The sequence below is a fragment of the Lactuca serriola genome, chromosome 7 (assembly GCF_051521515.1).
Source record: "Lactuca serriola cultivar US96UC23 chromosome 7, Lser_US96UC23_V15, whole genome shotgun sequence".
NCBI classification, from domain to species: domain Eukaryota; kingdom Viridiplantae; phylum Streptophyta; class Magnoliopsida; order Asterales; family Asteraceae; genus Lactuca; species Lactuca serriola.
The window spans coordinates 149,624,311-149,696,399 of record NC_136414.1 but is presented as its reverse complement, the minus strand read 5'-3'; the positions used below and the strand labels follow the sequence as shown (position 1 = coordinate 149,696,399).

The 72,089-nt window shown below is 38.9% G+C and overlaps 2 protein-coding genes across 2 annotated transcripts; both read right to left on the bottom strand.

The window, feature by feature from the left end:
• Positions 1 to 19,931: 19,931 nt before the first annotated feature.
• Positions 19,932 to 21,366, bottom strand: LOC145063519 (uncharacterized). Its single transcript, XM_079011118.1, has 4 exons — positions 21,058 to 21,366; positions 20,560 to 20,783; positions 20,353 to 20,460; positions 19,932 to 20,234 (listed from the first exon to the last, which is right to left on the bottom strand). Exons 1-4 carry the CDS (start codon positions 21,248 to 21,250, stop codon positions 20,112 to 20,114), a joined length of 648 nt encoding a protein of 215 aa, XP_078867244.1. The 5' UTR covers positions 21,251 to 21,366; the 3' UTR covers positions 19,932 to 20,111.
• A 6,963-nt stretch (positions 21,367 to 28,329) lies between these two features.
• On the bottom strand, positions 28,330 to 31,890 carry LOC145061553 (pyruvate kinase isozyme A, chloroplastic-like). Its single transcript, XM_079009065.1, has 7 exons — positions 31,075 to 31,890; positions 30,906 to 30,993; positions 30,625 to 30,815; positions 30,411 to 30,526; positions 29,971 to 30,214; positions 29,647 to 29,881; positions 28,330 to 28,823 (listed from the first exon to the last, which is right to left on the bottom strand). The coding sequence occupies exons 1-7, from the start codon at positions 31,588 to 31,590 to the stop codon at positions 28,513 to 28,515; spliced, it is 1,701 nt and encodes a 566-aa protein (XP_078865191.1). The 5' UTR covers positions 31,591 to 31,890; the 3' UTR covers positions 28,330 to 28,512.
• Between the last annotated feature and the right edge of the window lie 40,199 nt (positions 31,891 to 72,089).

Below are 72,089 nucleotides of genomic sequence, written 5' to 3'. Positions count from 1 at the left end.
ACTTGAAAGTCAACTATCTTCATCTCCTCTTGGGCTTGTGCATTTGGGCCGAGAATTTGGAAAGAAAAGGAAAATTTTGGGCCTTTGCCCCTAAGCCCAATATTAGTGTTAATCTTGAGTATGTTTTAAGCCTAAAAGAATGTGGTAGGATTTTCATATTTTTATTGGACTAGTTTAGGTTATTCATGTATCAAGGCTTTTAATTCATTTCATTCTAGGTCCAACATGGCCCAAAATGTTGAAATAAATTAGTGTGGGTCCAATTAGAGCCCAATTAGGGTTCTAAGCCCATGATAGTCTAATTGGAAGCTTATTGATCCATTTGGATCCAATAAGGGAGTCCTAGCCCAAAATGGACTTAAGCAAGGACTTCTAAGGTCTCCAATTGTTTGATGACTATTTGTAGTACTTGTATGATGCATTTGATTGAAGTTTTTGATTCACATTAGCTTGAATGTATAGATTACATGACACAAAATTTCCAGTTGTGACATTACCAAATAGGGAGAGTTTCTCATCATCCAAGTTTCAATTGGACAGAAACTTGGAATCATGCAACGTGTATGATGAATGAAAAAACATTCACATTTGGAAATTAGACTAATTCGTTGACAAAGTGTCAAGCGAAGGACTAAGAGATCGAGTACACAAAGTTGTGTGTTGATCAAGTTCACCACAAGAGTAACAAAGATATTCGTCATGATTTACTAAAAGTTTTAGTAAATATGATTATACTTATAAGATTAAGTGTAATTCTGAATTGATTAAAAGAGATTAAATCAATAGCAGAACGAATAAGAAGAATCAAGTAGGCAGAAAGATAAAAGTTTCTCTATTCTAAGAAGAAGGGAGAGTACCTTTTATTATGTTTTATGATAGGTCTTAATGATTAAGAACCATATCTCAATTGATTCTCTAAGTGAGTCTTAGTAAAATTGTATGTCTGAGAAGAGGAATCAAGAATTGAGGAAATGGTTAAATCAAGAAGTCAATCATACTTCGTTCCAAAACAAGTCTTAAAGTTAAGATTGTGACATTGAGTGACAAGTCTTAAAAAGGTTTATAACATTCATCAAATATAGAATTTGGAAAAAGGTTTTCTTATTCTTGCACATTTGAAATTGGTAAGTTGTGATGTCTTAGATTAGACAAAGACCAACGAGGACCGATTTTGTGAAGTGTTAATAAAAGCTACACTAACTCTTGAATATTTGTTTGTCAAGAATGTTTATTGACAACAGAATCTTATATGTCAAGGAGTCAGTGGGAGTCTTAATGATCTTGAAAGGGTTCAAGAACAAATCAAAATAAACCTTATCGAACATCACTAGCACACGACTTGAGGTTTAAAACCTATCATGTTGACACTATCTTGTTTCTGTGTCGTTCCAATCGAGTTAATTATGCATATGAGTTCTATGAGTTCTCATTTGAACGCATAAAAGGCAAGCACCTTGATCAATGAAAAGTACATTGATAGGAAAGGGTGAGCTGCTTAGCTACTTGGAAGACATGGTGAGCACTCATGTTACCATAAGGCAAGAAATCAAGATTGAGAAGGTTCGGTCCATATGAGTTTGAATTTGTCGTAAACTTTGGTTTTGACAAATTCACATTGATAGGAACACATACACCATTAAAATCTAAGTGTCATAAGATTCCCTCCTTCATGAAAATGACTGTGAGGAAATGTTTTCACTAAGAGAGATTTTAAGAAGATAGTAATTGTGAAAAATTGTATTCTCGAATCCGATGATAATTACGGTACCCTTTCCATAATTCGAATTGTGAGATTTGGAAATTAGTCTGAATTGTTTAGACACACATATGAGCTATCTAAGGCAAAGGTGTATAAGTTTAAGAAGCTTAGATAAAGGATTATCAAAGAATTAGGTATTAGAAATATGAACATAAGAAATTCAGTAGGCATTGTTTTCTGGAAGTTAAGTTGTTTTCTGAATACATGTCAAAGCTAGTGGGAGCATAAGTGTTATGCTTATATGATAATAATCATCATGATAGTGGAAGCATAAATGTTATGCTTATATGATTATTATGGCAAGTATTGCAAGTTAGCAATATTAATTATAGAAAACAAGAGTTATACTTTGCAAAGTCGTAAGGGTTGAAAAGTTGTTTTGCTATAATTAAGGGAGAAAATATTATGCTTCATTTCAAATCTAAAGGCTTAGGTTGTGGAATGTTAACAAATTTAGTCAAGGATACATAGTGTGTTCTTAACTTTCGATTATTATTACGGTATCCCTCTTCATAGTTCGAATTGTAAGAACGAGACACATAAAATATTATGGCAGAAGATTGATAAAGTATCATATCTTTATGTAAGATAGTATGCATCGTGTCCTATACGCTTCGGGTATAGGATTAATTGCTAGTGCTATTATATTTGACAATTCTAAAATTTTCCAAATGTCTAGCGCATTTAGAGGGAAAAAGGACTATGGTATTGGATGGACCATATTGACATTATTATGAATAGATAAGATTCTATTAAGAATAAGTTGTCGTATGGAAAAATATGGAAATGTTTCCATATTAGGAGTTGGATATTGAGAGTCTATGTCTAGATTAGAAAATTTTATGCAAAAGGATGTTCAAGGAATGTACTTTGAGTGAGAGACATCACGTCTATGGAATTTTATTGTAACAATCTTAGATAGAGGACTTTGTAATTTCATTGGCAATAGTCATTGTAACTTTTGTACTATGACATTATGAAATGATCATTGCATAATATGTTAGAATCTAGCATATTCTATAAGTGGCAAGAATTTGATATTCTTTCACTTGTGAAAAGGATTAGGAGTTGTGAAATGAGTATAATTGGAAATGTGTTCATTTGATCTATTTCACAAAGTAAGAACCGTAGGTAAACATTGTGTGCATGCTAAGAGCATGGGACAATTGTTGTTATAATTCAAGTAAGAAGTTGATTACCCGAAACAACAAATAATGAGTAATCAATATGGTGATAGATAAAAGGTGTTTTATTTATACTCAAAAGTTTGGGGCCATATGGGATTAGTATTATTCCTGTGTTTCACATTGCATGTTTTGACTTCCTGAATAATTTAATTGGTTTAGAACAGTCAAATTATTCGAACAGACCACAGTCGTTCATATGTTGGAAGTAGGTATGAATGAAGACTGTCGTGAATTGGTGTGTGGATTGTCTAAAGTGTATTAGACATAAGAAATTGTTTGCTGCAACGTTCATGAGTGCTTATGAATATGATTTGAGCAATGGATTAAACCCACGCTCACTTGGATCACTTCATGAATTGTATCTCGAGTGATTGGTGAGACGATAACATATTATATTCTTGAAACCGAGATGTGTGAGTTGTATCTTGCGAGTCGGTTGCACATTGATAATATGTAAACGCACCAGTAACTTGGTGTTATAAAACATATTGTTGTGTGTAATTCGGTAAGTGAGTGCAAGCGAGCATTGAATCAAAGTTTATCCGTTCCTTTTATCCAAAGTAGGATAAAAGCGATATCTTTGGGCCCCTCGATGATTTAGTGATGGCACCTAAGCACTTGGTCGAGCCGGGACTAATTTGATGTGATCAATTGTAGTCTGTTGTCAGTCATCATAAATCGGAAGTCGGGAAATAGTATAGAGGGAATGATTAAGTTCATGTCTCATATCTATACGATATCTAGAATGGAGGAATATATGATCCCTTATCTAAAGGACACGCGTATCTGATAAGATCAGAGTTGAAAGCGGCTTTGGAAAGCTACGATTGCAGATCAGGATCTGAAGTCATACGCATAATAGTTATTAGACTTATCCAAGTGGGAGACTGTTGGATTAGTGTCTAAGTCCATAACTATTTTGGTATGTACTTGACTCGATGGTGCATGGTCCTTTTGGGTTGCCTTCACCAAAGCAACTTGATAGGATGAATTGTGGAGAGAGAGGATTAATTATGATTTATTAATATATTATGAGAATAATATATTAAAGGAGAAATCATATTGTTTAATTAATATTAGTCAAGAATTAATAAGAATTAAGTTTGTGGCTAAAAGACATCAATTAAACTTAAGGGACTAGAACTGTCAATTGTGTGATAGTTGAATATTGGGCTAATGGACTCCATATTAGAGGGGTGGACGAATTCTATGGGGAAACCCATTAGAAATCGTCCTAGGCCTCTAAGGAGGGAGTCCATGGGTTGCTTAGGGCCTAAGCATCCAAATTAGGGTTTCCTTGTTACATAACCCTAATAGCCTCATTTTTAAGGGACCCTTGAGACTCAAAAACGTGGTGAACTTATTCCTTAGGGTTTCCACACGTTTTGAGCAGCCTCCTCTCTCCTTATTCTTCATCCTCTTGCTCTTGGTGTTTGTGAGCCATTAGAGGAGTGACAATTGTGACTCTAAGCTTTCTAAGGTCATTGTAAGGAGGAATTGAGATTGTTATTGCTACATAACAATGAAAGGTAATTCTCTAAACCCTAATTTCAATTTATAATATGTTAGATCTAAGATTGTAAGTCTTGGATACATTGCATGTACAATAGAGAAACCTAGATCCAAGCATTAGGGTTTGTATGAGCACATAGGATTGTTCTTATGTCTAAAACCCATCAGCAGTATCGTCTATAACTCTAGTCTTTGGTTCATATAGCCTGTTTTAGACAAAGTTTTGATTACATTCCTCAAAAACTTCCAAATAACCTTTCATTCGAATTTTATGTTATGGAAATTATTTGTAAATAATTATTGGGGCTTTATTTTACGCTCTAAAACTATTAGTTAAGTAAGATGTGTGAATTGGTTGACATGGACCTTTATTTAACATTCAATTTCAAAATTTCTAGGTTTTTAATGTTCATCATATTTATCATCAACTATCTATATCATCAGATATTTTAACCAAATACCATGCATGCATCAAGTTATTCAATCCTCAAATTAACATATAAACCCTAACCCTTGAAGCATATAATCAGGTTCAAAATCTGATGAATTTCGTTCATATAATGTTGTTACGTAACTAATAAACGAAATCCGTTACATAATATTTAACATACATCACATATATTCATCAAACCCCAAATCTCATGAATCCAGGATTCACAATTTGTAACGTCCTAAAAATTTCAAAGAGATTTTTTTGTTTTAAAATAGATTATCCAATTAAACCTTTTTTTAAAAAATCACTGAATAACATTTGATTGACTGAAGATCTTACATTAACATGGTTAAATTTACAGAATGGTGAAAGCCAATATCTATGATGTGTGTGTACAATCTCGTTGAGCTCTTTTCACAAACTACCTGCAAAATGTTTAATCCACAACTATGATCACAAACCTTAGTGAGTTCCCCAATATACCACATATTCCACCATACATACAGTGCATACAAGACTCTAGCGCCGACCTATCAACATATATACAATGTACATATCAATATAGAACATGTGAATGATGGGGTCCTCCCATAGTCTTATGTACGGTTGCCATGGTCCTCCCATGGTCTTTCATACAAGTGTCATGGTCCCATGGTCATTCATGCAATTTCTAGGGGCCAAATCTTGGTCTTTCATACAATTCATAAATTCATACGTAGTTAGGGATCAGATAAACAGTCGAACAAATGACCCACCCGAGAGCGAACAATCAGATAAGAACATCACAATCATGCATTAGACCAATAGTTATCATGTTATCCAAATTAAACTACATAGAACCCAAGATCTCATTACCACATAATCATGTAATATAAACTCATAACATATACTAGCATATTACATATCTTTCGCAACTAGCCTTTCCTAGTTACCCTGTCATTGACCACTTATCAGTTAAGTACTTCACTGGTAAATTATACATAATCCTAATAACTGGCCTTCCCCAGTTACCCTAACCAAAGATAACTTCGAACAACATCATACAATCAACAGGCAAGACCCTTCCCATCTAGTATACTAAGACACCATGTGTTCTAACTGCACATGTATAACAAGGAGTTATCCTAGTCAACTAGCATACTGTCACAACTGAAAATTTTGAGCCATGTAATCTATACATTCAAGTTAATGTGAATCAAAAACTTCAATCAAATACAACATACTAGTACTACAAATAGTCATCACACAATTGGAAACCCTAGAAGTCCTTGTTAAGTCCATTTTGGATTAGGACTCCCCTATTGGATCCAAATGGACCAATAAGCTTCCAATTAGACTATCATGGGCTTAGAACCCTAATTGGACTCTAAGTGGACCCATATTTATTTATTTCAACATTTTAGGTCATGTTGGGCCTAGAATGAAATAAATTGAAGCTTTGATCCATAATTGACCTAATTTGACCCTAACAAGTTATAAAAATCACCTTTATATTTATTTGGACCAAAAATCACTCAACTTAACCATGAGTATTGGGCTTAAGCATTTAAGCCCCAAATTTTTCTTTCCCTTCCAAAATCTCGGCCCAAGGCCCAAATCCAAGAAAGAGTTGACTATTTGCTTGCCACCTCACTATTACCCATAGGACTTCCATGCATTATTTCCCATTCTTCCATGCAAATCACTTCAAGATCACATCTCTTCTTCTCTCCTCTCTCATTCTCGGCCGAGAGCAACACCACACACACACAAAACACTCACAAACTCTCTCTAAAATTCACTCAAGACTTCTTCCTCTTCTCCATCCAAAATCTCGAAAATTAGGAAGCATTCAAGGAAGTTCTTCCACAAAATCATCATCTAAGGTAAGGTTTTGCTTGGATCTATGACTTGTATTCCTTATTTATCAAAAATCTCTTCCTAATCCATGCAAAAATCATGATCTTGCACTCTAGAAACCCCATAAACTCGAAAAGTTCATCAAGGAGTGCAAAGGCCAAAAATCACTTCATTTCTTCCAATCTTTCTTCAAAAACCGAATCAACACCCAAGGTGAGCTTCATACCCCCTATTTTCTGTTTTTATGAGTTTTGTGGGGGGGGGGGGAATACAAGTGAAAGTGTAGATCTATATGTGTTTTGTATGCCTTGTATGATTTCCATGCTTATATGTATGTTTTTATGTGTTTTAATGTTGGATCTAGCCATAAAACCCCTCAAAACCGAGATATAACTCTTGTTTTATGATTTTAGCTTCAAATATATTTCTACATATAAAGTGTTACAAGAAAAATAGCTAAGTGGTTAGCAACAATTTTCTTTAAGCTAAAAACACAAATTTTGGGCCAAAAATGTGAAAAATACAAAATTAAGGGCCCAAATTGACATTTCACAGATTCTGATGGATGAAGTGTGCCAAAACAGTTTCCATAAAACTATTTCTGGAATTATACTCAATTAGAGGATTAAAAACATAAATTTCAAGCTTAATGGGCTAAAAATGAAAATTTCGGCCCAATGAGGCCCATTATGCGAATTTTTCTGTTTTGGAGGGCCAAAACTGTAATTTTCTGTAAAACAGTGAACTATAAGTGTTCCAAATCCTTTTCAAAGGTTTAAAATGCTTTTTAAATTTAAAAAGGACCAAAGTTGCAAAAAATTTCCAATTTGGGCCAAAATTGTCAAAATTGCGAAAAGAAGGGTTAAAAACCGAGAAAACTGCATTTTCAGGGACTTAAACTGTTTTCTATGAAAAATATGCTGAAAAATATTAATTTCAATAATTTTTGGTGTTAAAATGTCAAGAAAAATAGTTTATGGACCAAACCGGGAAGTATTTAATAAAAAGGGTTGAAAATGTAAATTTTACAAATAATGAGGGGCTGAAAACAGAAATATTTCAAGGCTAATTCAATATACACAATTTGATTAAATAATAGCATCGCGACGATCGACGAAATACAACACATTACAATACCAAAAGTCGTTGTTAAACGAATTGGCTCGGTCTCGAGCCAATAGAAATCTACAACTACTAACTCTACGACACTGCGGTTCATATACATAACGTTTGGGAACTTAACTTACATACGAGTGTGCACAGACGTCTACGCACCATCTTTGGGCCCCACAAGTGTAAAATCTTGTTCGTTGAGCCTAGCTAGCCCAATGACCTGATCTTAAGGCCCGAAGACACATATTTTCTACGAAGTGTTGAGTTTCACCGACTCGGCACAACGTAGAGGGACTTTCAATGGCTTGTATACCACTGGACCCCAAGGGTCCTTGGTATTGCTAGAAGAGTCTGCATATTTTACGAGGCGGGTCGGGGACCCCTCGCACGCATATTGTCCCCAACCGGTTAATGGAGTCACCGGGGTCTTCGTGACCTCTTTCTCTTCGGATGTGGGACTACACCTAGTCCGGGCGATTGGATAACGCGATTAGTACCGACGACGCCTTCGGGTTCGTTAGTATATCTATAAACTGAGCGTTTGTGTAACGCAGGTTTGTAGTAAATAATCCTGCTCGAGAACCTTCCAACGTCGCCTGGGACTGACACTATACGCTATGCAATGGTTTCAATGTAACTTCATGTAATTCAAGGAACTAGGAGAACATCGGGTTTTCCTAGGGTTTTCAATACATACAGATTTGAAAAGCATACATCTTCAATGAACATTTTTTTGTATGGAAACAAACAAGCATACCTATGGATCTTCACAAACGTTTTCAAAAACTTTTCTCTTCAGAAAATATCGGATTTTCTGGTGGTTTTTCAAACAATACAAACATTCGATTTCAAACACTACTTATGAACTCACCAACATTTCATATGTTGACGTTTTTCAAAAAATACTTGTATTCTCAGGGAACCAGTGAATCAAGGGAAATCATATTCAGTGACGGTTGCAGTTTATTTATGTATGAATCAAACAATTTAATTTTTGGGAATGTAATGTTTAAACAATGTATGACAATGTAAACACTGCTGGTTGTAATATATTAATGCACGGTGACGAATGTTGTTATGTTTCATATATATTCAATGTTATGGTATTCAATTGAGTCACGACAGCCCCCGGACGTTTCCGCCGTCTGGTTCGGGGGTGTGACAAGTTGGTATCAGAGCTTTGTTTATAGTGAACTAGCATGTCGAGCCATACATTGATATGCAACTATAAACCAAAAAGAGGGACTAACATAACTCTGAACAAAACAAGTAAATAAAACACACTTTCTTGCATTAGAGATAGGAACCTAACGCCGAATCGAACAACAATAACACTGGTATCTCGGTTAATTCGAGATTGTTCTTAGTGATACCAAGGAGTGAATGTAGCCTGATCAACTACATTCTCTCCAAGGTAAAACTAACACACGTCTTGATGAGATTGGGATAGCCAGGGAACCTAAAACTATACCCTTTATCACCCAAAAAGGGAATGTTTGCTTAGTCTGTATAATAGTCATAGTACCCTAGGAATAATGTTAGCATATTTACGTACTCGCGCAGACAGCATGGCTGGTTTTCATCACCCGGGAGACCCCTACTTCCCTAATCAGGGAAACAACGGGTGGCTAGAGGAGGAGGAGGAACCTGAGGAAGAGCCTGAAGAGGAACCTGAGGAGGACCCCGAGGAGGAATCTGACGGGGAACCGGAGGCAGAAGTCGAGGGCGAGCCTGCCGAACCCGAAGAACACGAGGAACCTTTCGGAGAGGAGCTCGAGGACAGCGAAGGGGGTGATTCGGACGCAGAGTCCGAGGTCATCGACCCCCCTTACCCGATCAGGGTGCCTGCTTACCGTGTGGGCCCCACTGGACCTACCCCTCCTTGGGGCATTGATCTCTGGAGATGGAGCAGACATCAGGGACAGCGACCCCCGTTTGGCATGTCACGTGAGTTCTTTGATTTGAGGGACGGAGGACCGGCCGATCGAGCCCTACCGGTCATGGTGAGACGATTACGGGACACCGGCGACCTTGCTCAGGGCACTGCTGATCACGTACGCCAGTTGTGGACTAGGGTCGAGCGTGCGGAACAGGAGACGCGTGACGTCCTCCGGGAGTTTCACATGAGGCAGGTAAGGTGGGAGTCTCGACTTCAGGACGCAGAACGCCTAGTGGCTCGTCTTCAGGGAGCATCCACATCTTCAGCACCACCTCCTGACACAGCTCATCGCGGTTAGGGATAGACCTATCATAGTAGGATATTAGGAACTATGTTATGTACTCCGGCTCTATGTTTAAGTGACTACACTACTCATGGAGCCGTTATGCTGTCGGATTAGTGTTACTTATGTATGCTCTTACGAGCAAATTTTCTTGTACTAAACACGGATAATATTAATAAACCTTTGTGTGTTTTGCTATGATATTCTCAGTTGTTATATATCGAGACGTTATGATTGTATGCTTGATGATAGTAATGTTTAGGTTCGTACTATACACCTAGTTAGTAGGGTCGCAACCCCACAGAAACCACGTACACTCAACATCTTTCCGTTTCATGACAGAAAGATGCCTCGCCCAGCTACTCGCGGAAATCCTGAACCAACCCCGCCCGAAGTTGACTCCACTGCTTTCCAGGCAGCCGTGTCCGCTGCAGTCACAGCAGCTATGGCACAACTTCACCGAGGGAACAACGGAGGAGGTAACGGGCAAGGATCCGGAAGTTCGAACAACGGGACGAACCAAGGATCCACTAAAACATGCACCTACAAGGATTTTGCGAACGCCAAACCCCGAACTTTCAACGGCACTGGGGGAATGATCGCTCTAAAGCGATGGATCGAGAAGGTAGAGTCGGTATTCGAGATATGCGAGTGCCCCGAGCAGATGAAGGTGAAATTCGCGGTCTGCACTTTCGTGGACCAAGCACTCACTTGGTGGAATGGTCACGTAGAAGCTTTGACACTCCCTGTCGCCAACTCTATTCCCTGGGCAGAAATGAAAGAGATGCTGACGACCGAGTACTGCCCCCGAGGCGAGATACAGAAGATGGAGCAGGAATTGTGGAATCTCACGGTGCAGAATGGGAACATCGATGCGTACATATCAAGATTCAGCGAACTATCTCTGTTGTGCCCGGGTATGATCACATCAGAGGGAAAGAAGATCGAACGATTCATCTGGGGACTGACATCCCCTATTCAAGGGAATGTGATAGCTGCGAACCCTGAAACTTTTGACAGTGCGAAGAGATTGGCAAAGAGGCTGTACGATCATAATAACAAAAGAGGTGAGAAACCAATAGAGACTGAGAAGAAAAAGGAGGGTGACGGCAGGAAAGGGAAGAACCCTAAGAGGAAGGGGCGTCAGGGCCCCGAGACCTCTAAAAGGCAGCAAACAGTGGCAGTTAACGCTGTCACCGCACCGGTCCCAGTCACCCCACATGCTCCAGCCTCAACTGCTTCCAATACTTCAAGACCCTATTCCGGTAATGCTCCCAAGTGCAATAAGTGCAGTTTCCATCACCATGGAGAATGTAAGGAGTTCCATTGCACCAGTTGCAACCGAAGGGGACACACTGCAAGGTTCTGCAGGACGTATCCTTCTCAGAATCAGAGTCAGGGAAATAACCAGAACAACAACAATAACAACCCCCGCAATAACATCAACACCCATACCGGCGGCAACAACGCAGGGCCTAGCCACACCTGTTTTGGGTGTGGAAGGACGGGGCATTTCCGTCGAGATTGCCCTAGCAACAACAACAACTCAGGAAACAGAGGGGCAGGAAGAATGCTGACTATGGGTCAGAATGATGCAGTTCAAGATCCCGCAGTTGTGACCGGTACGTTTCTCCTAAACCACACTTATGCATGCATCTTATTTGATACCGGAGCGGAGCGAAGTTTCGTAAGCGAGAAGTTTAAACATTTACTAAAACAACAACCCCAGAAGCTAAATGAAACCTATACGGTGGAAATGGCCAATGGGAAAACCGAATCCACTAGGGAAATCTACATCGGATGTACCCTAACCCTTAACCAACACGTCTTTCGAATAGACCTAATGCCAGTGTCAATTAGGAGTTTCGATGTAATTATCGGCATGGATTGGTTAAGCCCCCACCATGCTGAGATTATGTGCCATGAGAAGGCCATTCGCCTTCGCCTCCCAAATCACGAAACCCTAGTAATTTACGGAGACAAACCCAGTACGAATCTTCGCCTCATCTCGTGCATCAAAGCACAAAAACATCTGCGAAAGAACAATTTGGCGTTCCTGGCTCACATAGTGGACAGGACCAAAGAAGAAACTAACATCCAAGACATTCCGGTAGCGTGTGAATTTCCGGACGTGTTTCCCGAAGACCTTCCAGGAGTACCCCCAGAGAGACAGGTTGAGTTCCGGATCGACCTCGTTCCAGGAGCAACTCCTCTCGCTAAATCACCATATCGATTGGCTCCTGCTGAAATGCAGGAATTGTCCAGCCAACTCAGTGAGCTTCTGGACAAGGGATTTATCCGACCTAGCTACTCGCCATGGGGAGCTCCGGTGCTCTTCGTCAAAAAGAAAGACGGATCTTTCAGAATGTGTATCGATTACAGAGAGTTAAATAAACTCACTGTTAAAAACCGCTACCCACTCCCGCGAATCGATGACCTATTCGACCAGCTCCAAGGAGCTTGCTATTTTTCAAAAATAGATTTACGGTCCGGATACCACCAACTCAAAGTCCGAGAAGAGGATATTCCTAAAACCGCTTTCCGAACCCGCTATGGACATTATGAATTCGTCGTAATTCCCTTCGGTCTAACAAATGCACCTGCTGCATTTATGGACCTAATGAATCGAATCTGTCGACCGTTCCTGGACAACTTCGTCATTGTGTTTATCGATGACATCCTCGTCTATTCTCGAAGCAAAGAGGAGCATGGCCAACATCTCCGACAAATCTTAGAGACTCTGCGCACGGAAAAGCTTTACGCCAAACTCTCCAAGTGCGAATTCTGGCTCCGGAGTGTGAATTTCCTAGGCCACGTAGTTAGCCAAGACGGAATTCATGTGGATCCCTCTAAGGTCAAAGCTGTGGAAGGATGGGCAACTCCGACTACGCCCACCGAAATTCGTCAGTTCTTAGGCCTAGCAGGCTATTATAGGAGGTTCATCCAAAACTTCTCTAAGATCGCCAAGCCGCTTACCTTGCTTACGCAAAAGGGCGTGCCGTTCAAGTGGACCGACCGACAAGAGATTGCGTTTCGAACCTTGAAGCAAGCTCTCTGTAGCGCTCCTGTGTTATCTCTACCCGAAGGGACGGAAGATTTTGTAGTCTACTGTGACGCGTCGAATCAAGGCCTAGGTTGCGTTCTCATGCAACGTGGGAGAGTGATAGCATACGCGTCCCGCCAACTAAAGACGCACGAAGTAAATTACACGACCCATGACCTAGAACTGGGAGCCGTGGTCTTCGCTTTGAAATTTTGGAGGCACTACCTGTACGGTACAAAGTGCACCATCTTCACGGACCACAAGAGCCTCCAGCACATCTTGAATCAAAAGGAGCTGAACATGAGACAGCGGCGATGGGTGGAATTACTAAATGACTATGAATGCGAGATCAAGTACCATCCAGGCAAGGCCAACGTGGTAGCCGATGCATTAAGTCGGAAGGAATACTCAAATCGCCGTACGAAAACGCACTCGATAACCATTCAATCTCATCTGACCACTCAAATTGCATTATCCCAGTCAGAGGCTATGAAAGCGGAAAATAGAACTAGCGAGGCATTACGCGGAATGGAGAAGAACCTAGAAGTCAAGGCGAATGGGGTATACTACTTCATGAACCGTATTTGGGTTCCAAAAATCGGAGGATTTAGAGAGACCGTTATGAAGGAAGCCCACAAGACACGATACTCCATTCATCCCGGTTCGGACAAGATGTATTTGGACATCAAGCAACACTATTGGTGGCCTAACATGAAGGCGGAAATCGCGACCTATGTTGGTAAGTGCCTTACGTGCGCCAAAGTAAAAGTGGAGTACCAGAAACCTTCCGGATTGTTACAGCAACCGGCAATCCCTGAGTGGAAATGGGAGGGGATTTCTATGGATTTCGTGACCAAGCTGCCCAAGACGTCGGACGGACTGGACACCATATGGGTAATAATCGACCGACTGACGAAATCTGCCCATTTCCTACCAATCAAAGAGTCCTACAAGATGGAGAGACTGACGCGGTTGTACCTACGAGAGATCGTAAGACTCCATGGAGTGCCAAAATCTATCATCTCGGATAGGGACAGTAGGTTCACATCGCGCTTTTGGCAATCACTCCACAAGGCAATGGGAACTCATCTCGATATGAGCACCGCGTATCACCCACAAACGGACGGTCAGAGCGAACGAACCATTCAGACGCTTGAAGACATGCTTCGTGCATGTGTGATAGACTTTGGAAAGTCTTGGGATACCCACCTACCGTTGATCGAGTTTTCATATAACAATAGTTATCATTCGAGCATCAAGGTGGCCCCTTTCGAAGCACTGTACGGGCGTAAGTGTAGATCACCGTTATGTTGGGCTGAAGTAGGTGACACCCAGCTAGCAGGAACACATACGTCAAACAGAGCATTAACGGGACCGGAAATCATTCGCGAAACCACAGAGAAGATCGTTCAGATCAGAGCTCGATTGCAAGCGTCGCGTGACAGACAAAAGAGCTACGCAGACAAACGACGAAAGTCCTTAGAGTTCCAGGTCGGTGATCGAGTATTGTTGAAAGTCTCACCCTGGAAAGGAGTTATACGTTTCGGAAAACGGGGAAAGCTAAACCCACGGTACATTGGACCTTTCGAAATCGTCGCCCGAATAGGTCCGGTAGCCTACAGACTACAACTGCCCGCGGAGCTAAACGGTGTACACCCCGTGTTTCATGTCTCTAATCTGAAGAAGTGTCTATCAGATGAAACCCTTGTCATTCCCCTCGACGAAATCGAAATCAATGAGAATCTCCTGTTCGTGGAAGAACCAATCGAAATCATGGACAGGGAAGTGAAACGTACTAAGCAAAGTCGCATCCCGATCGTGAAGGTACGGTGGAACGCAAAGCGTGGGCCAGAATTCACGTGGGAACGCGAGGATCAAATGAAGCAGAAGTACCCTCACCTATTCTAGCATTCTCAAATCTAGCTTTCAAACAGAATTTCGGGACGAAATTCCCTCTAACGGGGGGATGATGTCACAACTGAAAATTTTGAGCCATGTAATCTATACATTCAAGTTAATGTGAATCAAAAACTTCAATCAAATACAACATACTAGTACTACAAATAGTCATCAAATAATTGGAAACCCTAGAAGTCCTTGTTAAGTCCATTTTGGATTAGGACTCCCCTATTGGATCCAAATGGACCAATAAGCTTCCAATTAGACTATCATGGGCTTAGAACCCTAATTGGACTCTAAGTGGACCCATATTTATTTATTTCAACATTTTAGGTCATGTTGGGCCTAGAATGAAATAAATTGAAGCTTTGATCCATAATTGACCTAATTTGACCCTAACAAGTTATAAAAATCACCTTTATATTTATTTGGACCAAAAATCACTCAACTTAACCATGAGTATTGGGCTTAAGCATTTAAGCCCCAAATTTTTCTTTCCCTTCCAAAATCTCGGCCCAAGGCCCAAATCCAAGAAAGAGTTGACTATTTGCTTGCCACCTCACTATTACCCATAGGACTTCCATGCATTATTTCCCATTCTTCCATGCAAATCACTTCAAGATCACATCTCTTCTTCTCTCCTCTCTCATTCTCGGCCGAGAGCAACACCACACACACACAAAACACTCACAAACTCTCTCTAAAATTCACTCAAGACTTCTTCCTCTTCTCCATCCAAAATCTCGAAAATTAGGAAGCATTCAAGGAAGTTCTTCCACAAAATCATCATCTAAGGTAAGGTTTTGCTTGGATCTATGACTTGTATTCCTTATTTATCAAAAATCTCTTCCTAATCCATGCAAAAATCATGATCTTGCACTCTAGAAACCCCATAAACTCGAAAAGTTCATCAAGGAGTGCAAAGGCCAAAAATCACTTCATTTCTTCCAATCTTTCTTCAAAAACCGAATCAACACCCAAGGTGAGCTTCATACCCCCTATTTTCTGTTTTTATGAGTTTTGTGGGGGGGGGGAATACAAGTGAAAGTGTAGATCTATATGTGTTTTGTATGCCTTGTATGATTTCCATGCTTATATGTATGTTTTTATGTGTTTTAATGTTGGATCTAGCCATAAAACCCCTCAAAACCGAGATATAACTCTTGTTTTATGATTTTAGCTTCAAATATATTTCTACATATAAAGTGTTACAAGAAAAATAGCTAAGTGGTTAGCAACAATTTTCTTTAAGCTAAAAACACAAATTTTGGGCCAAAAATGTGAAAAATACAAAATTAAGGGCCCAAATTGACATTTCACAGATTCTGATGGATGAAGTGTGCCAAAACAGTTTCCATAAAACTATTTCTGGAATTATACTCAATTAGAGGATTAAAAACATAAATTTCAAGCTTAATGGGCTAAAAATGAAAATTTCGGCCCAATGAGGCCCATTATGCGAATTTTTCTGTTTTGGAGGGCCAAAACTGTAATTTTCTGTAAAACAGTGAACTATAAGTGTTCCAAATCCTTTTCAAAGGTTTAAAATGCTTTTTAAATTTAAAAAGGACCAAAGTTGCAAAAAATTTCCAATTTGGGCCAAAATTGTCAAAATTGCGAAAAGAAGGGTTAAAAACCGAGAAAACTGCATTTTCAGGGACTTAAACTGTTTTCTATGAAAAATATGCTGAAAAATATTAATTTCAATAATTTTTGGTGTTAAAATGTCAAGAAAAATAGTTTATGGACCAAACCGGGAAGTATTTAATAAAAAGGGTTGAAAATGTAAATTTTACAAATAATGAGGGGCTGAAAACAGAAATATTTCAAGGCTAATTCAATATACACAATTTGATTAAATAATAGCATCGCGACGATCGACGAAATACAACACATTACAATACCAAAAGTCGTTGTTAAACGAATTGGCTCGGTCTCGAGCCAATAGAAATCTACAACTACTATCTCTACGACACTGCGGTTCATATACATAACGTTTGGGAACTTAACTTACATACGAGTGTGCACAGACGTCTACGCACCATCTTTGGGCCCCACAAGTGTAAATTCTTGTTCGTTGAGCCTAGCTAGCCCAATGATCTGATCTTAAGGCCCGAAGACACATATTTTCTACGAAGTGTTGAGTTTCACCGACTCGGCACAACGTAGAGGGACTTTCAATGGCTTGTATACCACTGGACCCCAAGGGTCCTTGGTATTGCTAGAAGAGTCTGCATATTTTACGAGGCGGGTCGGGGACCCCTCGCACGCATATTGTCCCCAACCGGTTAATGGAGTCACCGGGGTCTTCGTGACCTCTTTCTCTTCGGATGTGGGACTACACCTAGTCCGGGCGATTGGATAACGCGATTAGTACCGACGACGCCTTCGGGTTCGTTAGTATATCTATAAACTGAGCGTTTGTGTAACGCAGGTTTGTAGTAAATAATCCTGCTCGAGAACCTTCCAACGTCGCCTGGGACTGACACTATACGCTATGCAATGGTTTCAATGTAACTTCATGTAATTCAAGGAACTAGGAGAACATCGGGTTTTCCTAGGGTTTTCAATACATACAGATTTGAAAAGCATACATCTTCAATGAACATTTTTTTGTATGGAAACAAACAAGCATACCTATGGATCTTCACAAACGTTTTCAAAAACTTTTCTCTTCAGAAAATATCGGATTTTCTGGTGGTTTTTCAAACAATACAAACATTCGATTTCAAACACTACTTATGAACTCACCAACATTTCATATGTTGACGTTTTTCAAAAATACTTGTATTCTCAGGGAACCAGTGAATCAAGGGAAATCATATTCAGTGACGGTTGCAGTTTATTTATGTATGAATCAAACAATTTAATTTTTGGGAATGTAATGTTTAAACAATGTATGACAATGTAAACACTGCTGGTTGTAATATATTAATGCACGGTGACGAATGTTGTTATGTTTCATATATATTCAATGTTATGGTATTCAATTGAGTCACGACAGCCCCCGGACGTTTCCGCCGTCTGGTTCGGGGGTGTGACACATACTTTTACTCTAATAGTATCTCTATCCTACCATGTAAAGGATCTACAATAGGATACGTGGTATAGTGAGAAACTCAACCGAACTGAAGAACCGGAGAAACACAGCAACACTCTAACACCTTACACTGCTCAATCCATCGAATAGAATAACATCAAAAGAGATAAATCATTCATCAATCCCAAATCCTCCAAGTTTGACCCCAAGTAAAATTGGTTAAAAGTCAATGGTCAACCAAGTCAACAGCCACCATGATGTGGAGACCTCTTTGCCACGTTGTGGGCATGAAAGGACAAAATAGACGGCATGTAGGACATCGCCACGCCATGGGCCCTTCTTGGCCATATCGTGGGAATGTCAGGACAATGTAAGCGCGAAGCTGGTCTCCACCACGTCGTGGCCATTCCTTGATCACGTCATGGTCACTGGCAGAAGCCATTTTTCCTTATTAAGGACTTAATCCATTATGTTCTTTGCTCCAACTTTCCAGAAGGCTTCCTTGCCCTCAAATGAACCATAAAAATCCTTACTTTGTGTACATGCATGTCTAATGCACATCTCTCCCAAAACTAGGCCAAAATAAGGTAAGAAATGGTGTCAAGACTTCATGCATGGCACCAATCAACATGAAAGTCAAGATCTGAAACATATGATGACCTAGGGACCTCAACAAGTGATAAAGTTGCCAACTTTATCAAAATGAACCATTCATATCAACATACCATGATGGAAATGAGCTGAAAAGTCTTGATCTACAAAGATGAACCATAAAGGTGGGAACTTGGATACTTACCCAAGTCCAGAAGATGCACCAAGATATGGAGACAAGATGTTAGTTGATCATTTGCTCAATAAAGTCTTCCTTCAACCTTCAAATGACCAAAACGCCATAAAGACCTCAAAAGACATGAAGAGAGACTAGGATTTTGAGATATAAGGGTGGGGGCTGAGGGGAAATGACCTAACCCTAGAGATAAGGCCTTTAAATATTGAGGAAACCTTAAAAATTATGGGTTTAGGATGCACCAACTATCACGTTGTGGCAAACAAGCCAAACATGTTTTCATTAAATTGCCATGTCATGTCGTGATCATCAACCCACCACGTCGTCGCATATGGTTTTCTCCAAAAACCATAACTTTGACCCATTTAAGTCTCTAGCCGATCCATTCTAAAAAAAGAGTGTTACACGATTAAGTTCATAAAATGAGGATTGAAGTTATACATTCACTTCGGTGGATAATCTAGCAATGTGATGTTTAAACTAGATAAAATATGGTCATTAAACCTCAAATCTCGTGTTTGCAAATAGTTTCAAGGCTCTTTTGATGTTGTATGACATACTCACATGACAAATACCAAATAATCTAGTACTTCTATCGTACAACGTATTACACATTATGGTAATTTAGTCTAAATATGGCATTGTACTTCCATTTGTACTTCATTCAATGCACATCATATCATTTCATAATGTTCCCATTCTCTTATCCAAGACATTCCATTACTTGATATTTAAAGACATCATGCTATGTTCCTTTTTATGCAATCTCAGTTGGTACATCTTATTTGATTGCATTTACTTTGTTCTTTATGACATATACCTTATACTTGGCTAATTGTCTATTTCTTCCAACTCATATAAAAGTTAAGTGGCTAATTGTCTATTTCTTTCCAACTCATATAAAAGACTTCATCCTTTTTGTTACTTAAATAGATATACAAGTCTTCCAAACACATTTTAATTCATATAGTAACATGTTAATATAATAACACATTAGACATAACATTTACTTTATTTGATATCAATACTTCTTTTCCTCCCAACTCCTCCAACTAAAGTGATGAATAATGTGACTTGTTTTATATGTATGGATAAAATAATCATTTAATCTTGTCCAAAAGATTTATTCATTTCAAAATATAAGCAGACATTATGAATACATCAATCTAGACAGACATCACATCATTACTCGATCAGCCACTTTATCCATATAGTACAGAATCTATCCAAACATAATCTTACATTTAATCTCTAAAATCTATAAATACCCATGTGCATTAATTTAACATTGGTGAAGTTTGGGATATTCGTTCATCTTCTAGAAGATCATATGGATCAATATATTGTGGTAGTTGTATTTGTTTTGTGGTACCATCATGAACAAATTTTGGTCCAAAATACTGCAAAAAAGAAAACATATATCAAGGATGATCATCACTTAAAAGGAAAAGATCAATGAATCATATTCATAAATGAAACAAAGAATCCATGATAGCATCATAAATAGAGACTGCTTACAAGGTAAATAGCAGTGAATGATCCAATGGTTAAAAGGATCAATGGCCAAAATGCTAAGAAGAATGTTCCTCCAAGACTTAGCAAGACTTTAGCTCGTGGAATCAAACCCTGTACACCATGCAAAAAAGATGACAGAATTTGTCATAGATCCTTCAAATCGGCTTAAATACATAATATGAAATGTTAACGAAGTAGAAAAGTTTTAACCTCAAGTCCCTCACTGTTCAATGCCATGGATTGCTCCCTTTGATTAAAAAGGCTTTTATCAAGATCTGTTGACACAGTTTTTCTGGTTGAAAAGCTTCCATCTTCTTCGTTATACCTAATCTCATCATTAATGGAAGCAGTCCAGCTTTCATCGAGCAATGAAGTGGGAGTGATCCCTCGTCGTTTCAGTTCCTTCATAAACAAAGACTCCGGAGGTTCTTCACCTGACATTATAAATTTCAATCAATTTAACATCAATCCATGTATTTCTACGTTAAAATGAGTCGCTATCTGAGATTCGTTCGACGCCCAATTTGGAAATGCTTTCAATTTCTTCAAATTAATGATTATCAGCGTATCCTTAGCAATTAAACTAAACATAAACTCTTAAATCGCAGCAATTCTAATGCTGACTTTGCAAAATCGACGAGAAATTGGATTTCTAATTAAGAGATACAAAAACAACACGAAAGTGATCATGCATGAATTAGAAAGTACCATTTGTTTTGGTATTATCATCAGCATCTTGAATCCTGCAAGAAATCCTAAACCTTCTGTTAATCACTAAGTTTGGACTGAACTTAACGATTCTTATATTGCCGGTGGAACCACGTCGTTCATTCCGTCGGAAACACGATTGGGAAGCTAAAAACGGATATAAATCAGCTTTGAACATCTTAAGAGAAGCCATTGTTAATGTTCTTCACTGTTTTCTGATATGATTTGGGGATCTTACTCGATTTTTGGATAGAAAGTGAGAGAGAAATATGAAGCAGCCTGCAACCTGCGAGTATCTGTTATATCTGGAGTAGAAAGGGATGTTGATTGCTATTGTGCGCTGAATTTATGTGGTGGATTGGTGGAGCTTCGTGGCTACAAAAACCACCTGTACAAATTGAACGAAACGTGCTTCTTCATTAAATTGGAAAGATAATAATATATTTTTATTGAGTTGCTATTATTTTTATTTTATTCTGTTATATTTATTTTTCTTGTAATTTAAAAAAAAAAAAAAAAAATTAGTTGTATAAATATCATGTAAATACAAAATAAATTTACTATTATAAGTGATAGATCTTTAAAATATAGTAATGTTTTAATATGGAAAAAGTTTAAAATATAATTTTTTTTTGAACGGCATTTAAAATATAATATTAGGACTGGATAAACATTTAGATTATGGTATTGATAATGATATACTTCATCTTCCAAAATCATGTCCAAAATGAAAAGACTTAATTAATATAAGATAACATCACATGAATAGTTTTTGTATTTATCATTAAAAATCTATCTTGTTAATATTAAAATTATATATTATTTTTTTTTAAATAATGGATCTTGATGTTCATTAAGATGACATCGGTTTTCGGATTTTTAATTTAGTTTGAACTATTTTGATCTATGTTTCGGAAACCAATATCTATTTGGATTCACCTGTTCGGATTGGATCGAACCAATCCATTCAAATGAACACATCCTAGACTTGTGGACATGCAAAAATATGAAGAATGAAGCATGCATATGGTACATAATGATAAAGCAGACCTAAAGTAACAATACGATCTAGTTTTGTGTATATAGAAACTTGGAATGATCTATGCTTAGATATGAGTATTATGTTATCACATGTTGTGCATGTTTCATGTCTCATGTCCTTTCAAGTCTAGGTGTTGGCATGTCCATGGGTTTGTTTCATCTCTAATGCACCACATTGCTAATGAAAACTTATCCAGAATAGTCAACTCTCAAGATAAACCTCAAAAACTTTGTAAAGTGTGTCTGGACCACACAAAGAGACCCTTGGACATGAGGGAATATACAAGCTTAGAAAAATTACAAAGTGCAATAATCTCTTAAACATCATAAACTATCTGCCCACTCAAAGTCATCTAAAGAATGAACTTCATACATAAGATGCAACATTTATTTAATTAACTTAACATTGGTAAACATCATTTAACATGCAATTTCATAAAATAGAAATTTATAATCTAAGCATGCAAAGCATCATAATAATCATTATCACAATAAACTCATCACCAAATCATCATTCAATAGCATAAAATATCAACTAAGTTTAAATAAAAAAAATGTCAAAATATTGTCATTCTAAGAAAAAAAGATTAGTTTTTTGGGGGGAAATAACCCAAAGTTAAATTAGAATCCTAGTAAATTTGCTAAATCTAAAATGTACCCCACCTCTTGAGGGGTTTTTTTTTTTTTGAAATAAAATAAAAATTTTGAATTAAAACTGAAAATTTGTAAACATTTAGGTATTATTTGTTTTTTCTAAGGTAAAATGTTTGCAGTCTACGGATGATATCTGTAGTAGAAGAGGTGGACTAAATGTCTAGAGTCTGAAAGAAAAAGACTGTTTGTTTTTTAATGTCTGCATGCTGTTAAAATAAACTAAAATCTAAATAAACTGCTTTTTTTAACTTAAATGAGTTTTTTAATACATTTATGACTTTATTATAAATAATTAACAAATCTTCATCAAATTTTATGTATTATTGGATAAATTGTGAAAATAAAATAATACGAAATAATGTGTATATTTGGTAAAAACCAACAAGTTTTAGTCACAAAGTTATACATAAATATCGTAATTATGGATCAAAGAATTAACATGTAAAATGGATGGAAATAAACTTCGATTTTTCTCAATAATTTCATTTTTGTTTTTTTCAACTAAAAACTGATAGTAGTCATGTTTGTGCTGTCAAACCTTTCTTCTTGAAGTATTGCATTTATTCCAAATTGTTTATCTTGGATAAAGTTGGAATAAATTTAAGATTAAAAAAAAACAAAAAAAAAAAAAAAAAAACAAAAACAGAGATATATATGTTTTTAGGCTAAAAGATGTATGAAAATATTAGAAGATTATGGTCCACATTTTCACCAAGAAGAGGATGTACAAACTTTTTTAGGTATGCAGTCTTAAAAAACAAACAAACTATGAAAGCTAATGTATGTGTGTATTATGCGCGACGCAGACAGAAGATTTCAAGAAGATTTGCAGACAAAAAACAAAAAACATCTTAGGGCTGTTTGATAGGATCTGAATTTTTAAGAGGTTTGAATTTCAAAGAGGGTCTGGATTTTTAACAGACTGTTTGGTTGGAACATCTGAATTAATGTGCTGAATTATAAAAAATGACCATTTTGCCCTTCGATATTATTTTTTGCTCAATTCAATATTTCTGTTAATAAAATAATTGACTTAATCTCTAACCTAACAACTAGCAACTGGAATCAACATTCAACATCATAATTGTTCGATTCTAAGACACATCCAATCACTACCTCATGTTGCACTTTTTATTACAAATGATTATAATATTATTTAATGCTACACACATCCAAACACAAAGCTAAAGAATGTTGCTTCGATTCCCTATTGTAATAAATGAATAATTTTAATCTTATTTTGCCAAGTGTCACTCTAAAACAACACCTCGTTAATATTATGTCATGTGTCATGTAGATATATTAGGTAATTCATTTCAAAATCCAAATTTACATTTTCTAATTATATGTTAAATATGAAGTTATAATAACTTTAAAATTTTGAGATATCTTTTAATTAATAATTTATTTAAAATGAATTATTTAAAATAATTGATTAATAATTATAATTTTTTATTATAAATGTTTAAATAATTTTATAACCGTGGTTTCCACGGGTTATAAACTAGTATTGAATAAAAAATTAGACTTTTTCATTATTTCTCAATAATTCAATATCATACCCTTATACTCCATCTCATCTTATAATTGATCCCCATGTAAATTGGAAAAATAAGAAACATGATTCAACACTTCAAAGGTTTTTCTAAAGGTATTTGCAGATTGCAATAGAGGACAGAATATGGTTTAAACTTGAATCAATTTTCAAACAATAAAATAAAGACATGCCTATGAAAGATTGATAAACATTCAAATTAGAAAGGATCAATTTTTCAAGGATTTTCGATCAAAATGAGGCCAAAATTGTGGCAAAAAATGACTGGACTGAACAATGAATACAAAAAAAAATCAAAATCAGGGATCATTATCAAATGGCATATTAGCTACATGGACTGAATAAATCAAAATCGGATGAATTGGTAATCAAGTTATGGGCCAAAAAACGAAGAACAAATCGATGTATTACTGAGAATCGATTTTTAGGGGAAAAAAGAAGAACAATCGAAGGTCAACGTCGATTATCAGGGGGAAAAAAACTTACCTGCAACTGGCCGTCGGCGTCATTGGCAGTGGTGGCGAAGCTTCCGGTGACATCGTCAATGGCGGAGGTAGCAGACGACTACAGATTGAAGAGGTAGAAGAAGATGTGGGGGAGGAGAGAGGAAATGCGTCGATGGAGGAATAAAGAAAAAAACTGCATTTTGTTTTAAGGGATAATGACTTGAAAGGTAACGAACTTTTGATTTTGTTTACATTTAGTCACTAAACTTTTTTTCGTTATCTATTTGCCACTGAACTATTGAAACTGTTCACATTTTACTCTTATGACCGGTTGTTACCGGTCATAAGGGTAAAATGTAAGTTCAGTGGCAAATAGATTATCAAAAAAAGTTTAGTGAGTAAATGTGAACAAAATCGAAAGCTCGTTTCCCTCTAAAAAAGTTCAATGACTAAATGAGAACAAATTTCATCTTGTATTATGTTTTAGCAAATTATTTATTTTTGCTAAATTCTAATAACATTTGTTGACGAAGAAATCTATGAAATAAAAAAAAACAGAACCCCGAAAATATATTATAAAAACAAAAAACCGAAACCGAAACCGAAATAAAAAACCAATGGTTTGGTATTTTCGAAAATAAAAAATCAAAATTTCCAATCTGATTTTGGTTTTACAAAAATTCAACTTCGAATTTTCATATCTAAATCTCTCCCCCTTTTTATAATCAAAAAATGATTATAAAACCAAAAAAAGAAATGAGAAAGCGCTCAATTCGAAAATTTTCTATCAAAAACTCTCCCTTAACACATGGCATAAACATTTTGCTTCAATCCGGAAAATCTAAAAAATCTACTATTTTTAGCTTCGTTCACGAAACGCCTTTGACAGAATTTTGAAATCGACAATTTATACCCAAATTTTGTCAAAGGCGGTCCGTGAATGAAGGTAAAAATTGAAGATTTTTTGGATTTTCCGGATTGAAGCAAAATGTTTATTCCATGTGTTAGGGGGAGTTTTGGATAGAAAAAGTTTGAATTGAGCGCTTTCTCATTCCCTTTTGGTTTTATAATCATTTTTCAATTATAAAAAAGGGGAAGAGATTTAGATATGGAAATTCGAAAGTTGAAAATTTAATATTATGTGGACTTGAAGACCGAAGTGACCTCGAGTATTTGAAGTTTATGAAATGATTCGATTGGAGATTCGGAAGTGATTTCAGTTCATGATGGATTTTGACTTATTAAAGATTTTTGGAGTGTGCATAAATGCTCAAATTTAGGGTAATTTTTTTGGAGAATGAGAAACTCCTAATTACCTTTCGATGCTCGGTTTGTATGGTCTCACATTCTAGAACTTAAATTGAAAAGTCATGGAAGAATTGAATATTTGATGTTCATCTCTACATGTGTCACATTTGAGGCTCGATTCGTGAAGTTGCTCGAGTTTGGAAGATTTGAAGCGGGTCAACCATCCCTAACTTTGAGGGGGAGAATTTTGGGTACAAAGTTATCCATGTATGACTTTGTAAATGGTTTGACTTTTGTAGACCCACTTGCGATTTTGTTCACATTTAGTCATTGAACTTTTTTAGAGGGACGCGAACTTTTGATTTTGTTCACATTTAGTCACTAAACTTTTTTTCGTTATCTATTTGTCACTGAACTATTGAAACTGCTCATATTTTACCCTTATGACCGGTAAACTGAACTATTGAAACTGTTCACATTTTACCCTTATGACCGGTAACAACCGGTCATAAGGGTAAAATGTGAACAGTTTCAATAGTTAAGTGGCAAATAGATAACGAAAAAAAGTTTAGTGACTAAATGTGAACAAAAGTGAAAGTTTGTTACCCTTTCAAGTCATTATCCCTTGTTTTAATTAGGGTATAAGTGTCTTTTGTTTTATTCAGATGTAGCTTTACATCTGAAATTTTAGAGGCATTTGAAGAATTAAGAGCCTTTTTTTCATATCCTACCAAACACCCCACATCTTAAAAATTAAGAGGCTACCAAACAGCCCCTTAGTCTTATTTAGATATTCTTTTGGCAAACTACATAAACTTTTTTTTTAATTCTTTTGGCAAACTAAAGTACTTTTTAGAACATTTTCAAATTAAACCAGGAAGTAGGTATCACATTGTGTGTTTTTTGTATTTTTAAAAGATCTTAAAATGTTGATTTTAAAATATTCAAAAAAATAATTTGGTATTATTGTTAATGGTGTGATATCAAATCTTCGGGTGGTCCTTGTCAGACAACAACTATAGTAGTGATTTGTTATATCACCAAGAAGGAAAAACACGTTAGCTGTTCTCCGAGTGGGGCTCCCACGAAAACGCTATGACAGTCAAGTTAGTGTCTAGAGAAGAGAGTTGCTATATGACTGTATGAGAGATTCCCCTCTACCGTTTCATGATGGAGGCCTTTTATAGTAACGCACTGTGATTGGTCTCGCACGTAGGACAGGGATGTCAGATTTGACAGGGGACAACGACAATAATTGGAGGATCGTGCTCTTCTCTTTGGTCAATGCTTGCGATTGGCCCACGTGGTAATGCAATGCTCTGAGCATTACTCTTTTCGCCTGGTGGCGTTGCTTTCTGTCGTAAGCCAACAATGTTTGTTGAAAGGCGAAGCCTGTGTGGGTCCGCTACCTTGGAGTGTAGTCTAACTGGATTGGAGCGAGAGTTTGTTGGTGTGGAGCATAGTCGCTTGTCAGATGGCGCTGGTACTGACATGACGACCCAACGGCCACTAAGGTAACCTGCTAGATGTTTTATATTGTTCCTTAGGCGGGTCCAAGGGATACGTTATCAATTAAAATCATTTGCGGTTGTGTTAATTTTACTTTATGAAAAAGTATTAAATTTATCTTAACGATCACATTACAAAAGAATCATTTCCAACAAAATCATTAATATTGAACAAGTAATTTTAGATCATAATTTTCTAGGGATGGCAAATTAAGAAATCATGTCGTGTTTTTATCCGACATGACACAATAAGGTTTTATGTAACACAAATACGACACAAAACAATGTCGTGTTTTTTTAACTAATACGAAAACAAACCGATTAAAAACAACAAACACAACAAAGATGATATAAAAAGCAATTAGTTTATTTAATTAATATTTCATCATATATAACACAACAAACACGACAAACACGACAGACATAAATCAAGCAAATTTCGTATCGAATTGTGAACACGAACATGACACGACATCGTGTTTTTTCCACTTGACACGAACACGAATTCGAATTTTAGTTTCGTCATAATTTCATTTCGTGACATGTATTTTTACGGTGTCGTGTCATCAATTGTCACCCTACAATTTTGAAGTGTAGAACAAAAGCATCTAACAAAAATCCACACAAAATAATATACCTCACATGTGAATATTCGATTTGTTAGACTTCAAATCAACACTCTGATCTTATACTTCTGTGTTCGACTGTTCGTGTACCAGATGCCAAGTAACCAAAATACAATATTGCAACTTTCCAAAGTCAATGACAACTCATGAATAAATAACCCAACACTAAAAAAAGTCAAAGTCAAACTACTCACTTTTTGAACTCAAAATCAAAGTTTCTCATTCAGATCCAGATTAAACAAAACATCTACAATTGACTACATAAAACCAGCTACCAAGAACAAAGTTTTCCATTTTCCAAAACAAACATAAACCCATGTGATATTGCATTTTTCAAAACAACATATTTGACCAAAAAAAACAAACCGCATAAAGTACTAAATAACTTTGACTTGGAGTGTTTGGTAAACGGTTGGAATAGCATCTGAAACTATTAACACCGCATCCCCTTCTTTCAACATCCCTTTGGCTTTAATCAAATCAATCGTTTTTGCCATGTTGGCGTCCATGTCATCCGACAAGTCAAAGAAAATCGGTATGACTCCCCATTGCAAATTGAGCGCCATTTGTGTGCTTTCCTCATTTGTGAACGCAAATATTGGGGGAATCGGCCGATTGCGTGACAAAAGTGACGCCATTTGCCCATGTTTCGTGTACACAAAAACCGCATCCACTCCAAGATTATTAGCTGTACACCAACACATAGTCGTCTTACATAAGTACAAAAAGAACCCCATACTTTCACAAATTTATCAATTTTGCCATGTAATCTTTTTTTTTTTTGTGATATAGTTTTACCATTTTATTGATTTAGCTACTTTTGGATTTCCGAGTTTATCAATTTAGCCACATAACTATTTCCAATAGAGGAAATTACACGAATGGTCACTATGGTTTGGGGTAATTTGCACGTTTGGTCCTTATCTTATTTTTTTAACTCGAAAAGTCTCTATTGTTTGTTTTTGTTGCGTGTTTGATCCCTGTCTTACCTAAAAATACTATTTGGCCCTTGATTTTTTAATTTATTTAAATAAACATACCCTATCCCCACTTTCATCTTACCTTACCTACCCCATCTTATTTAAATACATTAAAAAATCAAAGGCAAAATAGTCTTTTCACGTAAGACAGAGACCAAGCGCGCAATAAAAACAAACTGTAAGGACCTTCCGAGTTAAAAATAAGTGAAAAACTATTCGTGTAATTTACTCTTTCCAATACCTTTTTTTACATTTAGAAAAGCATAATTTACTTTCACCATGTTATCAATCTAATAAATCAACTACAAAAATTTTAAACTATTATTATTGTAATAACTTAAAAAAAAATAATCCAATCGCTAAATTTACATGGTGAAAGTTCGTTGTTATATTGCACTATTTCAAAATTTGGTTACCGTGTATTGTGTAACGGTTTAACCACTACACAAAATAGTAAAGTGGCTAACTCGATAAAATGATAAAAATACAAATTATTTTTTATTTTTTAAAAAAATTAACTAATTTATTTACCCATTCGGCTAGCAGAGTTGCATATCTGCTCAGCAATTTGATCAGACAACGAGACTCCAAGTTCACGTTGTGGAAAAGACGGCTGTTGATTCTCTTCACGACTCCATAACTCCATTCGTGTGCTCGCCATTCTCAACACACAAACCGCCTTTTCTCCAAAACATCCGATTGCTGACTCACCAGACAACATTAACGCATCCGCATATTGTCTAACTGCCTCCGAAACATCCGCAACCTTTCTCAGATCAAATCAAAAGTAACAATCATTATTTCTTAAATATTATTACTATTATTTTAGTAAAAAAAATAAAATAAATTAATTACCTCGGCTCGTGTTGGAGTAGGATATTCGATCATGGACTCTAGAAGCTGCGAGGCTACAATTACAGGCTTGTTGAGTTGCCTACATAGGGAGATGATTTTCTCTTGAACCGTTGGAATTTGCTCAAGTGGTATTTCAACTCCAAGATCACCTCTTGCCACCATTATTGCATCCGAAGCTTCCACTATCTCTTCAAGATTGTGTAGTGATTCCAAACTCTCAATCTTAGCTAAAACCTTAATCGATCTACACATTCAAAAATTCATATTTTACATCATGACATGACATGACATGACAAGACAGAACAGATTGTATTTCGTTTGGCATGCATTAGACATGACATGACAGAACCAGATTGTACTGTGTTTGACATGCACTAGACTGTCAGTGGAACAGAAGAAGACAATAATTTTGTGGTTTTGTTCCCTATTTAAGCACTTACTTATTTTTGTTAAATAAGTAATTCTTTAAATGTTTTACAGCATCCGCATCTCTAACGAATGACATGGCAATAAAATCAACGCCTTCGGAGATTCCAAACTCGATGTCTGACCAATCCTGTTAATTATACACCATGAATAAAATTAATCCAAAATATATGATCCTAATGTTGAGAAAAGAAAAAAAAGAAAAAAAAAAAGTTGAATGATCATCACCTTTGTTGATAATGTTGGGAGTTCATGATGTTTTTCAACGAGTTTTCCATCTCTCCAAAAGCTCAATTTGGCTCGAGGCAAAAGCAAACCAGGGTCGATACACTTGCAACGTAAGTCGTTTCCGATTCTTTCAATGACTTCAAAAGTCGCCATTCCTCCATCAACCACGAGTTCGTCACCTTCTTTGATTCCTGATACAGAAAAGGGTATGAAATCAATTAAAAGAAAGGATATTAGTTCACGATTGATTTCAATTTTGAAGCTTGATTAGCTATACGAACCTTCTGCAAAACCTTCGTAGCTTGCTTGGACAGTGAAAGGACGACAACCCTCGAATTTTTCAGTAGTGAAGAACCATATCGATCCATCCTGATGAACAATAACATCATCGAAATTAGAACTTTATGTTGTTTTCAATCGAAGAAATAAAAAAAAGAAATTGAAGTGTACCTCTGCTTTGACGGAGGAAGGACCTCCATGATCAGCGACATGAATCTGACTACCTTCTGTATCAATCATCACAGATACACAAAACCCTTTTTCATGGTTTAACTTCTTGATCTTCTTAATTACATCTTGATGCCAAATTCTCGTGTTATGACACATGTTAAGCCTAGCAACGTTCATTCCTGCCGACGCCAATTTCTCCAATTCTTCATAAGAACAGCACGCCGGCCCCACCGTGCACACAAGCTTCGTCTTCCTCAGCCCCAAAAACCCTTTTTCTCTCAATTCTGTTTCTGTCACAACATCAAGACCCAAACACTCCTCCTTTTTCGATTCTTCTACGATGCTTCCAACCTGCATAACAGCCCTCGTGGCGAAGCTTTTCAATTTCCTCCTGTTTGACCAAATTATTCGAGGGGAAACCGGAACCCCAAATACTCTTTTCCCTAAATCCATACAAGAAGCTTTCGCCATTGGGTAATTGGAGACGAAAGCTAAATCGGCAGTCATTGAAGCCATGGGTTGACTTGAAAACCGGGGAAACAAGTCAGATTTACGATTGGATTTTTATGAGGTTGATATGGTGAGAAAAGTGATACGGTTGTTGATTGATTACTCCGCAGGGGTTTGTATTTACACAAAGAAGATTTTGGGGTTTACAAAGCGAAGCAGGATTTAGTGTTAGGTGGGAATATTCCATGGAAGAAACAAAGGAAACGTTAACTGTAGCAGGGTTTTGCAGAAGGAAAGTTTCTTTGTTTGGTTGACAGCCCCCAGGATCTTAATTGGGTGCCGCAGGGCAGTTGAAAAATGGAGGAATTTGGGGACCCTTGTAGGCTTGTACACTTGTAAACTAATGTATTTTTTCTTTTCTTTTTTCTTTCTTTGATTTTTTTTAAATACAAACACTTATATTTAATATTTATTTACAGTAAACTACAAGAATTCTTTCCGGTGTAGGTGTTAAAATAAACGTTATGTCCTCATTTTTTAAAATTAATTTGTTTCGTCTTTTGTTTGTTTAAAATTTACATGCTTCATCCCTTGTATGTGGTTTTGTTGCGATTTTAGTTTGTGTCAAATCTAAAATGACCATAATGTTTTTTTATGTATTTCCTTTCCAATTAATTTAATGTTATTAATATAAAAAAGAAAAAAAATAAGAAATATGGCCCACATCATACCCAACCATGCATCGCCACCTAAACACCAATTTTTTTACTAATCTATCTCTTCTCCACCTTCCGTAAAATATTGAATAAGACATCTCCTTAAAAGCTTAAACCATCATCTATTATCTGGTCCATCAACATCTCCAGCCTAATGTCACCATGTTGGTTGGAAACAATCGCTTGAAGTTGCCGAAAAACAACCATCCACCACTGCTTAAAATATCGATTTTGTTTCACTCTTCATTAGATATGGATTGTTGTCGGACAATCTACTTTCACTTCTGGCACCTTGATTTTCAACTAGTGTTTATCAATTAGATACGCCATATATGTACATCTGGAACACAGTCTATGTGAGACTGGAGCTCTTTTTTGGGAATTTCATGAGTGATTTTAGGTTTTTATGGATTACAGATTTCATATTTGTGTTTCATTTAGGTTTGAGATTACGGTTTGGTGTTGATTATTGGTTTCAGATTCTGATTTCATTTTAGTGTGGGTGGTGACTGGCAGTGGTTGCAACAGGTGCCTAAGGTGACGAATGATTGTTGCAGGAGGTTACATGTATGATGGTGGCGGTTCCGAGTTGCAGAGAAAGTCATCCTCAACGAATTCCTAATAACGTAGTCAACCAACCATCCTCATGTATCAAATCATTTGGATGGAGAGTAGAAACAAAAGATAAAAACCCAAGCTTTTTGGCTTTTGAGTGTATTGGTTCCATCTATTAAGACTCAAATCCATCTGTTTTTCTTTTGATATTGTTAACCCATCAAGCATTTTCAAGATGGGTAAGTTCTTGTGTGTTCTTTTTTCCTTTTGATATCGAATCTAGATTTCTTTACTTGTTTTAGACTCGCATCTCCACTAGAACTATCAGGCTAAAGGGAGTGGTAGCACTCCTAGCATCGTGCCACATAGGACTTTTTTGAGCCACATAGGATTTTTTTAGCCACATAGATTAAAAGAGTGATAGCAAAAAGGTAGGGAGCGGTAGCATCAATGTTAGTGTTATTTTTGTTTTGGAAAAAAAATTAACAAATCACAGCTTCATCTACACATAGCAACCAATCACATGCAATATTTTCATTCTCTTTCTCTCGTTAACAGCTTAGCGATCTGTCACACCCCCAAACCAGAACGGCGGAAACGTTCGGGGGCGGAGGACGTCATGTTCAGTATCATAACAATGCACAATAGTAAAACAAGCAACAACATCATCCATTTCATTAATAATATAGTTAATACAAGTGTGTTCTGAATGTATTTGTAAGACACCAAAAATATGAATATCAAAAATAAAAGATGAGTCTTGAACACACTCCGTCTTCTCAAAACTTGATCCAGCGTACATGTCTACTGGTGACCTGAGAATACAAGTTATTTGAAAAGAGAGTAGATCAGCATTAAAGCTAGTGAGTTCATAAGTATTTTATGTGTCAAATGTTTGCATTAGTTTTGATGAAATTGTTTGTAAGCATGTTGATGTAAATGTTTGTATACTTCCTACAAAATCCTATATTTTCTACTAAACGTAGTTTTCTACCAAGACTCAAATGTTTTGTATGTTTTTTCTTTTCAAAAATGATGTAAGATGTGTGTTTGTACTTGTAATAGTATAAATGTGGGTTTCCATATTTGTAAAACTATCTTTATACGAAAAATAGTATGCATTTCTTATATGAGTAAATCACTGTATAAACGTAATGGAAAAATGAAAGTGTACAGTAAAGTTGTTTAAAAATAACTACGGAAGCACTAATTACCGAAATACTAATGTGTTTATTAAGGTTAAAATGTGATGTGGTTATAACCATACTGATTGACGAGTATTTAACATGACGACTTGTTGGCGTCGAAACTGAATATGTGACATTTGTCACCCCTTGGCGTGTATGTCGGACTGTAGCTAATAGTTGGGATGTGGGATTGTCAGTCCCGTATAGATCTATACACACAATGTCCGCTCTCCCTCCAGGAGACTCTGGTTACAAAACGTGACATAACAAGTATATTGCTATGCCGTGAAGTAGTATCTCACATTATAGTTACCTGTCTTTGTAAAAGGATGTATGTTTCTTTCTGTCCTTGTTATTTTATGTTTTAATATGTTTTATTTATTATTGTCCGGTACTTTGTAGATGTACCCATTATAAATAAAATCCAGTACTTTGTAGATGTACCCCATATATAACCTAGTACTTTGTAGATGTCGTTAATAGTAGTAAAACGATAAAAAGATAGGCGAAAACGGACGTCGGATGAAGAAGTTATGAATTTATAACGGAGTTTTCCTGTCTCGGCCTACTAAAAATAAATAATAAAAATAAAGTCAAAATTAGCCGACGGAGTCTAAACGAAAGTTGTAGAGCGTAGTCTCACCTACGCGGCGATATAAAGAACGTCGAAAACGGAGTTCGTATGAGGAAGATATGAATTTTTGAAGTTTATTAAATATTTTTGGTATTTAATTTAAATATAAATTCTGATATTATCCAAAGGGGGGGAGTCAGCGGTCTTATCCCCATTACGCCCAGCGTAAATCGAAGTTCCAGCCCCCTATAAAAGGATGTCGAGGGCAGCCGAGTTCTTTGCTCATTTCTTCCCTTTCTCTCGCGTTTTTGCGTCGTTTTTCGTGCAAGAATTAACCCGAAGCCCCGGTATCATTCCCGACCCGAAGCAAGTCCCGAGGCCCCGAAGATCCCGAGAAGTGCAATTCCCGAGCCGAAGCTCTGCCCGCGAGGAGCCCGGTTTTTGTGAAAATCTTCCAGATCTGCCGAAGAATACTACTTCTATAAGTCGTAGTGTTGTCCGATCATCTTTTGCTCAAGTGAGTGTATAGTTACTTTCTTCTAACACATAAATATAAAGTATTAACAATGAAATACGTGCTATGTGTTATATATTATTTGTTTATTTGAGATGGGCTTGGATTGATGTTTTTATACGGGTGTTAAATGATTTAAATTGTGCTTGTATTTATATCTACAAAAATGTTGGGTAGAACATGGGTAGATGGAATAGTTGGTAACGATGCGACTTCGTGCCTATTAAGTAAAGCTTTGGTGACGATGCGAATTCGTGCCTATTAAGTAAAGCTTTGGTGACGATGCGACTTCGTGCCTATTAAGTAAATCTTTGGTGACAATGCGACTTCGTGCCTATTAAGTAAGCTTTGGTGACGATGCGACTTTGTGCCTATTTGATAAACCTTGGTGATGATGTGACTTAATGCCTGTTGTGTAAACCTTGGTGACTATGAGACGTAGTGCCTATTGTATGAACCCTGGTGACTATGTGACGTAGTGCCTATTGTATAAACCGTGGTAGCAAATGGACTTTGTGCCAGATCCTTAGGTAAATCCTTAGGAATGAATGAATGAAGGATAGTTGGTTCTTAGGGTAAACCCTTGAGAAAATAAAGGAGATATGGGGATAGGTATTTGGGTTGATTGTTTGATAATTGAATATGATAAATGTATTATTGTGGGTTGAAAACCCTATATGCTCACCAGGCTCCCAAGCCTGACCCACTCAATTTTCTTTGCATTACAGGTAATGGCACAAGAGTATAAATTGGTGGACTTAACGAGAGATTTTGGATTATAGATCAGTAGTTATAAATAACTGTTGTAAGGTCTGTTTTATATTGTTTATGCTTTTGATCTGTATCGGAACATGACATCCCGAGGTTTTATTACTTAATGAAAATACATTCTCTTTGAGAAACGTTTTGATAAATTTTATCATATTTTATTTTGGGAACAAATTCCGCAACTCTTTTAATCAAAGGATTACTCTGATTTTATAAAACAAAGCATAAACAAATCAGTCTTTTCTGGCCGTGAAAATGGGGATGTCACATAAATGACTTGATGTCAGTTTATAAAATGATTTGAAATAGTTTATTTGATAACACAGCTCGAAGTATAAGAAATCTCTTGTTTTGATAGTTATAAATCACATGTGATTGATATTATAACTATAATGTTTTCTACTTGTATCCCCCCCCCCATAAAAGCATTTAAATCATTGAAAAGATAAATTAGGGGTATGAACTCACTTGGTAAGTGGCGAATCGGGCAACGTTTCGTTTCCAGGAATGATCTTTCTCGTCGTAACCGTGAACTTCTGGTGAAGAAACGAGCTTTACACAGGCAACACTTCGACTGGAAGGGAGTTAGTTTCTCGGGAGGTTCAGGGAGTCGGGACTCGCGTCGTGTGCTAGAGGTGTTATCGGGGCTTCGGGGTGGTTTAGAGGGGTTAACAGTGTGTGGAAGTAGGAGAGAGGATGGATTTCAGCAACCAAAGCGGAAGGCCTCAATTTATATATATATATATATATATATATATATATATATATATATATATATATATATATATATATAGGGTGAATTTTGAAACTCACGTCATCAGTTTGGTCTTGCTTCGCTCATGGCATGTGTCATCCGTCTACTTGCTCTGGAAGGGTCAATCATATTGTTCACGTCGTGAACATTGTTCTCATGACGTGAACTCTGACATATGTCGAATTTTGTGCCCTGAATTTCATAAATTCATATCTCTCGCATACGAGTTCCGTTTTTGATGTTCTTTATATTCACGCGTAGGTGAGATTATTTTATATAACTTTCGTTTAGACTTCGTCGGTTAATTTTGACTTTATTTTTAATATTATAATTTTTAACAGGCCGGGACTGGAAAAGTCCGTTAAAAATCCATAACTTCTTCATCCGATGTCCGTTTTCGTCTGTCTTTTGACCATTGTACTAGTATTGTCAAGATCTTCGATTCTCGTTTTGGTTGTGCCGGCTAAAAGTTGTCCGATCTCTATTTCGAGTTTTTAGCTGTCTACTACTATATCCGACATTTAGAAAAATCATAACTTTCTCATACGAAGTCAGATTTGGACATCCTTTTTATATACATTTACGGTTTAGTGGTATTTATGACTTTCATTTAGATACCTAAGGATAAAGATTATTTTATTGAAATTTCGCGTTTTATGTTTAACAGTGTTTTACCGGTTTAGTGGTATTTATGACTTTCATTTAGATACTTCTTCGTTATAACTCCGATTTTAGCGTTCTTTATATTTCTGAAAACCTTGTTACGGTATCTATCACTTTATATTATCCCGATTGAGATTTTTGCACACTTTAATTTTTGACGCTATTCTTATTATTTCAAAAATAGGTTACAATACTTGACTTTTAGGTCATTACATTGACTTGAAATATCGGGTTGCCACATCATCCCCCCGTTAGAGGGAATTTCGTCCCGAAATTAATTCTAAGATAAGTATTTACGGACTAGGGAAAGAGATGCGGTATTTTTTTCATCTGATCTTCACGCTCCTAGGTGTAATTAGGTCCTCGCTTGGCATTCCAGCGGACCTTCACCATGGGTATTCGAATTTTCTTTGTTCGTTTTATTTCCCCATCCATGATTTTAACGGTTTCTTCCACAAAGTTGAGGCACTCGTCAATCTTGATATCGTTGAGTGGGATTACGAGAGTTTCTTCGGACATACACTTTTTCTAGTTAGATACGTGGAAAGTAGGGTGTACGTTACTAAGTTCGTGAGGTAGTTTAAGTTTATAAGTTACAGGGCCGATTCTAGCGATAATCTCGAAAGTTCCTACGTATTTTGGATTTAGCTTTCCACGCTTTCTGAAGCGTATTAAGCCCTTCCAGGGTGAGACCTTCAAAAGAACTCGGTCACCAACCTGGGATTAAGGTTTCCTTCTCTTGTCTGCGTAGTTTTTCTGTCGGTCTCTAGAGGCTTTCAATCGTTCACGAATCTGAACAATCTTCTCTGTTGTTTGCCATATGATCTCCGGACCTGTGAGAGTGCTGTCAGGAATGCGTCCTTTAGCTAACTGTGTGTCGCCCACCTCAGCCCAACACAGAGGGGATCTGCACTTACGGCCATAGAGGGTTTCAAATGGAGCAGCTTTTATGCTCGTGTGATAACTTTTGTTGTAGGAAAAACTCAACAAGGGGTAAATGAGTATCCCATGCCTTTCCAAAGTCAATCACACAGGCTCGCAACATATCTTCCAAAGTTTGAATAGTCCTCTCACTTTGTATGTCGGTTTGCAGATTGTAGGCTGTACTCATGTCCAGCCTAGTTCCTAGGGAACTTTGTAGCGACTGCTAGAACCTTGAAGTGAATCTACTATATCTATCAGAGATAATGGATATGGGAACACCATGCAGTCGTACGATCTCCCTAAGGTAGGTTCTAGTTAGTTTCTCCATCCTGTCTATTTCTTTGATAGGCAGGAAGTGTGCTGACTTTGTTAACTTGTCTACGATCACCCAAATGGTATCGAGACCACTCATTGTATTGGGCAACTTGGTTATGAAGTCCATTGTGATCCGCTCCCACTTCCATTCAGGTATCTCCAGTTGTTGTAGTAAGTGTGCGAGCTTTTGCTCTGAAGTTGATGATAAGACTTATACCTAGGTCATCCACCATTACCTCGTGTATACAAGTCGCATATAATTTAGATTGACAAAATGTTTGGATGGGTGGCTCTGCCCCAAGTCCACAACCAAACAAGGAATAGGAGATAGGGCGGAATCACACATCCTAAATCTTGTTAAGTCTAAATTATATATGTTGGAATAGTGTCTAAGGCTGCAACTATATTAAGCAAGTATTTGATCCGGTTGTGCATGGTCCTTTTGGGTTGCCTTCACCATAGCAACTTGATAGGATGATTTATTAAGAGAGAGTAAATATTATTAATATATTATGTGAATAATATAATGAATAATATATTGTTATTTGATTAATATAAGTCATAGAATTAATTAGAATTAATTTGGTGACTTAAAGAGATTAATTAAATAAAGGGGTATAAACTGTCAATTGTTTGATAGTTAAGCTTTAGACTGTAAATCTATTGGGATATGCTTTGGACGAATTCTAAGAGTGTTAGGATAGCCTAAATCGTCCAAAGGCTTATCTATGGAATGGATTTGGATAGCCTTAAGAGAAGATTATCCAATTAGGGTTTAGGTTGTAACCCTTAAGGAGTCTACAAGTATAAATAGACCCCATAGCATAGGGAATTCGACACATCTCCAAAAGCAAGGAACCTCTGGTCGAATTCCTCCCCTCTCCTCTCTCCTAAATCATTCTTATTGCTATTGGTGTTTGTAAGCCATTAGAGGAGTGACACTTGTGACTCTAGAAGCTCCAAGACCTCAAGATCAACAAGGAACTCAAAGGTATGATTCTAGATCTGTTTCAATGTTGTTATTTAACCTAATTAGTCATTAGAAGACTTGGATTCAATGCATGTTTATTAGAAAGCCTAGATCCAAGCATTAGGGTTTTTGCATGCGCACATAGGAAAGATCTTATGGCTAAAACACATCAGTGGTATCAGAGCCTAGCTTGGTTTTCTTTAAATTGTTGCTTGATTAACTGAAACAAACCTGCAAAATTCGATTTTTTGGTTTCTGTGTCACTGACTCGGCGAGTCCCAAGGTGGACTCGGCGAGTAGGCCTGACTCGGCGAGTCCCCTTGTGCACTCGGCGAGTCAAAGCGTCAGGAATGGCCAGATTCGGGATTTCTTTGTGTTTATCTTATGGAAACTTACCTTAATCATAATAGATCAACCTAAATCCGATTTTATGATAAATATGACTATTATCTTGATCTAGAAAAAGGTAATTATCAACTAATTAAATATTTAATTTCCTTACATGATAATTAATTAATTATTTAACTATTTTGGTAATTATCTTTCAAAGAAATCTTGAATAAATCAAATATAGATAATTAGGATATTAATTGTTAATTGGAATTATTTGTTATTTGATCCTCCATGTTTTAAATGTTTAAAACCTACCCTCTTGTTTTGAAATTTACTTTTGTGATTAAAAGTTTTAATTTAGACAACTTAAATTTCAAACCCTAGATTTTAAAAGTTTTAAAATACAACACTATACAAATATGATATTACTAGAATAATATATATATGTATAACTAAATGCTAGTCTTACCGTTAGTAGGCCTCATTCACGAAGCCGATCTATAAGGTGGGTATAAGGTTGCGTCCTATAAAATGGCGCTTAATGGGTGTACACTCACACCCACCGCTTGCTTGATTGGTGGAGGGTCGTTAGCCGAACGGGTAGGATAGGGCAACCTCATTCTCTCATTAAAAGTATAATAAGAAATATAAAGTAACTACATATATTTTAAAATTTCCCAATCCTAGTTACTTTAGGAAAAGTGAATTGATGCAATCCCATGAAATTACACTTTGCACCTTGCTGAGATGTTAGTGGAGCGTGTGTGGTTTACCGGCACACTAATTGGTTCTAAGCGAAGGTGGCAAAGGGTGATTCATTGTTTATCATAGTTCGATGGAGCGTGTGTGGTTTACCGGCACATCGAATAGGTGATTGTTACAATGAAGGCACCATGTGAATTTGCATGGTAATTCACACCCGCTTTGTGATCCTCGGCATCCCAGTCACAAACGAGAGGGGCATATCGAGATTTAAACATGCCATTGAATAGTTTCAATGAATCTCATCCGAACCTAGGAATTCTCAAAAACATTTAGGACTAATAGTGTAAGCTTTTGATGGAGAATTAGTGAATCGTCATTCACTTACCTTCAATTTATTTGCATGTTAGATTACGGCATCCCTTTTCTAGTATGTAAATGTTATTGTTGGATCCTAGCCCTAATTTTCTTATTGGGTGATAATTGGGGATTCTTATTCTAATCTATCTTTGTCCTTTTCTAATTGTAGATGTCAAACGCAAACAACGCTGCTGCTATTTCTTTCACGTTGATGAGCCTTTGCCAAAAGGTCACCTTCGATGGAACGAACTTTAGCGAATGGATAAGATACATTCGCACCATTGCTCGCTATGAGGATAAGGAGTATGTCCTCGATGAGAAGCTCGAGAAAATCAACCCCGAAATTGCTACTCCCGCCGAAATCACCGCCTTTGAAACTCATGAGCGAGATGCAACGAAGGTACATTGCATCATGATCGCCACCATGAACTCCGAATTCCAAAAGTCCTACGAGGACATGTACCCATACGAGATGCATCAAGACTTATTGGAGAGGTATCACCAAAACGCGAGACAAGAGAGGTACGAGATTTTCACTAACATGATTTCCGCGAAGATGGGTCATGGAGAATCTCTTACCGTGCACTTGCAAAAGATGCAAAGGTATGTCGACCGCCTTCGTAAGTTAAATGTTGACTTCGGTGAAGACTTGGCGATCGACATGGTGCTTCACTCTTTGCCTCCGATGTACAACCAATTTAGGATGACCTACCACATGAACAAAGAAGAGGTCACCCTAAGCAAGCTCCAAGGTCTCTTGAGGGTTGCTGAGAGCAACTTCAAGGACAAGTCTGTTGCACCCACTCCCAATCCGCCCGCTGCTCCTGTCTTGGCTATTGGACAAGGGAAGGGAAAGAAGAGGAAAGCTTCATCGAAGAACTATCGCAAGGTGAAAGCCCGAGATGGTGCCTCTTCTAGTGGGACCAAAGTTGATCCCGCCAAGCCCTGCTCTAACCCGAAGGAGGCAGAGTGCCACCACTGCCACAAGATAGGACATTGGAAGAGAAGCTGCCCGGATTACCTGCAAGCAATCAAAGAAGGAAAGATCAAGCCATCTTTCGCAGGTATATATACAATCAAATCTAACAATTCTAATCATGCTATTTCTTGGGTTCTTGATACCGGTTGTGGTTATCACATTTGTTCTAATGTGCAGGGACTAAGAAGAAGTAGGGATGTGGAGCAAGGAAGGATCAATCTAATCATGGGGAACAGAAGATCGTCGCCTGTGACCAAGATTGGAGTGTATTCCTTAGTGCTTAGGAATAGTTTAGTTTTAGATTTGAACAATTGTTGCTGTTCGCCAGAAATGGCAAGAAACATCATTTCATTTCATGGTTTATATAGACAAGGATTTAGATTTTCTTTTAAGAATGAGAATGGTTCTATTTTGGCTTATCTAAATGGTGTCTTTTACTTTGAAGCTATACCATGTAATGGAATATATGAAACCGTTATGATTGTTGATAACTTAGGAAATGATGTTTTGAATATTGATTCTTCCACTAGTATGGATAAAGCATCCTTGTGGCATTGTCGTCTTGGACATGTCAACAAGAAACGCATAGCCCAACTCCAAAAGGATGGAGTGTTGGAATCATTCGACCTTAGGGAAGATGACACATGCGAGTCTTGTTTGCTTGGAAAGATGACTAAGTCGCCCTTCACGAGTACATGTGAAAGGGGCGAGGGTCTATTGGACCTAATACATACCGATGTGTGTGGACCGTTTAGATCAACCACGAAGGATGGGAACCGCTTCTATGTGACTTTTACCGATGACTATAGTAGATATGGGTATATCTACTTAATCAAGCAAAAGTCAGACACCTTTGAAAAGTTCAAAGAATTCAAGAATGAAGTGGAGAATCAATTGGGCAGGAAAATCAAGATGCTTCGATCCGATCGAGGAGGAGAGTACCTAAGTCTTGAATTCCACGATTATCTCAAGGAGTGTGGAATAGTTTCACAATTGACGCCTCCTAGGACACCGCAGTTGAATGGTGTGGCAGAAAGGCGTAATCGAACCTTATTGGATATGGTTCGCTCTATGATGAGTCGTGCTTCGCTACCAATCTCTTTTGGGGGTATGCCTTAGAGACTGCCGCCCATATCCTTAACCGAGTCCCTACTAAGAAGGTTGCCAAAACACCTCACGAGATGTGGACAGGGAAAGCTCCCTCGTTGGCACATATCAAGGTTTGGGGTTGCGAGGCTTTCGTAAGACGAGATACTCACGACAAGCTTGAACCTCGAAGTGAGCGATGTATTTTCATCGGCTACCCGCAGACATCCATTGGATATCTCTTCTATAGACCGAAGGACAATGTTGTCTTCGTTGCAAGGAGAGGAGTTTTCCGAGAGCGAGAACTCATAAGCCAAGGAGACAGTGGGAGGCAAATCGAGCTTGAAGAAATTCAAGAGTCGATAGATGAAGGAACCTCTACCGCTGGCACTCAACCCGAGGAGGAAACTCCGGTTGAACCGATTGACGAATCCTTACCTCTTAGACGTTCCGATAGAGTTAGAGTTCTACCCCAGTTTTATGGTTTTCATATTACTACCGAAGGGGACACGTATATTAGTGATGGTACACTAGTAAACCTTGATGAACCTAATAGCTATAAGGAAGCCATGGCAGGCCCGGAGTCTGCAAAATGGAAAGAGGTAATGGATAGCGAGATCCAGTCCATGTATGATAACCAAGTTTGGAATTTGGTTGATTATGTGCCCGGACGTAAGACCGTTGGGTGCAAATGGATCTTCAAGAAGAAGACCGACGTGGATGGAAACGTACACACATATAAAGCGCGATTGGTTGCGAAGGGCTTTACTCAAACTCCTGGAGTTGACTATGATGAGACCTTCTCACCAGTTGCGAAGATTAAATCTATTAGAGTGATGCTAGCTATTGCCGCATTTCATGATTATGAGATTTGGCAAATGGATGTCAAGACCGCTTTTCTTAATGGGAAGTTGGCTGAGGATGTTTACATGGCTCAGCCCGAGGGGTTTGTGGATCCGAAGCATCCTAGTAGAGTGTGTAAACTTGAGAAGTCCATTTATGGACTTAAACAAGCGTCTCGCAGATGGAATCTTTGTTTCGATGAGAAAGTCAAAGAGTTTGGATTTGTACGAAGCGAAGACGAGTCTTGTGTATATGTCAAAGCCAGTGGGAGCATAGTAAGCTTTCTCGTCCTATATGTCGATGACATATTGCTCATAGGAAACGACATCCCGACTCTGCAGGAAGTTAAGTCCTGGCTCGGGAAGTGCTTCGCTATGAAGGACCTCGGAGAAGCTTCTTACATTTTGGGAATAAGGATAATGAGAGAAAGAAGTAAGAGACTAATTGGACTTAGTCAGAACACTTACTTGGAGAAGGTACTGAAACGTTTTAGTATGGAAAACTCAAAGAAGGGAGAATTACCAATACAAAGTAATGCCAAATTGAGTAAGACTCAAAGTCCGAGTACCGAAGCTGAGATAGCAGAAATGAGCCGAGTACCATACGCTTCCGCAGTTGGCTCAATCATGTACGCTATGACTTGTACTCGCCCTGATGTAGCCTTCGCTTTGAGCATGGTTAGCAGATATCAACGGAATCCTGGCAAAGCACATTGGATTGCGGTGAAGAATATCCTTAAGTACCTTCGGAGGACAAAGGAATGGTTCTTAGTCCTCGGAGGGAGTGATGACTTGAAGGTGCGAGGGTATAGTGACGCCAGTTTTCAGACCGACAGGGACAACTACCGTTCGCAGTCGGGCTGGGTCTTTACCCTAAATGGAGGAGCAGTGACCTGGAAGAGTTCCAAGCAAGAGACCGTAGCTGATTCAACGTGCGAATCAGAGTACATTGCAGCGAGCGAAGCGTCGAAGGAGGCAATATGGCTAAAGAACTTCATCGGTGATCTTGGAGTCGTACCTGCCATAAAGGAGCCCATGGAGATTTTCTGTGATAACGAAGGTGCGGTTGCCTTAACCAAGGAACCGAGGGATCATGGTAGATCAAGACATATCGACAGAAAATATCACTTCATCAGACATCGTGTAGAAGAAGGACAACTCGTAGTGAAGATGATATCATCAGAAGATAACCCAGCAGATCCGCTTACGAAGGGACTGAGTAGGGTTAAGCACTTACAGCATGCTAGGAGTATTGGGCTGAAGGATGATATTAGCATAGATTAGATAGTATTAGAAACATGTGATAGATAAATGTAAATTGACATTTGATGATTAAATAAAGGAGTTTTATTTATGAGTAATGATACTATCTTATGTTAATTATTTAGCTATTGTTTCACTTTGCATGTTTTGACTTCCAGAATAATTGAGTTTATTAGGAATAATCAAATTATTCAAATGGTCCACAATCGTTCATATGTTGGGAGTAGATATGAAAGAAGATTGTCATGAATTGGTGTGTAGAGTGCCTAAATGGTGTTAGACATAGCAAAGGATTGCTGCAACATTCATGAGTGCTTATGAACTAGTTTTGAGCATTGGAATAAACCCGCGCTTGCTGGAATCACCTTGTGGAATACGATATAAAAGGTGATCGCAAGACGATAATATCATATAGTCTTAAAACCTAGATATATGGTTTATTATTTGTTAATTGATTGTACATTGATAATGCGAAAACGCATCAGTAACTTGGTGTTATAAAACGTATTGTTGTGTATAGTTGGTTAATGAATAAGTAAATGCATATAAGTCGAAGTTTATCTGTAACTTTTATCCAAGAAGGTAAAAGCGATATCTCGGTCGCTCGATGATTTGATTTGACTTATGTGCCGGGCCCGGTCAGAACTGAATTGATGTGTTCGATTAAGTTCTATGTCGAATAAATCAGAGATCGAGAAACCTAAATGCTTGACTAACCATTCCATAGGATTGTCAGCATGATATCTAACAGAGGACTGTACGTTCCCTTATCTAAAGGACAAGATTGATTAGATCAGAGTTGACAGCGTCTTTGAGAGCTATGATTGCAAACCAAATTGTACTTGTATAGTTGCTAGACTTATCCAAGTGGGAGACTGTTGGAATAGTGTCTAAGGCTGCAACTATATTAGGCAAGTATTTGATCCGGTTGTGCATGGTCCTTTTGGGTTGCCTTCACCATAGCAACTTGATAGGATGATTTATTAAGAGAGAGTAAATATTATTAATATATTATGTGAATAATATAATGAATAATATATTGTTATTTGATTAATATAAGTCATAGAATTAATTAGAATTAATTTGGTGACTTAAAGAGATTAATTAAATAAAGGGGTATAAACTGTCAATTGTTTGATAGTTAAGCTTTAGACTGTAAATCTATTGGGATATGCTTTGGACGAATTCTAAGAGTGTTAGGATAGCCTAAATCGTCCAAAGGCTTATCTATGGAATGGATTTGGATAGCCTTAAGAGAAGATTATCCAATTAGGGTTTAGGTTGTAACCCTTAAGGAGTCTACAAGTATAAATAGACCCCATAGCATAGGGAATTCGACACATCTCCAAAATCAAGGAACCTCTGGTCGAATTCCTCCCCTCTCCTCTCTCCTAAATCATTCTTATTGCTATTGGTGTTTGTAAGCCATTAGAGGAGTGACACTTGTGACTCTAGAAGCTCCAAGACCTCAAGATCAACAAGGAACTCAAAGGTATGATTCTAGATCTGTTTCAATGTTGTTATTTAACCTAATTAGTCATTAGAAGACTTGGATTCAATGCATGTTTATTAGAAAGCCTAGATCCAAGCATTAGGGTTTTTGCATGCGCACATAGGAAAGATCTTATGGCTAAAACCCATCAATATACCACTCTTACGTATACACTTAGCAGCGATAGATTTAACCTAATGAGTTCTTAGTCTCTATTCTTGAACTTGACCTGCGGTACATGTGGTCTTTCTCGGAGATTTACTGGGTATACTTTGGGTGGTTACTGACTTCTGAGACTTCTTTGGTGTTTTTCGCTTCAAGGTTATTAGTTATTGGGTAGGTTAGAAGGGCGTGGTACCCCTCGCATAGGTACTTCTGAAGTTCTGAAGTGAGAAGTGATATAAGGGTTGGCGTTATGGATCGGAAGAATTTCACCTGACGGTTGATTTAAGCGGAGAGTTCTTTTTACACAAAAATAGAAATTTTGCATGGTTAGGACCAAACCATAACATGTCAGATGATGATGTCGGAACTTCTTGATGAATAAGATATTATGTCAATTGAAAGCAGAAATGATTACTACGAACCCTATTTTATCAAATTAATAAATACAACTAACGAGGGTTCTGATAATTTTTGTCCTTGTTATTTTATGTTTTAATATGTTTTATTTATTATTGTCTTGTACATTGTAGATGTACCCTTTATAAATAAAATCCAGTACTTTGTAGATGTACCCCATATATTGTTGGATATAGTGTCTAAGTCCATAACTATATTTGGTTTGTACTTGACCCGACCCGACATGGTCCATTTGGGTTGCATGGCATCATGCACTTGGATAGACTAAATGAGAGAAATAAGAAACTTATGGTTTATTAATATATTATAAGTTCTAATATATTAATAATAAGAATAATAATATTTAGATAGTATTGATCAATAATTAATTTAGAATTAATTATGTGATCAAAAGAAGACTAATTAAATATATGGGTTGATTGTGTCAATCATCCATAACTTATATAGTGGGCCAAGGCTCCATGGATTATCAAGTTGGGTTAAACCCATAAGATGCTCCATGGATGCTACATGGGGGTTAATTAACCCATGGGTCATGGAAATGAAAGGTCATGACAATTAGGGTTTACATGGTGTAACCCTAATTGTAACATACTATATAAAGAAGCTATTATTCACCATTTTCGGCCACTAGAGTGAATAAAAGAGTGCTAGCCGAAAATCCAAGTGTTCTTTTTATCTTAGAGTTTATTCCATGTGTACATGGTGTTGTGTGAAGCATTTGAGGCATCACACTTGAGGTGCTAGGCTCACAAGGGTTCAAAGGAATCCAAGCCATAAAGAGGTATGTAATTCTTACTAACTATTAGAATACATGGGGAACTTTTATTCTAAAAGATGGCTAGAATTACATACCTTGTAGTTGATTTGATTCCTTGAAAACCTTGAGAGCCTAGCACCCCAAGTGTGATGCCTCAAATGCTTCACACAACACCAAATGCTTTGGAATGACTTTGAGGAAAAATGCAAACACTTGTAAAAATCTTCCTAGCCCTCTTGTAACTTAGTGTACCCGATTTTGGTGAGTAACATGTTGCTTATATAGTGTGTCACATCTAGGGTTACACCATGTAAACCCTAATGTGACATGACTCTTCATTTCCATGACCCATGAGTTTATAACTCCCATGGAGCATCCATGGAGCATCCTATGGGTTTAACCCAACTTGATAATCCATGGAGCCTTTTAGCCCACTATAAAGTTATGGATGATTTACATAATCAACACATATATTTAATTAGTCATCTTTTTGATCACTTAATTAATTCCAAATTAATTCTTGATCAATACTAATTAAATAATACTATTAATATATTAGAACTTATAATATATTAATAAACCACAACTATTATTTCTCTCATTTAGTCTATCCAAATGCATGATGTCATGCAACCCAAATGAACCATGTCGGGTCGGGTCAAGTACATACCAGAAATAGTTATGGACTTAGACACCTTATCTAACACCCATATATAACCTGGTACTTTTTAGATGTACCCCATATATATATATATATATATATATATATATATATATATATATATATATATATATATATATATATATATATATATATATATATATATATATATATTCTTATACCTTGTATATTATTATATTTTGTTAAAAACAATGAGTTAATGATACGTTCCCTTCCTAGGTTACTGGTAGTGTAAAGTATAAGTTCGTGGATCATGATTTGTTCCTCCGTTCTAGAATATAGTATGAACTGATTCTTGTAAGTTTCATTGTTCTAGAAATAGTAAGTAGTAATCCTCTAAACTATACCTATTATAGTTTACTAGTAATGTTATTTGAATGACTGAGTATGTTTGTACACCTTTGCTACCCAAAGGTGTTGAACTGGTGTAAGAATTTTTATATCTATACGCATATACATAATATATAACTAAGATTCAAACGACACTCGGACAAACAACTGATACCCTAAGTCCATAACCAAACAAGGAATAGGAAATAAAGTGAGTTATCAGTCCTTTCAACCTCATTTATATAACTATATCTATATAGACATGATTTTGACAACATAATTTTAAAAGAGTTTGATAAAAGATTTTAGCATATAAAAGAGTTTTAACCATTTGAATGGTCATATATGACTTGATGTCAGTTTATAAAATGATTTGAAATAGTTTATTTGATAACACGGTTCGAAGTATAAGAAATCTCTTGTTTTGATAGTTATAAATCACATGTGATTGATATTATAACTACAATGTTTTCTACTTGTATCCCCCCCCCCCCATAAAAGCATTTAAATCATTGAAAACATAAATTAGGGGTATGAACTCACTTGGTAAGTGGTGAATCGGGCAGCATTTCGTTTCTAGGAATGATCTTTCTCGACATAACTGCGGGCTTCTGGTGAAGAAACGAGCTTCATGTGGGTGGCACTTCGACTGGAAGGGAGTTTGTTTCTCGGGAGATTCGGGGCTTCGGGACTCGCTTCGTGTGCTAGAGGTGTTACCGAGGCTTCGGGGTGGTTTAAAGGGGCTTAACAGTGTGTGGAAGTAGGAGAGATGATGGATTTCAGCAACCAAATTCGGAAGGCCTCAATCCTTCTTAATAAATGAAGGTTTTTTTTGCCACATGTCAATGTCTCATGAGTTTTGACACTTGTCATTTTGTGGTATTTTTGAAATAAATATTATCCACTTGTCAATTTTTGGTTTGTTTCAATTTTTAATTAAAGTCATATACTTATATATGTAAAGTATTAAATATCATATATATGATATTAAATTGCAATAAATACGTTTCTTCGTTTTTTATTTTAAAGTTGTACATTAAAAAATAATTTATGTTTACACTTTAATGTTTAATGTTTTTTTAAATCAATCTGTATAATACACGGGTCTCACGCCTAGTTTCTATATATAGGGTGAATTTTGAAACTCACATCGTGAGTTTGGTCTTGCTTCGCTCATGGTATGTGTCATTCGTCTACTTGATCTGGAAGGGTCAATCATACTTGTGACAAACCGATATTCCAAGTCAATGTAATGCTCAAAAAGTCAAATATTATAATCTATATTAGAACCAATAAAAATAACGTCAAAAATAAATTGTTCAAAAGTCTCAATTGGGATACATAAAATGTTATATATCGTGTCAAGGTTTTCAGAAATGTAAAGAACACTCAAAACCGAGTTATAACGAAGTAGTTATGACCGATCAAAGATTCGCGACTAAACCGGTAAAACATTGTTGAGCGTAAAAAGTGAAATTTCTATAAAAGACTTTTTAGCCTTAAGTATCCAAACGAAAATCGTAGATATTAACAAACCATGAGCATACATAAAAAGAACGTCCAAATCTGACATCGTATGAGAAAGTTATGATTTTTATAAGTTTCAGAAAAGCAGTAGAGAGCTAAAAACTCGAAATAATGATCGAACAACTTTTAGCCAACAAAGCCTAAACGAGAATTGAAGATCTCGACATTAGTAGTACAACGGTAAAAATACAGACGAAAACGGACATCGGATGAAGAAGTTAGGAATTTTTAACGGATTTATCCTGTCCCGGCCTGTTAAAAATATATTATTAAAAATCAATTCAAAATTAGCCGACGGAGTCTAAACAAAAGTTGTGGAGTATATTCTCACCTACGCGTGGATACAAAGAAAGACAAAAACGGAGCTCGTATGCGAAAGTTACGCATTTTTGAAGTTTTTGGCACACACTTCGAGGCTTATCTGAAGGAGTACGCCCAGCATACCAAATGAAGGGTCTCGGACCGGCCACGTCGCCCCTACACCCTCTACGGCAGTCCCATCCGAAGACCGGAGACGTCATCGCTGACGTACGCCCCGCGTACGAGGGTACACCCAGTGTACGACGTACGCCCCGTGTACTTCGGTGTACGCCCAGTGTACGAAGCCTGGCAGCCCTCCTATAAATAGCATGCGAGACTTCCGATTTCCACTTGCTCATTTACCAACTTTTCTCCCTATTTTCACACTTCTACTAACCCGAGACCATCCCGACACCCCGGTTTCATATCCTAGCCCCGACGAAGGTCCGAAGCTCCGAGATTCCCGAAAAACTCACCACTTCCCGATCGAAGTGTTGCCCGAGGAAAAATCCCTTTTTCGTCAAATCAACACACTTTCCAGGTGAGTTCATACCCCTACATTTTTCTTGTTTTCTTTAGTTTTCAAGGGGGATTACAAGTTAAAACACCAAAATGTATTTGAAACTTATCTTGACAGCAGACAACAGCAATGTTGTGCCCTGTTTACAGACTATTTTACCCAACCTAAACTTGATGTTTTTAGAAAATTGTCGAGTACATGTATAAGAGTTATCCACACCTTTTTCGAATAGTGTCTAAGGCTGCAACTATATTAGGCAAGTATTTGACCCGATTGTGCATGGTCCTTTTGGGTTGCCTTCACCATAGCAACTTGATAGGATGATTTATTATGAGAGAATAAATATTATTAATATATTATGAGAATAATATAAGGAATAATAATATTGGTATTTGATTAATATAAGTCATAAATTAATTAGTATTAATTTGGTGACTTAAAGAGATTAATTAAATAAGAGGGTATAAACCGTCAATTGTTTGATAGTTACACTTTAGACTGTAAATCCTTAAGGGATAGGGATTGGACGGATTCTAGAGCTTGGGATAGCTCAAAATCGTCCAAGGCTTATCTATGGTAAGGATTTGGATTGCTTTAAGAAAAGGATTATCCAATTAGGGTTTAAGGTGAAACCCTTAAGGAGTCTACAAGTATAAATAGACCCTATGGCAAAGGGAAATTGGCATCTCATCAAGAATAGAGAAACCCTGGCTGATTTCCTCCTCTCCTCTCTCTCTCTCAAATCATCTTTATTGCTATTTGGTGTTTGTAAGCCATTAGAGGAGTGACAATTATGACTCTAGAGCTCCAAGACAACAAAGATCAAAACAAGAGATTCAAAGGTAAACTTCTAGATCTGATTTTGTATTGTTATTATACCTAATTAAGTTGTTAGAAGTCTTGGATTCAAAGCATGTTTAATTAGAAAACCTAGATCCAAGCATTAGGGTTTTGCATGCGCACATAGGAAAGTTCTTATGGCTAAAACCCATCAGTGGTATCAGAGCCTAGATTGGTTTCTATTAAATTGTTGCTTGTTTGTTTGAAACTTGTGTGCAAAATTCGAATTTTGTGTTTCTGAGTCGTAAACTCGACGAGTCCCATGGTGGACTCGACGAGTTGTCCTAACTCGACGAGTCCAGTTGGGAACTCAACGAGTTCAAGCGTCAGGAAAGGCCGGATTCTGGATTTTTTCATACTTATCTTATGGAAACTTGCCTTTATCATATTAGATCAATCTTAATCCGATTTTATGATATATATGACTATAATCTTGATCTAATTAAAGATATTTATCAACTAATAAAATATTTAATTTCCTTATGTGATAATTAATTAATTATTTTGATTAAATTGGTAATTATCTTGCAAGAAATAATTAAATAAATCACATATGGATAATTATGGAATTAATTGTTAATTAAGATTATTTGTTATTTGATCCTCCATGTTTTAAATGTTTAAAAGTTGTCCTCAAGTTTTGAAATTTATGTTTTGTGATTAAAAGTTTTAATTTAGACAATTTAAATTTCAAACCCTAGATTTTTAAAAGTTTAAAATACAACCCTATACTAATATAATATTACAAGATTAATATATATATATATATATATATATATATATATATATATATATATATATAGGATTAAGTTCAAATGAGAACACTATTTAATGTGAGAACGTGAGAACACTACTTTATGTTACTATTCTACTATGAATTTAATATGTATAGTATTGTAGTAGTTATAATATGAATATATTCAATTTTATATTGCTATTCTACTATAAAATTTATATATATATATATATATATATATATATATATATATATATATATATGTAGTAATTTAGTAAATTCTAATGTGAATGTTAAATATGTGATTGTTAATATATTCGGTGGTGAATAATGTCATAAAGTTGTAAATACAAAATTTTAATGTGAATATTAATGTGTGATTGTTCATATATTTGTTGATGAATAATGTCATATCGTTGTATATACAAAATTCCTAGTAGAATAGTAACATAAAGCAGTGTTCTCACATTCTCACATTAAATAGTGTTCTCATTTGAACTTAACCCTATATATATATATATATATATATATATATATATATATATATATATATATATATATATAACTTATATGCTAGTCTTACCGTTAGTAGGCCTCATTCACGAAGCCGATCTATAAGGTGGGTATAAGGTTGCGGCCTATAAAATGGCGCTTAATGGGTGTTCACTCACACCCACCGCTTGCTTGATCGGTGGAGGGTCGTTAGCCGAACGGGTAGGATAGGGCAACCTCATCCTCTCATTAAAAGTATAATATGAAATACAAAGTAACTACACTTTTTAAAAATTTCCCAATCTTAGTTACTTTAGGAAAAGTGAATTGATGCAATCCCATGAAATTACACTTTGCACCCTTGCTAAGAAGTTAGTGGAGCGTGTGTGGTTTACCAGCACACTAATTGGTTCTAAGCAAAGGTGGCAAAGGGTGATTCATTGTTTATCATAGTTCGATGGAGCGTGTGTGGTTTACCGGCACATCGAATAGGTGATTGTTACAATGAAGGCACCATGTGAATTTGCATGGTAATTCACACCCGCTTTGTAATCCTCGGTATCCCAGTCACAAACAAGAGGGGCGTATCGAGATTTAAACATGTCATTGAATAGTTTCAATGAATCTCATCCGAACCTAGGAATTCTCAATACATTTAGGACTTAAAGTTATGTTTTTATGGTGGAGAATTAGTGAATCGTCATTCACTTACCTTCATATTATTTGCATGTTAGATTATGACATCCCTTTTCTAATATGTAAATATTGTTGTTGGATCCTAGCCCTAATTTTTCGTATTGGGTGATAATTAGGGATTCATATTCTAATCTATCTTTGTCCTTTCTATTTGTAGATGTCGAACGCAAACAACGTTGCTGCTAGTTCTTTCACATTGATGAGCCTTTGTCAAAAGGTCACTTTCTATGGGACGAAATTTAGCGAATGGATAAGATACATTCGCACCATAGCTCGCTATGAGGATAAGGAGTATGTCCTCGATGAGAAACTCGAGAAGATCAACCCTGAAATCGCTACTCCAGCTGAAATGACCGCTTTTGAAATTCATGAGCGCGATGCAACGAAGGTACATTGCATCATGATAGCCACCATGAACTCCGAATTCCAAAAGTCCTATGAGGACATGTACCCGTACGAGATGCATCAAGACTTATTGGAGAGATACCACCAAAATGCGAGACAAGACCGTGATGAGATTTTCACTAACATGATTTCCGCTAAGATGGGTCATGGAGAGTCTCTTACCATGCACCTGCAAAAGATGCAAAGGTATGTCGACCGCCTTCGCAAGTTGAATGTTGACTTTGGGGAAGACTTGGCGATCGACATGGTGCTTCACTCTTTGCCTCCGAGCTACAATCAATTTAGGATGACCTACCACATGAACAAAGAGGAGGTCACCCTAAGCAAACTCCAAGGTCTCTTGAGGGTCGCTGAGAGCAACTTCAAGGACAAGTCTGTTGCACCAACTCCCAATCCGCCCGATGCTCCTGTCTTGGCTATTGGACAAGGAAAGGGAAAGAAGAGGAAGGCTTCGTCTAAGAACTATCGCAAGGTTAAAGCCCAAGATGGTGCCTCTTCTAGTGGGACCAAAGTTGATCCTGCTAAGCCCTGCCCTAACCCGAAGGAGGCAGAGTGCCATCACTGCCACAAGATAGGACATTGGAAGAGAAGCTGCCCAGAGTACCTGCAAGCCATCAAGGAAGGAAAGATCAAGCCATCTTTCGCAGGTATATACACAATTAAATCTAACGATTCTAATCATGCTATTTCTTGGGTTCTTGATACCGGTTGTGGTTACCACATTTGCTCTAATGTGCAGGGACTAAGAAGAAGTAGGGATGTGGAGCAAGGAAGGATCAATCTAATCATGGGGAACAGAAGATCGTCGCCTGTGACCAAAATTGGAGTGTATTCTTTAGTGCTTAGGAATAGTTTATGCTTAGATTTGAACAATAGTTGTTATTCGCCAGAAATGGATAGAAACATCATTTCGTTTCATGGTTTGTTTAGACAAGGTTTTAGATTTTCTTTTAATAATGAGAATGGTTCTATTTTAGCTTATCTAAATGGTGTCTTTTATTTTGAAGCTATACCATGTAATGGAATATATGAAACTGTTATGATTGTTGATAACTTAGGAAATGATGTTTTGAACATAGATTCTTCCAATAGTATGGATAGAGCATCCTTGTGGCACTGTCGTCTTGGACATGTCAACAAGAAATGCATAGCCCAACTCCAAAAGGATGGAGTGTTGGAGTCATTCGACCTTAGGGAAGATGACACGTGTGAGTCTTGTTTACTTGGAAAGATGACTAAGTCACCCTTCACAAGTACGTGTGAAAGGGGTGAGGGTCTATTGGACCTAATACATACCGATGTATGTGGATCGTTTAGATCAACCACGAAGGATGGGAACTGCTTCTACGTGACTTTTACTGATGACTATAGTAGATATGGGTATATCTATTTGATCAAGCAAAAGTCAGAAACTTTTGAAAAGTTCAAAGAGTTCAAGAATGAAGTGGAGAATCAATTGGGCAGGAAAATCAAGATGCTTCGATCCGATCGAGGAGGAGAGTACTTAAGTCTTGAATTCCACGATTATCTCAAGGAGTGTGGAATAATTTCACAATTGATGCCACCTAGGACACCACAATTGAACGGTGTGGCAGAAAGGCGTAATCGAACCTTATTGGATATGGTTCGCTCTATGATGATTCGTGCTTCACTACCTATCTCTTTTTGGGGGTATGCCTTAGAGACTGCCACCCATATCCTTAACCAAGTCCATACTAAGAAGGTTGCCAAAACACCTCACGAGATGTGGACAGGGAAAGCTCCCTCGTTGGCACATATCAAGGTTTGGGGTTGCGAGGCTTTCGTAAGACGAGATACTCACGACAAGCTCGAACCTCGAAGTGAGCGATGTATTTTCATCGGCTACCCGCAGAAATCCTTTGGATATCTCTTCTATAGACCGAAGGACAATGTTGTCTTTGTTGCGAGGAGTGGAGTTTTCCGAAAGCGAGAACTCATAAGCCAAGGAGACAGTGGGAGGCAAATCGAACTTGAAGAGATTCAAGAGTCGATAGATGAAGGAACCTCTACCGCTGGCACTCAACCCGAGGAGGAAACTCCGATTGAACCAATTGATGAGTCCTTACCTCTTAGACGTTCCGATAGAGTTAGAGTTCAACCCCAGTTTTATGGTTTTCATATTACTACCGAAGGGGACACGTATATTAGTGATGGTACACTAATAAATCTTGATGAACCTAATAGCTATAAGGAAGCCATGGCAGGCCCGGAGTCTGTGAAATGGAAAGAGGCAATGGATAGCGAGATCCAATCCATGTATGATAATCAAGTTTGGAATTTGGTTGATTATGTGCCCGGACGTAAGACCGTTGGGTGCAAATGGATCTTCAAGAAGAAGACCGACGTGGATGGAAACGTACACACATATAAAGCGCGATTGGTCGGGAAGGGCTTTACTCAAACTCCCGGAGTTGACTATGATGAGACCTTCTCACCAGTTGCGAAGATAAAATCTATTAGAGTGATGCTAGTGATTGCCGCATTTCATGATTATGAGATTTGGCAAATGGATGTCAAGACCGCTTTCCTTAACGGAAAGTTGGCTGAGGATGTTTACATGGCTCAGCCAGAAGGGTTTGTGGATCCGAAGCATCCGAATAGAGTGTGTAAGATTGAGAAGTCCATTTATGGACTTAAGCAAGCGTCTCGCAGATGGAATCTTTGCTTTGATGAGAAAGTCAAGGAGTTTGGATTTGTACGAAGCGAAGATGAATCATGTGTATATGTCAAAGCCAGTGGGAGTATAGTAAGCTTCCTCGTTCTATATGTCGATGACATATTGCTCATAGGAAACGACATCCCGACTCTGCAGGAGGTTAAGTCCTGGCTCGGGAAGTGCTTCGCTATGAAGGACCTCGGAGAAGCTTCTTATATTTTGGGAATAAGGATAGCGAGAGAAAGAAGTAAGAGACTGATAGGACTTAGTCAGAACACTTACTTAGAGAAGGTACTAAAACGTTTTAGTATGGAAAACTCAAAGAAGGGAGAATTACCGATACAAAGTAATGCCAAGTTGAGTAAGACTCAAAGTCCGAATACCGAAGCTGAAATAGCGGAAATGAGCCGAGTACCATACGCTTCCGCAGTTGGCTCAATCATGTACACTATGACTTGTACTCGCCCTGATGTAGCCTTTTCTTTGAGCATGGTTAGTAGATATCAAGGGAACCCTGGCAGAGCCCATTGGATTGCGGTGAAGAATATCCTTAAGTACCTTCGGAGGACGAAGGAATGGTTCTTAGTCCTCGGAGGGAGTGATGACTTGAAGGTGCGAGGGTATAGTGACGCCAGCTTTCAGACCGACAGGGACCACTACCGTTCGCATTCGGGTTGGGTCTTTACCCTGAATGGAGGAGCAGTGACATGGAAAAGTTCCAAACATGAAACCGTAGCCGATTCAACGTGCGAATCAGAGTACATTGCAGCGAGCGAAGCGTCAAAGGAGGCAATATGGCTGAAGAACTTCATCGGTGATCTTGGAGTCGTACCTGCCATAAAGGAGCCCATGGAGATTTTCTGTGATAATGAAGGAGCGGTTGCCTTGACCAAGGAACCGAGGGATCATGGTAGATCTAGACATATCGACAGAAAATATCACTTTATTAGACATCGTGTAGAAGAAGGACAACTCGTAGTGAAGAGGATATCATCAGAAGATAACCCAACAGATCCGTTTACGAAGGGACTGAGTAGGGTTAAGCACTTGCAGCATGCTAGGAGTATTGGGCTGAAGGATGATATTAGCATAGATTAGATAGTATTAGAAACGTGTAATAGATAAATGTAATTAACATTTGATGATTAAATAAAGGAGTTTTATTTATGTGTAATGTTACTGTCTTATGTTCATTGTTTAACTATTGTTTCATTTTGCATGTTTTGACTTCCAGAATAATTGAATTTGTTAAGAATAATCGAATTATTCAAATTGTCCACAATCGTTCATATGTTGGAAGTAGATATGAATGAAGATTGTCATGAATTGGTGCGTAGATTGTCTAAATGGTATTAGACATGGCAAAGGGTTGTTGCGACGTTCATGAGTGCTTATGAACTGGTTTTGAGCATTGGAACAAACCCGTGCTTGTTGTAATCACCTTATGGAATATGATATAAAAGGGTGATTGCAAGACGATAATATCGTATAGTCTTAAAACCTAGATATATGGTTTGTTATTTGTTAATTGATTGTACATTGATAATGTGAAAACGCATCAGTAACTCGGTGTTATAAAACGCATTGTTGTGTATAGTTGATTAATGAATAAGTAAATGCATATAAGTCGAAGTTTATCTGTAACTTTTATCCTAAGAAGGTAAAAGTGATATCTCGGCCGCTCGATGATTTGATTTGACTTATGTGCCGGGCCCGGTCAGAACTGAATTGATGTGTTTGATTAAGTTCTATGTCAAATATATCATAGATCGAGAAACCTAAATGCTTGACTAATCATTCCATAGAATTGTCAGCATGATGTCTAACAGAGGACTGTACAATCCCTTATCTAAAGGACAAGATTGATTAGATCAGAGTTTGATAGCGTCTTTGAGAGCTATGATTGCAAATCGAATTGTACATGTGCATATAGTTACTAGACTTATACAAGTGGGAGACTGTTGGAATAGTGTCTAAGGCTGCAACTATATTAGGCAAGTATTTGACCCGATTGTGCATGGTCCTTTTGGGTTGCCTTCACCATAGCAACTTGATAGGATGATTTATTATGAGAGAATAAATATTATTAATATATTATGAGAATAATATAAGGAATAATAATATTGGTATTTGATTAATATAAGTCATAAATTAATTAGTATTAATTTGGTGACTTAAAGAGATTAATTAAATAAGAGGGTATAAACCGTCAATTGTTTGATAGTTACACTTTAGACTGTAAATCCTTAAGGGATAGGGATTGGACGGATTCTAGAGCTTGGGATAGCTCAAAATCGTCCAAGGCTTATCTATGGTAAGGATTTGGATTGCTTTAAGGAAAGGATTATCCAATTAGGGTTTAAGGTGAAACCCTTAAGGAGTCTACAAGTATAAATAGACCCTATGGCAAAGGGAAATCGGCATCTCATCAAGAATAGAGAAACCCTGGCCGATTTCCTCCTCTCCTCTCTCTCAAATCATCTTTATTGCTATTTGGTGTTTGTAAGCCATTAGAGGAGTGACAATTGTGACTCTAGAGCTCCAAGACAACAAAGATCAAAACAAGAGATTCAAAGGTAAACTTCTAGATCTGATTTTGTATTGTTATTATACCTAATTAAGTTGTTAGAAGTCTTGGATTCAAAGCATGTTTAATTAGAAAACCTAGATCCAAGCATTAGGGTTTTGCATGCGCACATAGGAAAGTTCTTATGGCTAAAACCCGTCAGTAACATGCTGAGCAAGGTGTGTACGGTTTACACTCATTATTTCAAATGTCATTTTATGAAAATACAATGACTTGCATAACAAGGTTTCATTCAAGCACACACAACACTTTTGATAAACTATAATAGGTATAGTTTTAACACCTCGTTTGACAAAGAAATAGTAACTCAATCGACTTACAAAACAAATTTTTCATTACACACTACGTGAATATGTTAATAAGTAAACTTGCTAGACATTCTCCTTCAGGGTTGTAACGGCCAAAAAAAATTCAACCAAATTAAAACATTTTATTTCATTCAAAAACCATTACAATCATACATGTTGTTTTCAAAATAGTTTAAACATCAGAGTATTCCCCAAGAACCATATCACATAAATCATAAAAACATGAGGAGCAGTACGATCACGCCTTCGCCTTGCCACGATCTCTTGAAGCACCTAAAACAATAAAACACAACTGTAAGCCCGAAAGCTTAGTGAGTTCCCCCAAAGTACACATACACACAAAAACATACGCATATAGCAACGAACAACATACTACGGGTCCAATCAACCTTCCGGTTGGAATACACCTGTCCCTCAACAATCGGGTTGGAATGCCTACATAACACGAGCCCAATCATCCTACCGAGATGGAATACTCTCGGCCCACAACCATCGGGTTGGAATGACCAAACACCTATACGTACAACAATAGCTACTATGGGTCTAATCATCCCTTAGGATGGAATACCCCAGGCCCCTCAACCATCGGGTTGGAATGCCAACATACTATGAGTCCAATCATCCTACCGGGATGGAATACTCCTGGCCCACAACCATCGCGTTGGAATGCCCCACTTCCTATACATACAGTAAGTACTACTACTATGGGTCCAATCACCCCTCGGGATGGAATACCACAGACCCCTCAACCATCGGGTTGGAATGCCAAACTACTATGAGTCCAATCATCTTACCTGGATGGAATACTCCTGGCCCACAACCATCAGGTTGGAATGCCAATCTACACTAGCATACATGTACACATAACAGGCAACCACATAACACTCTACATAACCAACACACTAGGGCCCTATCATCCTACCGGGATGGAATACCCTCTGCTACTGCTCAACATACATAACCCACAAGTAACCTCCTACCAGCGTACATAATGCAAGACCAACTACCGGTCTATAAATAATCAGCCCTCTGATACTGTAACAGCCCGGAATTCCAAATATTGATATAATTATGATTTTGGGGTGTTTTAAGAGGGGACTCGGCGAGTTGGAGCCTAGACTCGCCGAGTAGGATCGCAGACCGGGTCGCGGGTTCGCGACTGGACTCGACGAGTCCAGATATGGACTCGGCGAGTCTGCGCTGTGTAGCAAAAACCCTAACCGTTCAGGTTTGGGACGTATAAGAGGCACTTATTGGCCGTCATTGTTCATTTTAGCCTTCTGAGAAGAACCCTAAATCGATTCGGTGCATCTGGAGCAAAGTTCAAGGGCCATTGTTGATCTTGGAAGTGTTGTTGTGCAAGGAAGAGAAGGGCTTGGCTAAAGGAACAGCAAGGGAGTCACGTTCTGAGGATTTGGGGACACAGAGGGCACATTATTCAGGTAAGAAATCGAGTTATGCTCTACTATGTTGATGTGTTTATGGAATTAGGGTTTGTGGGACCCTTTTGTGATTAGATTGAATGCTACCCAAGTCCCCCAAACGATTGTGACTCTGTATTGGGACCTTTGGAGGTCCAGAATGTCCCATGCCTGTACATTTCGGGAATTGATGAAGGTTTTGGATTGGAATCCTTATGCCTTAGGTCAATATGTATGTTATGAATCATGGGGTGTATCATGAGCACCGAAATGAGGACCTTACGTGATGGACCAGTCTAGGAAGGCCAGGTCTATGAATGGTCGGAGTAGTTCTGCCATTAGAAAGCAGTTTGAGCGGTTGCATGGCATGGACTCGCCGAGTCCGATGAACAGACTCGGCGAGTAGCTTGAAGATTTACTGGGACTCGTCGAGTTGTTCTTCAGACTCGGCGAGTTGAGTCGGGGTGGCCCCGTGATTCTTCCAGGAGGAACTCGTCGAGTAAAAAGGGGATACTCGACGTGTAGGAAGGGAATCTTAAGGAATCGGTGAGTTAAGGGCGAGTGGACTCAGAGTCGTTGAACTCGGCGAGTCTTGGGGTGACTCGGCGCGTTAGATCGCGGGTTGAGTGAAGTTCTGAGTATGGGGACTCGACGAGTCATAGGGTTGACTCGGCGAGTAGGGTCAGTCAGGGGTTGACTTTGAGCTTGTCCTTAACCAAGGATTTACCAGTGGTTCCAGGGGTATTTTGGTAATTGTTATTATTGTTTGAATTCAGTGCATTGGTGACTGTCCAGAGGTGGAGATCGTATCAGTGATCGGAGCAGCTTGAGCTATCTGTTCAGTCGGCAGTTTCGAGGTGAGTTATCCTCACTATATCGCTAGGGTTTATGGCACCAAGGCCGACCCTTTTATCGGATGGAAATCCGGGTAGTTGTCATTACATGTTATGGGCCGGAAGGCTTTGCTATGTGGACCGGAAGGTCATGGCCTGGAAAGGCGTATGTATGCATTTAGTATGTTGACTGATTCATAGGGTAATGTTATGATAGTGACCGGCTAGACCGGTATCTTGTTAGAGTAATGCTATGATATGTAATCTGTTGATCGATTGTTGTCTATGAACTGCTATATGATTATTCGTTATGTTGTATATGCATTTTATGCTTATGGGCCGGAAGGCAATATATGTTATGGGCCGGAAGGCAATATGTTATGGGCCGGAAGGCAATATGTTATGGGCCGGAAGGCGATTATATTGTGTGATGGACCGGAAGGTCGGCGTGGGTAGGACCGGAAGGTTTACCCAGCAGGGACGGAAGTCCCCTGAGACACATGGACCGGAAGGTCAGGGCCTGGAAAGGCGTATATGTGGTTGGTATTCTGGGGGTATCTCACTAAGCTTTCGGGCTTATAGTTGTGGTTTTATGTTTCAGGTTCTCAAGATTCTGTGGCAAGGCAAAGGCGTGATCGTACCGTTCCTCGCGTTGGTGTTTTATGATATGAACCTGGGAAATTACTCTGTTTAATAATGTATTGAAAACCTTTTTGTAACAACGTTAATAAAATGGGTGGTTTTGAAAAGTTTTAATTGTTTTGAAATTTTGGATGTTACAAGTTGGTATCAGAGCCTTGGTTTGAGTGAATTGGGGAAACATTCGTGTGACTCCAGTCTCAAATCGAGGAGGATTTTACAAAGAGAAATTAAAATGAGAAATTAGAATGGTTTTCAAATTTGGTAAAAGGAGGACGCGGATGTACGATCAGCCGGAGCCAGTAAGTAACCCCAAGATACCATACATGATATTTGTTTATTTGAGCTTGATAGAACAGCATGCTAGAGTTAGGCTAGGGATCTTCAGGAATTCATGATAATGTTGCCTGATATGTGATGCCTGTAGCCTAGGGTCCCCTATGGGATGTTCTCAGTGTTCCTCTAGTGGTGAGGGTTGATAGTTGTTATGCATGTTCCCTAGGGTATTGTGGTAGTACTTCATACAAATATGGGTAGGTGTGGAAGGTAGTATGGGCCCGTACTACTGAAAGCACAGGACCCATACGCGTATCAGGGAAACCATGGTCTCTAGGGTAGGGTTGCGAGAGTTGGATCCCAGGATTTTGGGAAGTGTCTGAGATTGGTAGGGTGCCTTCAGTATGGAGATTTCGAGGCATGATGATAGTGGATCCGGATCAGGATCGGGAGCTGGAGAGCGAGTTCCGGGTGGATCGGTGTCGTCGGAGGTTATCGATCGGATGAGCACGAGCGAGCGGGATGCGAGGATTCGCGAGATCCTGCGTGATGGGGTCGCTGCATTGTTCCGGGCTGAGTTGCCGGAGTTGTTTGGGTCGATCCAGACCGCCATGATTGAGTATTTCGAGGAGCGATATGCGGCTCTCGCAGAGACGGCTGCCGCGGTGGCTACAGCGGCTATAGCAGCGGCAAGGGGAGGAGCTAGTCGGGGTTTCCAGTATCGGGACTTCTATTATACGAAGCCTCCCACATTCGATGGAGTTCAGGACCCGATTGTTGCTATGAGATGGTTATCAGACTTGGAGGGGTGTTTCTCCACGAGTTTATGCCCTGCTGATCAGAGGGTGAGGTGTGCTCTGAACCTATTGAGGCTAGGAGCGAAGGATTGGTGGAGATTGACTACGAGGTCATTTTCCGATGCGCAGAGGGCTGCGGTTTCATGGGATCAATTCAGAGAGATGTTCAGTACTCGCTATGTTCCGCGGGATGAAAAGGAGAGATTGGCTCAGGAGTTCCTTGAGCTGAAGCAGGATTTGGAGTCGGTGACTGAGATCACCAGGATGTTTATTGAGAGGGCGATGTTTTGCCCTGAGTTCGCTTCGGAGCAGGCTCAGATGTCCTGATATCTGAGTATGCTCAAGAGGGATATCAGACAGTTCGTGTCTGCGCAGAGGTGTGAGACCTTGTTGGAGTTGCAGGAGGCCGCCATGTGGCGTGAGTTAGAGGTTGAGTTGCAGTTGCGTGAGCTGAGGCAGGCCCCGATGCAGTCGCAGTCGGCGCCGAAACGGTCCAGGACCGTAGATGTTAGAATGGGGGATCGGAGCGGCCACACTTGTGGGAAGCGTGGGAGGGGTTACACCGGAGCTTGTTGGTCCGGTGGTGCATGCCGCAAGTGCGGAAAGGAGGGGCACGGTGCACGGGATTGTCGGCAGTCAGTGCCAATTCGGGATTTGAGGATTTGTTATCAGTGTCGGCAGGTTGGACATTTGAGGGTCAACTGTCCACAGCTTTCTGCAGGACCGGTGCAGGCTCTGGCACCGGCCACCTTGAGGAGTTCAGGAGGAGGACAGGATGGAGCAGAGCCCCAAGGGCTCAGGGTCGTGCTTATCGGCTTGCGGCAGAGGGAGACGGAGCAGTGTCGGAGGCAGCTGCGAGTATAATGCTTTCTTGATGTCTTGATTATCTTGCGTTGATTGTGGCGTATTGTTGTGCTGGTATCTTGTGTGGATTTCGATGCGGTATTCGTTGTTTCGCGGGTTTGGCATGGTTAAGGAATGGTGTTTCAGGTTTTTGCTTTGGCATTCGTTGTTCCCTGATGGTTGGTATGGTTATAGTTGGTGTTTTGGTGCCGGTATCCTTGTGCGGTTTTCGATGCGGTATTCATCCTTTTTCAGGTTGTGGGTTTGGTTATGGGTTATTGCTTGGGAATTCCGTTGGTTATCGTTCGTGAGGGTTGATAGTGGAGATGCGGCACTGGGTTGAATGTCGGGTAGCATCTGCAGTCGTGGAGTGGATAATTGAAAGACCGGATTCTTTTGAGCGGATTCATCAGGGAGGAGATGTGTTTTGCTGAGGGTTGCTTATGCTTGTGGGAAGCAGTCAGTGGGTAAATGTTCTCTTTGTGCAGGATTGTTCTGAAAGGTCGTTAATGACGATCGGTGGCAGTTAGTCAGTGCTTTAGTGGGGGAGAATTGGAGAATTCTCCGGGAGATCGATGAGTAATGTGAGGGTGCTTAGCTGTTGGGATTCAGCAGTGTTTGTCAGCTCAGAGTATAGGCCGACGAGAGCGAGTGTCGGGTATGCGGGGCGGGATACAGACCTAGGGCATTTGATTGTGGAGGCCTGAGAGAAGGCCGGGATCAAGCTTGAGTAAGTAACTGGGGTTATGCGATCAGAGTATTGGTATGTTTGAGGTACGTGATGGGTTGTACTGCATTAATCCCACGGGATTTATGTTGTGCATGTTTCTAGAGTTGGAACCGGAAGGTTCCCAGAGTTAGAACCTGAGGGTTCGCAGAGTTTGGGTGTACGGACCCACAGAGATATAGCCTCGAGTGGCTAGTATGTGTTATGAGAGTCGGTCCAGTCATGCTGGAGACTCTGTTGGTATTGCTGGATCAGTTTGAGATTGCGGATTGTGTATGTTGCAGTGTGATTGCATTGGAAGGTCTGGCCCCGGGTTAGTGATCTTGTTTAGCTGAGGCAGTGATTTTGATGAGTGGAGAGAGTGCATGAGATTGAGAGCCCCTGCAATAAGAGCCAGAGTATGTGAATAGCGGTTGCACAAAAAGGGTGGTGTCGCTTGGGGCGAGCACTGTGACACTGGTTGGAGTGGTATTATGGCCAAGAGGGTTCCTTGGAAAAAGGAAAAGAGAAAGGTGTGTAACTCCGAAGGGGAGTGCAAGTTCACGAAAGTGAAAGCTGCGGAGCAGAAGTTATGGTTAGAGTATTTCGAGTATGGCTTTGAGCATCGTGTTCGCGGCAGCGAAGTAGGAAACCATCCGGTTTGGGATGTCTGTCGAGGCAGAAGGGATGCAGGGGGAGAGAGAATCTTGAATTCTCGGTGTGATTCCGATCAGGGTATAGGGTGGATATTAGTGGTTCATCCTGGGAGATGTTCGAGGATATCAGCAGTGTATCGGGTCTCCCAACCTGCGGGTGTTGGGGGCTAGTTCAGCAGGTGTATGTGATTGCAAGAGGTGAACTCGTGAGAGTTGCTCCGAGAGTGAGAATGGGTCCCTCAGTCGGTCCGGAATGGACAAAGTGGGCTTTGGATCGGGGATCCGGTGGTTCATGGTTTCCTAACCCTTATGGGTCGAGTGATTGTTGAGATTTAGAGCAGAGTTGCATCTTGGGTAATTCTCGGTTACAGAGAGCGATGGACAGTACAGAGAGCGGGCCTCAGTCGACAGAGCAGATTCAGCAGGTTAGACAGAGGTTATTGACCGCCTAGAGCCGACAGGAAAAGTTATGCAGACAGACGCCGGTCCGAGCTTGAGTTTCAGGTCGGCGACCTCGTACTCCTGAAGGCCTCTCCTTGGAGAGGAGTGATTCGATTCAGGAAGAGGGGCAAGTTGGGGCCCCGGTATATTGGGCCTTTTCATGCGATTGCGGGGGTAAGCCGGGTGGCCTACCGTTTGGAGTTGCCCACGGATTTGAGACAAATCCACGACATTTTTCATGTGTCGCAATTGAGAAAGTGTATAGCCGATGAGTCGGCAGTGGTTCCATTAGAGGACATTCAGGGGGATGCGAGCCGGAATTATGCCGAGAAGCCAGTGGCAGCACCGGAGGGGATCGGAAATGAACTGTGATCTGGAACGTGAGAGATGGGAGCGGCATCCGGGGCTATTTTCAGAGTGAGACTTCGAGGGCGAAGTCTAGTTCTAGTGGGGGAGAGTTGTAACAGCCCGGAATTCCAAATATTGATATAATTATGATTTTGGGGTGTTTTAAGAGGGGACTCGGCGAGTTGGAGCCTAGACTCGCCGAGTAGGATCGCAGACCGGGTCGCGGGTTCGCGACTGGACTCGACGAGTCCAGATATGGACTCGGCGAGTCTGCGCTGTGTAGCGAAAACCCTAACCGTTCAGGTTTGGGACGTATAAGAGGCACTTATTGGCCGTCATTGTTCATTTTAGCCTTCTGAGAAGAACCCTAAATCGATTGGGTGCATCTGGAGCAAAGTTCAAGGGCCATTGTTGATCTTGGAAGTGTTGTTGTGCAAGGAAGAGAAGGGCTTGGCTAAAGGAACAGCAAGGGAGTCACGTTCTGAGGATTTGGGGACACATAGGGCACATTATTCAGGTAAGAATTCGAGTTATGCTCTTCTATGTTGATGTGTTTATGGAATTAGGGTTTGTGGGACCCTTTTGTGATTAGATTGAATGCTACCCAAGTCCCCCAAACGATTGTGACTCTGTATTGGGACCTTTGGAGGTCCAGAATGTCCCATGCCTGTACATTTCGGGAATTGATGAAGGTTTTGGATTGGAATCCTTATGCCTTAGGTCAATATGTATGTTATGAATCATGGGGTGTATCATGAGCACCGAAATGAGGACCTTACGTGATGGACCAGTCTAGGAAGTCCAGGTCTATGAATGGTCGGAGTAGTTCTGCCATTAGAAAGCAGTTTGAGCGGTTGCATGGCATGGACTCGCCGAGTCCGATGAACAGACTCGGCGAGTAGCTTGAAGATTTACTGGGACTCGTCGAGTTGTTCTTCAGACTCGGCGAGTTGAGTCGGGGTGGCCCCGTGATTCTTCCAGGAGGAACTCGTCGAGTAAAAAGGGGATACTCGACGTGTAGGAAGGGAATCTTAAGGAATCGGTGAGTTAAGGGCGAGTGGACTCAGAGTCGTTGAACTCGGCGAGTCTTGGGGTGACTCGGCGAGTTAGATCGCGGGTTGAGTGAAGTTCTGAGTATGGGGACTCGACGAGTCATAGGGTTGACTCGGCGAGTAGGGTCAGTCAGGGGTTGACTTTGACCTTGTCCTTAACCAAGGATTTACCAGTGGTTCCAGGGGTATTTTGGTAATTGTTATTATTGTTTGAATTCAGTGCATTGGTGACTGTCCAGAGGTGGAGATCGTATCAGTGATCGGAGCAGCTTGAGCTATCTGTTCAGTCGGCAGTTTCGAGGTGAGTTATCCTCACTATATCGCTAGGGTTTATGGCACCAAGGCCGACCCTTTTATCGGATGGAAATCCGGGTAGTTGTCATTACATGTTATGGGCCGGAAGGCTTTGCTATGTGGACCGGAAGGTCATGGCCTGGAAAGGCGTATGTATGCATTTAGTATGTTGACTGATTCATAGGGTAATGTTATGATAGTGACCGGCTAGACCGGTATCTTGTTAGAGTAATGCTATGATATGTAATCTGTTGATCGATTGTTGTCTATGAACTGCTATATGATTATTCGTTATGTTGTATATGCATTTTATGCTTATGGGCCGGAAGGCAATATATGTTATGGGCCGGAAGGCAATATGTTATGGGCCGGAAGGCGATTATATTGTGTGATGGACCGGAAGGTCGGCGTGGGTAGGACCGGAAGGTTTACCCAGCAGGGACGGAAGTCCCCTGAGACACATGGACCGGAAGGTCAGGGCCTGGAAAGGCGTATATGTGGTTGGTATTCTGGGGGTATCTCACTAAGCTTTCAGGCTTACAGTTGTGGTTTTATGTTTCAGGTTCTCAAGAGTCTGTGGCAAGGCAAAGGCGTGATCGTACCGTTCCTCGCGTTGGTGTTTTATGATATGAACCTGGGAAATTACTCTGTTTAATAATGTATTGAAAACCTTTTTGTAACAACGTTAATAAAATGGGTGGTTTTGAAAAGTTTTAATTGTTTTCAAAATTTTGGATGTTACAGATACTAAGCTAACAAGGCATATTCTCATATCACTATCTTATCCACCAGGATACTAGCAAGCATATCATCACATAATATAACAAGCTCTAACAACAATTCAAAGGGCCAGTCTTGGTGGCTTAGACCCTTGAGTACAGTGAGGAAAACTCACCTTGCAACTACCGAAATCCTGCAAGTCTCTGACCTCTGACTCACCGGAAATCCCAACTATCATATGAAAACCATCACATTAGAAACGATCATGACTTTATAGGCCAAGTCTCCACAACACTCCTTAAGTCCATTATCCTCTTATTGGGCCAAGACCCAAAATCAAATCCTCTTGCAAAGCCCAATATTGGCCCAATTTACTAAATTAGGCCCACCTTTCCAAACGGGCCTAGATCCAAGGTCCATAATAATTATTGGGTCCAATTTTCTCCATCCATAATGTTCAGTCACGGCCTAAGCCCCACTAGCCCATAAACAGCCCAATCACTTAAGGCCCAAAATTGAAAACCCAACAGAGGGAGTACGCCGGGCGTACTTCAATTCTCGCGGACTGGAAACGGGATGCTGACCCACTACGCTGGGCATCCATCAACTTACGTGGGGCGTACGCACGCTAATCTAAAACTCCTCATAAGCTCTTAATGGCTTAAGCTCTTAAGCCCAAACTTCAGATCCATCGACCAAACATGCTTAGGATTCATAAAGTCTCAAACTTTATTACTTGGGACGTCGATAAAGCTCATAACTCAAGGTCTTAATCCATTAAGACCTACCTACATCACTCATGAGACAACCAAAGCCATTAGGACCTCATTTTTCTCACTCAAGACCTCTCCTAAGGTCTGAAAGGACAGCTAATCTCAGCCAACTCGCATCATGCATCACTTTGGGGTTTTTGGGACAAGAAATGGTGTCAAAAATTCATAACACCTAGATCTACACAAAATAGATGTCAAGCAAGAGACTTTATACCTCAAAAGGGCTCTAGAAGATGATGTCTCCCCAGATCTACGAGCTCCAGCCACCCAACTCCTTCATTGACAACTACTTTTTCCTTCTTCAAGGCTCTCCTTTGCCAAACCAAGCTCCCCAAGGTCAAATATCCCCAAAAATGGAAGAAGAACGGCTACTTAGGGTTTCTGAGGGTAAGAGGGCAGATATGGAGGCTAGGGTTGGAACCATAATGTTCTTTATATAGTGGCTTGCCCTAAAATTAGGGTTTCTGGACACTTGACGTACGTTGGGCGTACGCCCCCAACACCCGCGTTCACTTAACCAATCTACGATGGGCGTAACCTAGCTTACGTTGGGCGTACCCAGCCAATCACACGCATGCACTCCATGCATGCCTAGGACCCCTTTTCCAAATATTTCCTTTAGGGACCATTATTGAAACTATCTTCAAAGTGTCATAACTCCTTTATTCTAAGTCCGTTTCCGACAGACTTTATATCCACGAAAAGGTGGCGAGAAGCCCTACGCTTCTAGAAACACACCCCGTCCTGAAACCTTCTCAAATAAAACCCATTGCCCATAAAAGACCGAAACGCCTTTACTCATGATCTCGGGAGTCCATAAATAATTACTCTTAAAACGGGGCGTTACAAGGGTACTCCTTAGTACCACAGAAAAGTCCTGTAGTTATAATCAGAATCTCCTAGAGAGAGAACGTGATAGTTGTGTATAGATCTATATTGGGTCTGACAAACCCGCACCTAAGTTGCTTGCAACAGCTAGACCGGCAGGTCCGGGGTGACAAGTGTCATAACATTCCGATGCCTAAAGAACGTCGCATACGAGGTCTTCTAGTCTTTAGTATGGTTGTAACATCTCTCATGGGGTATTAACAAAACATAAAGTTCACGGGAATTCTAAGATTTTGCACAAAAGAGTTTTATTTAAATATAAAACCACACATAAGTATGACGATTTACTTACATATACTAAGTCTCAGTTCTGTTAAGACTACAACAAACCTTTTTGAAAATATTGGATGTTCTGGTAATAAACTTGTATCAAACTTAAAGGAACTACATTCATTCTTCACTCATAAATTGCTTCTGAACTCACCAGCTTTTTGCTGATACTCTCTTTTCAAAACAACTTGTATTCTCAAGTAATCAGTAATTCAGGTTACCGCAAGATTTCTGAAGTCAAGACGCTAAGGCGTAGATTCTTTTGCTATATTTTGAACATCATATGTAATATATTTGGAAACATGTATTTTGGAAACAACGTAACCTTTTAAATTATATTTATGATGGTTGTGTTTACGTTCTTCACTATGGTTATGATACTGAGCATGACGTCCTCCGCCCCCGAACGATTCCGCCGTTCAGGTTTGGGGGTGTGACAGATTGGTATCAGAGATTTGTTTATAGTGAACTAAGTATATCGAACCACGTAAGATATACAAACTATAAATGCAATGGCATGGAACGAAGTTTCTACGATCTCAGCAGAGGAGGGTTAGCCGACCGAGCCCTTCCCGTCATAGTTCACCGTGTCACACGCCACGAGGAGCAAACAAGAGTTAACACCCGCCTCCTCATGGAAGTTGGAGCAACCAGCCAAGTCAACTCTGTTCACATTCATCAGTTGGATGATGACCGCACCGAGCTGCTTCGACGGGAAATGGTCGCAACCCGAGCTGAAGTGCAAGAACTCCGAGAACACCGAGCCACTCTAGAAGGACGTCTGACAGACGCAGAACGCCAGGCGGCTGAATCCAAAGCCGAAATGAGAAACCTTGTGTCTTCACTTCGTGATCCTCAGAGCTTCAACCCCCACAAGTAGTGTTGCAGTGCTCGCTTCAGTCTAATCTAATTTTGCGGAAAAATACTACTGTTATTTTCTAGTATTTTATGTACGATCTCGCGAATTAAGTGTTTACACTTCCGGGATCTGTTAGGCGGTCAAAATTTTGCCATACATTGATGTAACATAGACCCCTTTTAGGGTCAAAATTTCCCCAATATTGTATACAAAGTTATATCAATGAAATTGACACGCTACTTGCTTTATTACATTAAGTTCATGACATGAATTGTTTTTAGACTAAATTTACGGGTATCCGATTAATGAT

Coding starts and splice junctions, on each gene's coding strand:
- LOC145061553 (XM_079009065.1), bottom strand. CDS start 31,590: ATGGCTTCAATGACTGCCGATTTAGCTTTCGTCTCCAATTACCCAATG. Junction 30,215..30,410: donor TACTTATTTAACAAAAATAA/GTAAGTGCTTAA, acceptor TTGAATGTGTAG/ATCGATTAAGGTTTTAGCTA. Junction 28,824..29,646: donor CAACTCTGCTAGCCGAATGG/GTAAATAAATTA, acceptor GTTGGTGTACAG/CTAATAATCTTGGAGTGGAT.
- LOC145063519 (XM_079011118.1), bottom strand. CDS start 21,250: ATGGCTTCTCTTAAGATGTTCAAAGCTGATTTATATCCGTTTTTAGCT. Junction 20,784..21,057: donor TGATAATACCAAAACAAATG/GTACTTTCTAAT, acceptor TTATAATGTCAG/GTGAAGAACCTCCGGAGTCT. Junction 20,235..20,352: donor CATTCACTGCTATTTACCTT/GTAAGCAGTCTC, acceptor TCTTTTTTGCAG/TATTTTGGACCAAAATTTGT.